The 72,089-nt window shown below is 36.2% G+C and overlaps 2 protein-coding genes across 2 annotated transcripts; both read right to left on the bottom strand.

Annotated features, from left to right (window-relative positions):
• Positions 1–25,881: 25,881 nt before the first annotated feature.
• On the bottom strand, positions 25,882–50,467 carry SMR3A (submaxillary gland androgen regulated protein 3A). The gene is made up of 5 exons (XM_041726893.1): positions 50,462–50,467; positions 48,772–49,271; positions 48,466–48,520; positions 47,658–47,714; positions 25,882–26,856 (listed from the first exon to the last, which is right to left on the bottom strand). Exons 1-5 carry the CDS (start codon positions 50,465–50,467, stop codon positions 25,882–25,884), a joined length of 1,593 nt encoding a protein of 530 aa, XP_041582827.1.
• Positions 50,468–65,971: 15,504 nt separating this feature from the next.
• On the bottom strand, positions 65,972–67,162 carry CABS1 (calcium binding protein, spermatid associated 1). The gene has a single exon (XM_041724633.1). It carries the CDS (start codon positions 67,160–67,162, stop codon positions 65,972–65,974), a length of 1,191 nt encoding a protein of 396 aa, XP_041580567.1.
• Positions 67,163–72,089: the final 4,927 nt, after the last annotated feature.

The following is a 72,089-nucleotide window of genomic DNA, read 5'->3' as shown; positions in this document are numbered from 1 at the left end:
TTCAAAGCCAAATTCTATTTTGATGGAAATTGAAGTTTTATTTCTAGATTTGTTATGAATTATTGTTATACATCAGTAATCAATTAGAATACACTTAACCAACTGAGCCACCCAGTGCCTCCTAATATCTATTTTAGTTGTCATAGGAGATCCTCTCTATTTGTCCCAGAATAATTATAGCTATAAAAGAATAGTATAAAAAGTAATTTTTATGAGACATGGTTATTAGAATTGTAGAAGAAATATGTAATACTCAGTAAAGTATATGAAATACAAAAGAATATTTGAACCCTTTTAATGTTAGGAAATACGATTATGACAATGTTTACATATTTATAGTGGAAGTAATACTACATTTTTGGTAAACTGGCTATAGTTAAAATTTTTGTTTTATAAATTTGATATTTTGTGTTTTGTAAAAATGTTATATTAATGGAAATGGATATATAGCTAAATCACATAGGATTTAACAAATTATCTATCATCATATTTAAGTGTAATTATATACTTAGTTAAGAATGAAATGTAAATGGTTTGTGTGAATTTTCTAAAGGTTGGCTGGTCTAAATAATCTCTTTAGATTATTTTTAAAAATCAGAATGATTAAAATATTTCCCATTGAATTAAGAACCTGGAAGTATACATTGCTATCATTGGAAAGGATTTGGGAGGTAAGATCTCACCTTCTACCCGGGATAATAGCATCTGCAGTTGCTCTAGTTGTTTTACAGAAAAGTCACCACTTAACAGACTCTTACTCCCCAGTGAGTCTGTTCTGTCTGCAAATAACTTCACTAAATCATGATGAGTCATAAATCAGGCTGATGTTAGGATCTTCACACTACAAAGAGGAAAAGCTTTAATTGCCTTATCCGAAACCATACGCCTGTAAAGTGAATGAATAAGTATTTGAATCCATGACTATTCAACTCTGAATTTCATGGTTTAATTCAAATATAATGGTAAATCAGGAAAATAAGTTTTTGTTCAGAAGTTTACACAATCCAAAGAAGAAAGTCTTTTATAAGAATATATTTTTCATATATTCTTGGTTTTATTGTTTGTAAGACCTTATGTGGGACAAGACTGTTTTTTCCTATGAGATCAAGGATTTTTTTGTTCTTTTTTCTCCTCTTTTGGAATTATTCTTAGCCAAATACAGGTAACCTAGATGTAACCATTATTTTCTGAAAGATAACAGCCAACTCCACATACAATGAATTATATTAGAACTAATGTCTACTTAGATAATAAATGTTACAAATGCTACAACTATTTGCCTGGAGAAGGTTATGGAGAGAAATCAAGGGATGGTCAATAAGTTAGGTTTCATGTAGATTTCACTAATATAAGTATTATGAAACCTCATGAATTTTTTTGTTATACTATTAAATAACTACTTTGAAGATTAGAAAAATAACATTAATGATCCTATCTTTATCTAAAAGAGCATTTAGAAATGATTTTCTAATCAGTAAATTTTCACATTAATTGCTAGAAATGCAGTGTTTAAGGATATAATCTTGAGTCTGTACTTAAAAGTCTTCATTTGTGAATTCCCAAGTACCTACCCTTGAAGGAGTCTTTCCTGCAGATCTGGCAGTTGAATTTTTCCTTTCTTTTCTTTTTTAAATTGAAGTATAGATGACACACAATGTTATATTAGTTGCAGATGTACAGCTTAGTGATTACATGGACAAATATACAGTGGAACAGAATAATGTTTTTTGTCCTGTAGGATGCCAAAGTGAAGACCCCTTTGGCTGAGGTTTTGGCTGCCCAGAATGAGAATGCTGAGAGCATAGTGGGAGAGGTCTGTGATTATGTTTTGATTGTTTGCTTTTCTTTTGAACCCCTGTATTTGGCTTAAGTTTTTAGCATCTAGGTTGTGTTTGGTCAAATCGGCCTATTTTCCTTGACTAGTTTGTTTTTTGACAGTTTTTGTGTGACTGTGTTTTTACTTTGTGATTTTTTTTTTTTTAAGTGGGCTCCACACCCAGCTTGGAGCCCACTGCAGGGCCTGAACTCACTATTCTGAAGTCAGTACCTGAGCCAAGATCAAGAGTTGGGTGCTCAACTAAACTGAGCCACCCAGGCACCCCTACTTTATGATTTTTTGAGTGAAATTTGGCCACGAGTTTTCTATGGACCTAATACTTATAGCTTGATTTGAGTTGGTCCATTTCTTTTACCTGTTTAAGTTGATTGTGGTTTGGATTGTTTGTAGTTTTGTTGAACACAGAGTTATGAGTCAGATTTTGGGTGGCTAGATTGTTTTAATTTAGCATTATTTAAAGGCTTCTTTGGTTAGCTTGCTGTGAGATTTGAGATATTATTTTGTTGAATTTTTTTCCTTTTGGCTGTGACTTCATGAAGTTTTGATCGTCCTGATGCGTTTGGCTGACCTAATATTGGCAGTTTAATTTGGTGTTGACCATTTCTTTTATTAGAGGAAGGAATTTGGGGTCCATTTAAGTTTTACAGAATGTTGTTCCTAGGGTAAGAGTTAGATTTTTTTCCTAAAATTTTAGCAGGTTTAATTGGCTGAAATTTGGAAGTGCTAGACCTTGATTTATGTAGTAAATTCATGTGGTTTCAGGGTTTCTGAACACTTTGTGGATCAGGTAAATTTGATAAGATTTTTTTGGTTGTTTTTGAAGCAAAAGTTTTAAAATAGTTTTGGAGTACTCCAGAACTTTGTTTATTGAACGGAATAGAATTAAATAGAATCTGATGAGTCTGACCTGAGGGAAAGGAAATGATGACATGGAGCTGTTAGTCCACAGAGGAAAGTGTCTTAACTGGGCTTTATCCTCTTCTGTCTTTTCTGTGAACTGCTAGCCTGAAGAAAAGGACAGGGGAAATTCATTAGATATGTTTAATGCTGGTTTGTTTTTAAAGACATGTATAACATTCTTATTTACCATTTTACTATTTGCAAAATGTTAATGAGCATGTATGTATTCCGGACTTGTTGGAATTTATGTAGGGAGAAATAAAATAGACTAGAGGTTAAAAAGCATAGTCTCTGGAAACAAACTACCTGTCTCTGAACTTCAACTGTGCCATTTACTACCTTTGTGGCTTTGGGCAAGTAACTTGATTTATCCTTTTGGCGTCTCATTTCCTCAAATTACAGATAGTTTATTTTTTATTTTTTATTTTTTTAAAGAGAAAGTGTGATGTTTGATGTCTGGAAATCGGCTGTTTAAGGAAAATCCCTGGAGAGGAGGGAGTTCAGCTGATTTAGACATCCATATAATATAATTATTTGAAAAAAGGATGTTTAGATGCTGGGGTCAGTGGAATGAAGGAATTAGATGGTGACTTTTCAGGATATGTCTCTAAGCATGCTACACATATGCCACATTTTTACAATAGAGAGCAATTAAGACTCATTCAAAATCAAGAACTTGATTCTCTTTTTCCCCTATAATTAGCTAAATGCTTCTGTTTATAGTATAATTTGAAAGACAGAAATATCTGTCTACCTGTCCTTCTATCTAGTTCAGGCTTCCCAGATTCATGCCTTTAGGAGGTCACCATCTCCAGGATATTATCTCCTAGTATATCTCCTTTGTCTGAATTTATACTGTTTATGTAGGGCTAAGCAATATTTACTTCTGTTTTTCTTTATTGCATTTTGTTTTTCCACTGGTATCATGTTAGACTATTTCTCATTCTAGGAAAGAGTATCTGCATGAAATTGTTTTTTTCTTCCAAAAAGAACTCTATACAATTTGACCAAACCTGGGTATCGAAACTTTCAAAGTTACCATTTTGAATTGGAGTTTTCTTTTGTACCTCATAGATGTATCTTGCAAGAAGTTGCTGTGGCCAAGTTCAAAAAGGGTGTTGCCTGTGTTCTCCTCTAGGATTTTGATGGATTATTGTCTCACATTTAGATCTTTCATCCATTTTGAGTTTGTATATGGTGTAAGACAATGGTCTAGTTTCATCTTCTGCACGTGACTGTCCAATTTTCCCAGCACCATTTATTGAAGAGACTGTCCTATTTCCAGTGGATAGTCTTTGCTGCTTTGTCAAATATTAGTTGACCATAGAGCTGAGGGCCCATTGCTGGGTTCTCTATTCTGTTCTATTGATGTATGTGTCTGTTTTTGTGCCAGTACTTCTTTTTTTTTTTTTTTAAATTTTATTTATTTATGATAGGCACACAGGGAGAGAAAGAGAAGCAGAGACATAGGCAGAGGGAGAAGCAGGCTCCATGCACCGGGAGCCCGACGTGGGATTCGATCCCGGGTCTCCAGGATCGCGCCCTGGGCCAAAGGCAGGCGCCAAACCGCTGCGCCACCCAGGGATCCCTGTGCCAGTACTTCTTAACTAAGACAAATGATCTATTTGTTAAAATTCATATAAATAAAAAATATTTTTATGATCTAATTGCTTGGTGATGTAGGGAGGTGAGAACTTTTATGTTACCAATAGATTTTTCTGGGACTAAGAAAGATACCATAAAATTAATTCTGTCTTTAAGCTAATGTCCTTAGAAGTGTACATTAGAAGAGGTTAGAGAAACAATTTGTACTTATCAATAAAAGGCTCATTTGATATTTTAATCCCTTCTCTTTCAATTAACGTCACAGACAGCTAATACTACCTATGTCCATGAGGAGTGGGAACCTTTGAATTGCCATATTTCAAGGATGAATTGGGCAATTATTTTTTTTTACTTTCTAGAATGCTTTATTCTTTGGAACATGACAGATGTCTGAAATTATTATAGTGGTTTCTTTCTTGTTCCTGGATCAGCAGGCCTTTTGCATACTGATCTTCAAGGCTCATAAAGTATTGTTGCTCAGTTGAAGCTGTTTCCTGTTTTACCAGAAGCATCTCATTACAATGAGAGCTGGTCTTTGTTGTGTTCTATGGCAGCATCTTACTTATTTTCTAGCTGAGGGACAGAAAGCCTTTCAGGTTGTCCTATACCTCTTGGCTTTTCAACATATTTACTCTTTTGGTGTATAGAGTGTGTTTTTCTAGACTTTGGATCGATCACTCCATGTTTTGGAGAAGGAACTGACTGCTTCATCTTTCCTTTCAGGAACTGTTTATGTTGGTTGAATAATAGAGATTAGTTCCTTGTCCCTAGACAACTGAGAGTCCAAGACTGGGGCTTGGGACAGTAGAGAAGAGTACCTAACAGCAGTGGTCTCAACTGGACCAGGTGATTATATCAGTATGTGTCCAAGGAAATATATTTCCTCTTCCTTAGAGCACTTAGAGACAAAGAGAGAGCCCAGATATATTCTTTCTCTCCATCGGTTTTAGTGTGTGATATCAAAAGTCAACAATAGTGTAAGAATTGAGATAGTGGTACTCATTATCTGGTTATTATTGAGAATATCAAGGCTACCAAATATAGTTGTGTAAGTTCACTGTTTGAAGATGCCCAGAAATAGAGGGGAAAGCTAAAATCTACCTTTCCCTGCTTAACAAGCCATGAACCCTGGTATAAAGTTATGTTCAACTGGTAGAAGGGCCAGTAGTTCCGTATTTTCACAGAGTTGCTTTATGATTTATTGGCAATTTTGAACAATATTGCCGAAGTTTAAGTCTAAACTCTTAAATAAAGGTTAGCTGTCTATCTGGGATTTGCTTTATGTTTACTTCAAAGCAGTGTTTGGAAGGTGGGAATAATTTTGGTCTAGCATTTAATGTGGTCTCCCAGTAGTGGGGGACTTTATTATATTCCCATATTTTCCTACTAGTCATTCATGTAAGTAGCATACACAGTTGTAAGATGTGTATCTCAGAGATTTGATGTATGGTTTCTGTACACATTGGGTCCTCTTATTCCATAGGGCTTTTCCAGTGAAGTAAACCCATGGATGATGTTTTAAGCTCTAATTATTCCTTAAAGTAAGATTGAGATTATTTTTTCCTTGAATGACTATAAAGTAATTATGACTTAGCTATACTCCTTGATCTTTTGGCATCAACACATTTGTTGCATAGGTTTGTGCCATATTTTAGATTTCCTTTAAGTTCTGTCTTACTCTTCCTTGTTATGTGCCCTTCATATCCTGACATGATGAGTCATGGAAAGAAATCACTCACCAGATACACCACAAGATTAAAAAAAAAACAAAACAAAAACAAGCCAGATCATGAAGTAAGGATCACAGTTGCATTTGGATCAGTTGACAATATGAAGTCAGAAAAAGAGCAGGATCCAGTACACAGACATCAAATTGAATAGTACTAACCAGAAAATTTGAATCAGATTGATCAGGAAAAGCCAGAAATGTGAAGAAGCAGTCAGATTTATATATATATATATTATTATTATTATTTTTTCCGGAGTCAGATTTACATCTACCAAATGGGATTCTCATAGTTTAACATAGTGGAAAACAGCTTTAGTATTAGTGATATTTCTGGTGTTATGCAAGTCAGAACAACATCTATCATGGATGATCTTATATTTTGAGAAATAATACTATAATGAATCTTTCCATTGTTTACATTATGTGGAAGGAATACCTGTCTAATGACATAAGCTTTCTCTAAGGAACAACTCATTTTATGACTCAAATTTATTCTTGGAAAGTTTATGAGTTGAATTTTTTGTAAATTAAATTTATTTCAGAATATTTATACTTTTAAGAAGTACATAAAAACTCTTAAGACTGCTTAATATTCTTTTTAAAAAAGATTTTATTTATTCATGAGAGACACACACAGAGAGGCAGAGACACAGGCAAAGTGAGAAGCAGGCTCCCTCCAGGGAGCCTGATGTGGGACTTGATCCCAGGACCCCAGGATCATGACCTGAGTCAAATGCAGATACTCAACCAGTGAGCCACCCAGGCAACCTCCCTGCTTAATATTCTTTTGAAAATATGAATTTTGTGCATCATTGCTCAAAAATCAGAGTGGATGTTTTAGAAAGAGAATTATATAAGTACACACAAAAATGGATTTAGTATGAAACTTGTAAAAGTTTCACTTTTACAGGCTTTTCCTCATTCCATAGAAATGACCCCCATCCCTTTTCTACCCTGTCAGTTGGTTTGGATGTGGACACTGTTGACACCACACAGACCAGGCAGATATGAAAGGGTTTATTCCTCACACAGACTGGGGAGATCAGTGCAGGTGCAGGCTTGTCCAGGCGGCTTGAAGGAAGCTCAGATACTTTTTTTAAATTTAGTGTTCTGGTTAGATCAGAGTTGGTTACATTGAAATAAATGAGGTTCATTTCTACTAAAAGCTCAGATCAGTTTGGAAAATATCATTTCTCAATTTTCAACCAAACATGGATATGAGGCTATCCAAGAAACTTAAAAATTTTACTGCTTGATGTAGTTGGTTTGGAAGTTGGAAGTTTCTTGCAGGGAGTGTGTTGATTATAATTTCAGTAGTAGCTGTGGTAGATGCTATGGTAGTGGTTGCTGCTGATGTGGAGGTGGGTTCTATTGCTGAAGAGATAAGTATGGTTGAGAAACCTGTGGCTTCTGTCATGGTGACGGTGGGTTCTGTGGCAGTGATGGTAGGTACTGGTGTAGTGGTAGGTTCTGTGGAAGTGATAGTAGCTGGCTATTATAGTGGGTTCTGTAGAAGTGATGGTGGCTCTATTGTAATAGTTTCCACAGAAGTAGTCATGACTGCTATTGTACTGGTGGCTTCTATAGTAGTGATTGCTGTGATGGTAGATTTTGTGAAAGTGGTAGTGGTTTCTGTTGTGGTGGCAGGTTCTGAAGTGGCAATTTTGGTTGTAGTGATTGGATTTAGGGTTAGGAAAGAAACAGTGTATAGGATATACAGAATTTGGGAAGGTATTGTCCAAGACATATTAATAGGTCTTGGAGGGTAAGATCTTGGTTGGAAAGTTGGATTCGGATTACCTGGAAAGGATTGAGGTTGTCTCATAGGTCCCAATGTAGGGGCTGATATGGAATATGTACTGAATCAGAGGAAGGAGTTGGAGGTGGATAAGGAGTAGGAGTAGGAGGACTATGATGATGCTGAGGAGGAACATGCCCTGGTAGACCAAAAAAAGGAAATGATAGAATGTGCCTTTGTGGACCAAAAGGAGGAGGTAGTAGAACACACCTTGGTGGAATGAAAGGAAAAGGAGTAGGTGATAGAATAATAAGTCCATAGAGAGGAGGGAGGCCTAGTGGAACCTGTCTTTGCTTATAGATCAGAGGAGATGGTGACTGCTGGCCAGGAAGATATGGTTCTCTTGGAACTCTGACTTTCAGTGGGCTGGAGAGGTAAAAAAACAAACAGAAACAAAAAAAGCTTTCTAAATTTGATTAAAGTTCAAACACTAATGAATATACTTTTATTTTTTATCATTTATTTTTTGTTTTCAAATGAAGGTAAATGCTCCAGTGGAACCAACCAGAAAATGCTTTCTTATTCTCCATTACCTTTTTAGGGACTAAGGGAAACAGATTTAAGACATGAACACTTCTGTACATGAATCTGAAATCTAGTAGGAGCTATAATCCTTCAACTACAATATGGGATGATACAGTAAAAAGTCTGTGGAAAGTAGAATAGTGCGTTGAGTAAGACACTGGAGTCTATGGCTAAAGCCAGTCCTTCCACTGTTGCAGGCTAAGGTGCTTATACTCCCTCTCATACTCTTACACTCTCTTATACTCTCAGCAGAGAGAGAGTTTCTTTATTTCATTCATGTTTTTAAAAAAGATTTTTATTTATTTGACAGAGAGAGAGAGAGCATAAGCAAGGGGGAGCAGCAGATGGAGAAACAGGTAGGAGCTCAATGTGGGGCTTAATCTCAGACCCCAGGATAATAACCTGAGCCAAAGGCAGACATTTAGCCAACTGAACCATCCAGGTGCCTCTGTTTCCTCATTTCAAAAATGGTTCTAGAAAAAGTTCCTACCTTATGTAGTGGTTGATAGGATTTTATGTAATCTATATATAGTGTTCAGACACAGTAAATTATGGTAAGGACTCTATAAATTTGAGCTATTTTGCACTGTGTTTAACAGGTATTGTGGTTTATAGATCTGGAAACAGTTTAAGAATTAGCTGATAAATAAAACAATTCTAGATGCAATAGCAATTTGGAGAAAAAATTTAATTTTGGTAAAAAAGGATTAAAGATTACTTTGTGGAAAAGATAGCATTTGAAATGAGCATAATGGAGTTGAAATGGGGAATTAAATAATGGAGTTGAAATGGGGAATTAAAATGAAAAGAACATGAATAAATGTTCTTTTCAGGAAAATACAAGTCCCTTTCTTGAGACAGAAGACTCTGTTAACTCTCTTGCAACCTTCAGCTCCCTGCCTCTGTGTCTTTCTGATATGCTACCCTAGGAAACATCAAGCTTTGGGATCAACTCTTTACAAACTACCTTGTCTACAAAACAAAAAACAAAAAACAAAACACACACACACACACACACACACACAAACAAAACCAAACCAAAACAACAACAAAAAACTACCTTGTCTATTTCTACTTGGAGGCTGGTGAACATTGAATACCACAAATCCCTAAATATTAGACACACTGGAGATTCACAGGGTCTGCCCTAATCTGGCTCCTCAGCAGTGCTAATCTATTCTCCCCTTTCCCCCACAAAGCTATCTTCTCAGCATTTACATTTATTTTTTATCCCTCTTGCCTCCCACCCCCCAATAGAAGATGATCTTGCCTTCTATTTCACAAAAATGAAGAACTTTACTTTTCTGCCCACACCCATAAAATTCACTTATATCCAGCTCTTTCCTTGTCCTGTTTATGACCAACCTCTTCACCTATAGTCTGTATCCATCTCCCCTCCCTCCCCAGGGCATTTTCTCTGCTAATCATCACCTTTCATTTTTCATTTCAACCTCTTTTCAATCCCTGGCTGTGTTCTTTCAGTCTATAGTACCAACTTACACCTCATATATTAAAGAATCCCATTTTCAACCTCATGTACCTCTGTTGCTATCATCACTAGCTTATCTTTTTCATTCCTAGTCAGATATTGGGGAAGGCTAGACTGGATTTTCTCTCTCTACTCTTTATTTGCTATTTATTCTGGTTTCTATCTTCAACATGTAACTGAATCTCTTTTACAGAGATCAGTGATGACTCAAAAATCTTAAGTCATTTCAGAAGGAGCTATAACTGTATTTTTGTCACGTGACTAATTTCTCTCCAGCTACATTTATTTGGATTATTAAAAGATTATTGAAACCAGGATCTTCCAAGCCACTTGCTATCCAGGATCCTTTGACCTACTGCCAAGTTAAGAAAAATAAACGATCTTAATAAAATTCTGTTTCTTTATAAGTTGAACTAGGAAATACTGATGTTTCCTAGTTAGAAAGTGGTAATTAAACTGTGAATAATGTGAAGATGAAAGGACCCAGATAGAAAGGGAGGTGTTAATAAGAGCCACACACAAGCTAAACTAGGAGCATGCAAACTGTGAGAAAAGAGAGCAGTGCAGAGAGAAGTAGGGATGCCAAGAGAAGTAGAGCCTGGGTCTTAGGGCCACCGGGGTTTGTATTTCAGTTCTAATTTGCATTTATTCTTGCTTTGGCTTCCTTTTTCTTGAGATATCTTTAGTGGATCCCTGTTGTTTGCAACCAAACAAACAAAAAAAAAGACACTGATACCCTCCATTCTCATCTCTTGCCACTCTGTATGTGTCTTTGCTTTGATTATATAGAACTATTCTTGTTTTTTCAACATAAGGAGCTGTTCCTGTCCTTGTGCTTTTGTCCAGGTGTTTCTTCTAGCTGAGAATGCTTCACTCCTTCCCTACCTAATTTCTATCCCCCAGGAAAGTTCATTGCCTTTTTTCAAAATGTTTAAGTAGTTTCTCTCCACTCCTCGTACTTTAATTTGGAAATTCAAAGAACTGTACAGCAAATGCCTTTATACAATATGCAAACAACCAAATTTTTGTTTGTGAAGCTTTGCCAAAGCAAATTTCATCATTATCTTGTCCAGTGATAGTTACTTTTTATTTTGGTATTTTTCTGCTTTTTAAAATTATGGGCTTTTTTATTGTTGAAGGAAGAGATAAGTATCTTTCTTCCTCAGCTCTCTGTCTCTGGCAACTTTGGAGGGGAGAGTGGGAGGTCAGTTAGGTATTCTTCCTCTTTTTGGTTTATTTAGCACTTTTATCATAATAATCCATAATCATCTACAATATTATGTAGTATTGTAGTTGTGTAGCACCCCACTCTCAAAAAAAAAAAACCCCAAACAAAAAACAATGTCCCTATAGTGTTCATATTTCTATCTCCAGTTTCTGGTACTTTCTAGGATCTTGGTAAATGTTTTTGAATGAATAGATGTGGACTCAGAACTCTAAGATCTTAAGTCATAGGCACTGTCATTAATGAAGATAAAGGTACCAAGAAAAAACGGAGTTAGTTTTTAATCATTTTGACAGTGAAAAGCAATGGCACTTTGTAAATGCAGATTGAGATCTCCAAGCTGGAGAATATGGAATACAGATTTGGAAAGTACCATTGGGTCTCATCAATAAGATGAGAAAGTAATGAGAGAAGAAGAAATGACTGAGGACAGAAACTTGAAGATCAACAAGAGGAAGCTGAGCAGCTAATGCCTAGGTGGGAGAAACCCAGATGGTACAGGAGCATGGAAACCAAGCTCACAATGACCTTCACTAAGCAGAAGAGGGGAGAAATCATGTGAAAAATGGCACGTTTTACAGTAGATTGCTGACTTCTGTCAATCATTTCTATCTTTTCCTCATTACAAGCTTATAACCCACTAGTTTCCCTTCTCCACTGGCTAGAGGTGGTGAATGGTGAATTTTAAAACCTTAGAAAAATGATGAGTATGTCTTCTTACTGGTCTACATCTGGGACTAATCACCTTTAAAAAGAAAGGCTTATTGGAAACATAGTGAAACATGGCTATTTTGAGTTTCTATTTCCTTATTTGTTAAAAAAGGCTAATAATAACGGTCACAGTGGATGGCTGGGGAGATTAAATAATACACTTCTATAACATACTACTGGCATAGATAAGTACTCCCCATGTGGTAGCTTTTGATATTATACAGCCTGTCCATAGTCAAATGTAATTGCACTTTTTTTCCTGCAGTTTCATCATCTGATAGTCTAAATCATTAAGAATGATTAAATGGAGTATGAGTTCCACAAGGATTAGCAGAGACTTTGACTGATTTGTTAAAGTACCAGCAAGTAACATTGTTCTGGATATGTAGGAGTTAAATATGTAATGGGTGAGTGAATACATTGGTTTAAAGTAACTAGTTAAGGAAATAATTCTAAAATAACTAAGAATGCTAAACAATTGTTTAGTCATACAATTTCTTCTTTTCCAATGTTGATGTTTTTTAATACTTGTTCAAGTGTTAATTAGTCAAAGCTAGTGTTTGACATTTAGACTCTTAAAAATAGTTTCTTCTCCAATCTGAAGAATCACAATGTCAAAACCAGTTTCTAGGTCAAATCATTAAATATGCTTTAAGGCAACCTGTTTTTGTTCAAGTTCCTGAGAGAAGATGGAAAATCCAAAATTCTCTCCATTAAGATGTTTTAGTTGTAGCAGTCCTTTTTGTGTGGTATTTGTTTTTCATTTTCTCCTCTGATGCCTATGTAATTTCAGTCCCTAAGTACAGGTTATATCCTAAAATGTTTTTGGCATTATCCTCTTGTTTTGGATATAGTGTATTGAAATGGTTAGTCTAAATATTTTAGTAATAGATCAGTGACCCCAAAGCCAGATATTCTTTTTTTTTGCCCCTCCTCTATTTGTGTTATTTCAAGAAACTTCACATATATTTGTTCATTGTGTAACGTAGATGGACTCCCAAATAGTTTCTCTCAGTTAAGTACTATGAAGATTGTGATTTTGAATTCAGTATTTGTATTCTTGGTGTCACTTAGCACTAGGCTCAGCACATGGTGGATTGTCAGTTATTAAGAAATGAAAGAGGGACGCCTGGGTGGCTCAGCAGTTAAGCGTCTGCCTTTGGCTCAGGGTGTAACCTGGAGTTCTGGGATTGAGTCCTAAGTTGGGCTCCCTGCATGGAGCCTGCTTCTCCTTCTGCCTGTGTCTCTGCCTCTTTCTCTCTCTGTCTCTCATGAATAAAAAAAAATAAATAAAATCTTAAAAAAAAAAGAAATGAAAGATACTCTGAGTCCTTTCTCTCTGCTGCCCCTAAACCTGACTTGAACATCAATATACACTAGGGTAACTATTGTTTCTCTGAGGTTCATATTATTCTACTGATGTTTTTGGCTGTGGAGTCTATCACTGCTATTTTGAATTATGTTTTTTTGGATCCTCTCTAGAGCCTAATGAAATACTTTTCAAAAAAGCATTTTTCGGGACACCCGGATGGCTGAGTGGTTAATTGTCTGCCTTCGGCTCAGGGCATGATCCTGGAGTCATGGGATCGAGTCCCACATCAGGCTCCCTGCAATGGAACCTGCTTCTCCCTCTATGGCCTATGTCTCTGCCTCTTTCTCTTTCTGTGTCTCTCATGAATAAATAAATAAAATCTTAAAACAAAGCAAAAACCAAGAAGCATTTTTCAAAAGTTGCAATTAACATTAAGTGTTTCTTGAATGAATGACCCTTCTTTTTCTGTTTTTATTTCTCTTTTATTATTGTTATGTAAAGAAAGATAACATTATTAGTATAAAAAATTTGTTTGAAGTTATAATTAATAAGAAGTGTACAAGAGTATTTAGGACTGGGGGGACTTACCCTGAAAGATGCAATAAGAGACTACAAGTCTGGAGATGAATGATAATTTTTTAACTTTTAAATATTGCCCCTGAAAGACATTCAGTGATTATCTATGATTAGTCAAATCGATCAACATCATTTTTTCTTGATTTCAAGTCAGAATTTGGAAAGGATTCTGATGCACATTTTGTTATATGATAAATAACACTACAGCCTTTTAAATATGTGCTTGACATTTTGGGGAAAGGAAACAGCATATATACACACAGCAATATTGTTATGTTTCTGATACTTTATAACAAAATGATGAGACTTTTGCTTCATGAAAAGTAAAATTTCCAGATAGTTGTTCAAATACTTATTGAAAATAACATATTTGGAAAATCTTTGTGGCCTCCAGTGGTGACTAATTTGGAGAGACATACTTGGGTAAACCTTTGATATGTTTGTTAAAATTAGTCAAAACAAATATATTTGTGTAGATTCATGACCTGGATAGTGTCAGTGTGACTGGACTATTGTAAAAAAATAACATAATACAATTATTTTTTAACAATAAAAAAACATAATTCCTCTGTTAGGTTTATCTGAAGGGAAAAAGAGTTGTATAATGTATATCTTTTCTTGATATGTTTTTTTTGTCAAGTGATTCCCAAAAGCCAATTGTTGTCCATCAGTATCTGAATTTGTAGAAAGAGATTTTGTTCTTAATTTGATTGAAGTTTTAAGCAATATATCAAAAGTACATGGCACCTATGTTCTGGGAAGGCAAAATTTAAGTACCATCATGCTGACAGATTATCTTGAGGTCAACACGGTGTCTATCATCTGTATGAACCTTGAAGGTGACATAGGAAGAGAAGTCCACAGATTCTAAGCTATATATTCATGAGGCCACCCCCTTAAAATCGATTTTTCTAGTATGCTGTCTTGAAAGGCAGTTTAAAAACATTACAAACCCCAAGTCAAACAAGAATAATAGAAATGTAAAATCTATCTATATGTGTCTTTGATACTTTTCTATTTATAATTGAATTTAGAGATCATTAAAATACATTAGCAAAAAAGTCAGTTGATTGCAAAATTGGATGCAAATGTGCAGGGCAGTCAATATGAATGTTCCTCTTGACATGCATTTCCAGAAATTGTGGTGAGTCTTACTATTGATGATCTATTTTTTTTCTTAAAATACATCTGGTATTTTAGATAACAAAATTATAAGATATTTAAAGTATATGATCTGATACATATATAAAAGGATTCCCCTCAGTTGAGTTAACTAACACAACCAATACGTGCCGTATTTATTCTCCTTCTTCTCTTCTTTGACCTCCTCCTTTATTTTTGGTGAGAACATGTAAGTTCTACTCTCAGCAAATTTCAGTTATACAGTACAATGTTATCAACTATAGTCACATTAGATCCTCAGATCTTACTAATTTTATAACTGAAAATTTGTATTCCTTTTACCAACTTCTATTTCTCCAACCCCCAGTCCTGGCAATCACTTTTCTCCTATTTCCAAGAGTTTGACTTTTTTTTTTCTTTTTAGATTCCACATATAAGTGAACTTTGAAATCTTTGTCTTTTTCTGTCTGGCTTATTTCACTTAGTATAATGCCCTCTAGATTCATTCAGTTGTGGCAAATGGCAGGATTTTCTTCTTTTTAAAGGCTGAATAATATTCTATTATATATGTATACATGTATACTACACCAGAGAATGATATACTTGAGAATATGAGCAAAAGTTAGAATTCCAAAGTCAAAATCCTTAACAAATATACTTATAAATACTTACCTGGGCAGGATATTCTTTTTTGGAACAATGAAACTGCTGCTTAATCTTAGCTTTTTTCAGATAACTCAGTTTATATAACCACAAGTTGAAAATTCAAGAAATGAATCTTCCACTGAAGGTATTCTTAAATACCTCTGTCAGGATTTTAAAAAAAGATCTATCTATCTATCTATCTATCTATCTATCTATCTATCTATCTATCTATCATATCTATCTATCTATCTATCTATCTATCTATCTATCTATCTATCATCTATCTATCTATCATCTATCTATCAGTCTATCTATCATCTATTTATTAGAGACCACATACGTGCATGCATGGGGGGAGCAGTGGGGAGGGGCAGAGAGAGAATCTCCAGCAGACTCACCCTTCCTGAGTGGGAAGCCCTGATCAGAACCCCAGGCTGAGCCCCAGGAGGGGCTCCAGGCAGGGCTTTACCCCATTACCCTGAGATCATGACCCAAGCTGAAATCAAGAGTGGGACTTTTTATTTGGATGACGTCCCAATAGTTCACTTTTGCTTTTGTTTCCCTTGTTTTTAGAGGCGTGTCTTGTAAGAAGTTGCTGTGGCTGAGGTAAAAAAAGTTGCTGCCTGTGTTCTGCTCTGTGATTTTGATGGATTCCTCTCTCACATTTAGGTCTTTCATCCATTTTGGGTTTATCTTTGTGTGTGGTGTAATAGAATGGTCTAGTTTCATTCTTGGGCACATGGCTGTCCAATTTTCCCAATACCATTTCCGTTGGATATTCTTTCCTACTTTGTCAAAGATGAGTTGACCATAGAGTTGAGGGTTCATTTCTGGGTTCTCTATTCTGTTCCATTGATCCATGTGCCTGTTTTTGTGGCAGTACCACACTGTCTTGATGATCACAGCTTTGTAATAAAGTTTGAAGTCAGGCATTGTGATGCTCCCAAGCTTTGATTTTCTTTTTTAACATTCCTGTGGCTATTTGGGGTCTTTTTTGGTTCCATACAAATCTTAGGGTTTTTTGTTTCAACTCTGTGAAAAATGTCCATGGTAGGGATTGCATTGAATGTGTAGATGGTTCTGGGTAGTATAGACATTTTCACAATATTTATTCTTCCAAAGCATGAGCATGGGATATTTTTCCATCTCTTTGTGTCTTCCTCAATTTATTTCAGAAGTGTTCTGTAGTTTTCAGAGTATGGATCCTTTACCTCTTTGGTTAGGTTTATCCTAGGTATCTTATGCTTTTGGTGCAATTGTAAATGGGATTGATTTTTAAATTTCTCTTTCTTCAGTCTCATTGTTAGTGTATAGAAGTTCAACTGATTTCTGTGCATTGATTTTTGTATCCTGCCACATTGCTAAATTGCTATATGAATTCTAGCAATTTTGGAGTGGAGTCTTTTGGAAAATTTTTCTTCTTATCTCTAATAATACTTCTCATCTTTAAATCTATTTCTTTTGCTATTGGTATAGGTATGTCAGCTTCCTTTTGGATGTGTTTTTGCATGGTATGCTTTTTCCATCGCTCTGTCTCCTCCAAGTCATTCAGTGTCTTTATGTTACTCTTGTAGATGATAATTTTTTATGTTTGTTTCAAGCCACTGTAGTTTGAGGCAGTTTATTGGCATATGTAAATTGATGAGTTTTGTACTGGAGACTTTTTAAAAATTGAAGTATAGTTGACATACAATGTTATATTAATTTCGGGTATATAACATAGTGATTCAGCAATTCTATACATTACTCAGTGTTCACCATGATAGATGTAGTCACTCATCTATCACATTTTTAAACATAATATTATTTTAAAGATTCTATCTATCTATCTATCTATCTATCATCTATCATCTATCTATTTATTTTAGAGGGAGAGAGGGTGGAGGTGGGGAGGAACAGAGGGGGAAGGAGAGGGACAAGCAGACTCCGGGATGAGTGAGGAGCCTGAGGTTGGCTCCATCTCACAACCCAGAGATTATGACCTGAGCTGAAATTGAGAGTTGGACACTTATGACTAAGCCACCCAGGTGCCCCTTTTAAAGACTTATTCATGAAAGAGAGAAAGGGAGAGAGAGAGAGAGAGAGAGAGAGAGAGAACAGGAATGCATGAGCCGGGGAAGGAGCAGAGGGAAAGGGAGAGAAAAAATCTCAAGCAGACTCCCCTGTGAGCATGAAGCCCTACCTGGGGCTTAGTCTCTCATTGTGGGACTTGATCTCTTGACTCTGAGGTCATGCCTTGAGCTGAACAAAGAGTTAGATTCTTAACTAACTGTGCCATCCAGGTGCCCTGATTTTTTTTTTTAATTTTTATTTATTTATGATAGTCACAGAGAGAGAGAGAGGCAGAGACACAGGCGGAGGGAGAAGCAGGCTCCATGCACCGGGAGCCTGATATGGGATTCGATCCCGGGTCTCCAGGATCGCGCCCTGGGCCAAAGGCAGGCGCCAAACCGCTGCGCCACCCAGGGATCCCCAGGTGCCCTGATTTTTATAATATTATTGACTATATTGCCTATGCTGTACCTTTATTTATTTTATAACTGGATATTTGTACTTATTAATTACCTTCACCTATTTCATCCATCCTCCCTTTCTCCCACCTCCCCTCTGACAACCAACAGTTTGTTGTCTGTATTTAAGAGTTTGTTTGTTTTATTTGGATTTCATATAAGTGAAGTCATATAGTATTTGTCTTTCTTTGACTTATTTCATTTAGCATAATATCCTTTAGGTCCATCCATGTTGTTCCAAGTGGCAGGATCTCATTCTTTGTTATGTATGAATAATATTTGAATACATACACACGCACTCTCTCACACACCCCACATCTTCTTTATCCACTCATCTATCAATGGATACTTGAGTTGCTTTTATATCTTGACTATTGTAGATAATGCTACAGTAAACATAGGAGTGCATATATCTTTTCAAATAAGTCTTTTCATTTTCTTCGGGTAAATGGTAGTGAAATTACTGGATCACATAATATTTATATTTTTAATTTTTGAGGAACCTCAGTACTGTTTTCCATAGCAGTTGCACTAACTTACATTCCCACTAACAGTGCATGAGGGTTTCCTTTTCTACACATTCTTGCCAATGTTTGTCTTTTTTTTTTTAATGTTTGTCTTTTTGATACTAGCTATTCTGCTTTGTGTGAGGTGATATCTCATTGTAGTTTTAATTTGCATCTCCCCAATAATGAGTGATGTTGAGCATCTTTCAGAGTCTGTCGGGCATCTGTATGTCTTCTTTGGAGAAATGTTCATGTCTTCTGCCCATTTTAAATTGGATTACTTTATTTATTTTATTATTTTTTTGGTGTTGAGTTATACTCCTTTATTGGGTATATTTTGCAAATATCTTCTTCCATTCAGTAGTTGCCTTTCGGTTTTGTTGATGGTTTCCTTTGCTTTCCTTCTTAATTTGGTATCCTCTCCAAAGTTTATTTTTGTTTTTCTTCTCTGGGTTGAGGAGACATATCCATATGTATGTTGCTAAGACGGATGTCCAAGACATCACATTTACAGGTGAGATGTTACCATAGTTTAGATTGACATAGTAAACCCATAAAAATATCCCTCTAGCCTCAGCCTCCAAGGCCCACTAACTGTATCAAATTCCCCTGCAATCAATAAAGAATTAAGGCTTCTCTGAACTTTAGTTTTTCAATCATATTCAGACTTGTTTCTCATGACCATGTATATCTCAGGTTCAAAGTTGGACATAGGAAGCATAAAATTCATCAAATCTCTACCAAGCTTTTACCAAGTATGTTGTGTTGTTACATGTATTGTATGCTTTCTAAGGGAATGCTAAGTACACTTACTTGGTGAAGAACATTTTGTTGTGGGAGTTTGAACATTATGGTCTGAACCTGAGACCATTGTTGCTAATAGAGCCCAGTAGATGTTGTAGCCCCTTTGTTACAGTATCAGTCATGATACCATCAAGAGATACAAATAACACCAGTTATTTTTAATAAAGAGAATTTAATATCAAATATCATTAACTAGGCATTACAAGTTATTAACTTGGTAATTGAATAGATAAAGTGAGAACACTAAGGTGCCATGGAGATAGAAAGAAGCTAGTACTCCTAAGGCTAAGGGAAGAAAGATAATGTTTGGAGTTATAAAAACTTAGAAGCTTTCAGGAGAGGTCTCAGGATATGAAACACAAATGCAAATGCAAAGATCCTAAAAGAACATACAGGAAAGAGTTATGGCTGGATTTAGAAGTGACAGATCACTTTCTGCTCCCATCTCATGGCCTGAAATTTAGGGACATGGTCACACCTCATTGAAAGAGGATTGGGAGATATAATCTAGCTGTATGTCCAGAAAGAAAAGGGAAGTGGATTTTCCTATGACACTGTAGAGTTTCTCCTATAATCTGAATTGACATTTAAACTCCTCTGCTCACTTTAAGAGTTCTCTAAGAGATTTGACATTCCCTCAAGATGACTCTTTTGAATAAATGTTTCCATAAAAGCCCCTTTGATCAATATTTGTGCAGAATTTTCCTGGATATTTGTGAATTTCTTAAGCCCACTGTTTAATGATATGATTCTTCAAGAGCAGCTTGGGATAGTTGGACAGATAGGAAATATTCTAAAGACCTGACCATCTTTATGTTGCTGCATCCATATTGTTTGTAATTGGCAGTGTTGAATGACATCACAGTAGAACATAAGCCATTTGGAGAGGCACCTTCAGAAGGTGACTATTATGAAGTAAACATTATCCAGCATTACTGTCAGTAAATGAAATAGGGAGTACTTAACAAGGAACCAAAGTGAGATTATTTTTTTTATCCTTGTAAGTAGACTTAGCAAGGGTCCTGTGTACTCAGGATAACAAGAATGGTTCCATACACGGTGTTTTCCTTATGTTATTATATCTTTTTGGCTTGAGGTTTAATTCTGTTTTCATTTACAAAATTTTTGAGATTTTAATTTGCATGTTTCTAAAGATGAATGATTTATACTTTTGCTCTTGAGCTGCTCACAATGCAGAGGAGAGAGTGTAGGTAAAATGGACTTACTGTAGTAAATGGCAGGATTATGTAGCCTATCCAGACAGCATGTTTTTGAGCTTCTGCAGCAGTTTCATTGACCTAGGAGTGGGAGCAGAGAAAGTGGACAGTGGGAGTTAGTGATAACAAAAGATAAAGATGGAAATGTTGGAAATTGTAAGCATTGTGTAAAGAATATGGATCTACTTGAGTTGGAATCCTGACTTTGCCACTAATGAGATGCTTGTTCTTAGCCAAGTTATTTTAGCTCTTTGAGCCTCATCTCAAGAAGGAAAATATAAAACCTGTATTGTAGAGCAGTACACACACACACACACACACACGTAGTTGAATCTTGAACAACATGGATTTGAACTGAACAGATACGCTTTTACATAAATTATTTATAGTACAGTACTGTATACTTCCCTTATTATTTCCTTAATAACATTTTCTTTTGTCTAGCTTACTTTATAAGAATATAATATATAATACATATAAAATATATATTAATTGTTTATATTATTGGTAAGGTTTCTAGTCAACAGTTGACTATTAGTAGTTAAGTTTTTGGGGAGTCAAAAGTTATATGTAGATTTTAGACTATGTGGGGCTTGGTGCCCTTAACTCTCATGTTGTTCAAGGGCTAACTTTTTATACTTAATCTATTTTAATCTGTCTTTTGGTATATGTATTTTGCAGTAAATTTCAAACATGTAAAAGGTTTATAATACTTGGTAGTTAGTATTAAATGTTGTAGTCAATTTATTAGTAACTCAAAAATATTCACTGATGTCTCTATAATTTTTTCAACATTAAGATCCAGGCAGAAAATGGATATAAGTAAATTCCAAATGGCAATCATACACTGAAAAATCAGGAGGACATAAATTGATATTGTGATATTTATAGTGATATTGAAGAAGATATTCAGTAGAGGGAAAGGAAGGGAAATTTAGAAAGACAGGAAAATGGGCCAAAGAGGAGGTTCTAAAGTCCCAGATTTGAAATAAAGGAATTTTATTTGTATCTGAGAGAATGATTTTCTGGTGATGGGCTAAAAAGATTGTATCAGCCTTTCACTGTGTCAAGTCTCTATTATGAGCACGTGTTCTTCTATCTTGGGGTTTTCCCTTGAATCATAAACTAACTAAACCTGGCTTCTTCCTCACAATAGCCTATAGAAATGCTCTTTATCCCACTCACTATAAACTATATGTCTCCAGAAAATTTTGCTTTCTGTCTTCAGGCATATCCAGATCCTTTCACTACTGTCCTTATTTAATGATTCTTTAAAATCCTCTTTTACCAATACAATATTAGATAGTGGTCTGCTTTCTATTGACTGTATCCTCTATTCCTTGTTTCCTGTCTTTCTTTTTGTTGGTGAGGGTTCTATTCAAGAAAATAAACCATTCTTTCACATAGAAAGGGAGTCCGTACAGATAGCTATGTTTTAGTAAGCATTGGAAAGCGTGATTGAAGCAGTGACAGTTACGGGGCTTCCACTGTCTATTGACCCGAAGACTGTACGGTTATAGTTGTGATTCAGAGAGCACAAAGATGTACCTGCTACTACTACCATTATAGCTGAACTGCTTTATACCCATGAGGCAACAGCCAGACACTTCTAACAGCTCTGCTCTTGCTTGCCAGTAATCCTACCAGTAAAAAGGTGGCTTTTGTCCTATTTCTGTCTTCTAAATGTCATGTAAATGTTTCCCAATGGATTGAATCCAATCACATTCAGATATAGCAGCTGTGTCTTGGAAACGTAATTTTTAGTTTTTTCCTCTTCTGATACATAAAAGGTTACATATAAATTGCTGGGAATTGAAGACAAGCAGCAATAAAGTATATTGAATACACTCCTCATGTCTTTGTAGATTTTGTTGTTGTTGTCCAGCTTTGGTTATATAGTCCAGTTTTATAATCGTTTTCTTGTATACCCTCATGGACCATGTCCATACTCAGTGCTCAGAAACCTTGATTTGACTTGATGGCCCCCTGAAATAAAATATAGATGATAAGTTCAATAACTGGTTCAGCAAATGATTTCTTAAAAGGCACTATAGTGCCCCTTTCAGTGCTCATGTACCCCTCCTCATGCAGAAACAGTTTAAAGTCTGGGTTCTGTGATCTGGTAGATATTTCAGTCTACATTGGCTGTTGAGACTTCGAAAATTTAGGTATGCCTATATAAGAAAGAAGAGAACTGCCAGGAAGTCACTTATACCACATTTTCTTCATTTCTGTGTATTGTTTTATTTGCTTGTTCACACATTTGATAATAATACAAAGTAGGAGTATACTTAGCCAAATCTGAGCTGTCATTATATCCAATTTGTAAACTTGCATCAGCCTTTGTGGTATAACTTAGCTTATATATAACCAAATTCCTTGAATAGCTCCTCTTCTCCATCTATCTTTCTGCCATTCTTCCCTGGCAATACGGGGATCCTGGTTGAACTCAATCCTCTCATTTATTCTGCTCTTGCCTACATCATGTCTGCTAAGTATCTCTACTTAGAAATTGTTATAGGTCGATTTCTAAGGATGTGCCCCTCAAGATTAGTATTTAATCAAATACCAATGTAGATACTGCTGCAAAAGGACTTTTTAGATGTTATTTGAGATATAGATCTTTATAGAGGGCTTATCCTGGAACATTTTGGTAGGCTCAGTCTAATCATGTGAGCTCTTAAAAGTATATATATTTCTTTGAGTATGGTCAGAGATGTGGAGAAGAGTGAGGCAGAAGAGATGTATAAGAAAGATTAATGAACCTTGGAACATTCTTCTCTAGAGTCTCCAAAAAGGAATGCAGCTCTGCCAATAACCTTGACTTCAGACTTGTGAGACTCCAAGCAGAGAAAGTAGTTGAGCCCTGCTATTTCATGGACTTCTGGTTCATAGAAATGTAAGATTATGCGTTTGTATTAAGATGCTAAATTTGTGGTAATAGTGTTATTACAGTAATATAAAATCATACAGAATTTAAAGATGTCAAATTTAACATATTCAGTGCAGAAGTATGATATTCCAAGCCTTTACTGTGTTGAGTCTTCTCCAGTCTTACCTCTCTCACTAAATGACACCATTATTCACATGCTTGCTTGGGCCCAGAATATAATTATTTCTAGATTATTACTTTTCCTTTAAAACCCAGGTCCAGATTAAGTACTTTGAATATTTTTAAGCTGTTTCTATGTCTGACCATTAACCTGTTTCTATGTCTGCCCGCTTCTCCCCTTCTCGATTTAATCAAACTTGATTCCACTCTAGTCAAGCCCCCACCTTTGATTCCACTCTAGTCAAGCCCCCATCTTTCACCAGGATTCTTTAAATAGCCTCTATTCTTGTTCGCTCTATGGTGTGGTACTCATAGAGCAGCCAGAGGGATGAAGTTTTGAAAATGTTAATTAGATAATGTTATTCTTTTATTTAAAGCTCTAATGACCTCAGATACATTTAGAATAAAATTTAAATCCTAGGTCATTTATGATGTAGTCTGTCTCTGCTGCATTCTTGGTATTTTTTCACTTCAACTCTTCCTTTCTCACTAAGTGTGAGTCACATTGACATTCTCCTGGTGCTCTTGCAAAAAATATTCACTGCTATTTCAGACCTTTCTATGGTGGATCCTTTCTCCCTTCAATACTCTTTTTTTTTAGATCTCTGAATACTTTACTTCTTAACACTCTTCAAGCCTTTGCTTAAATACTGCTTTATCAGAGAGGTTCTTTCTTATTATCTCAACGTTTTATTTGTTATAAAACAAATCTCTCTTTACCTTTCTCTCTTTATTTTTCAGAGCACTTCTCTCTTCTTACATATATGTGTGTTAACTTTTTTTTTTTTTGGTAATACTACAGTGGAAGCTCCATGAAGGTGGTGACTTTGACTGCCTTCCTTATTGCTACTTCCTCAACTACTGAAACATATTCTGTATCATAGTAGATTCTCAACAACTATCTATGGGATTAAAGATAACATTAAGTACATATAAACAAAATTATGCTTATATTAGATATCTTTGAGAAATTTTGATTCATGTGTCTGGTGACCATGTGAGTAGTTGTGGCCTAGAAGGAAAATGGAGTTTTATACTTTAACAGTCAAAAATGTATGAAAGATATAGCTCTCAGGATATAATAAGGCCATTTCCAAAATACTTTTTTAAATCAATCTTTCTTTCTTCCTTTCTTCCTTTCTTCCTTTGAGTTCAGTTTGCCAACATATAGCATAACACTCGGTGCTTATCCCGCCAAGTGCCCCCCTCCCCAGTTACCCCAACCCCCAGCCCACCTCCTTTTCCACTACCCCTTGTTCGTTACTTTTGATTAAAACCTTAATAGTTGGGGATCCCTGGGTGGCGCAGCGGTTTGGCGCCTGCCTTTGGCCCAGGGCGCGATCCTGGAGACCCGGGATCGAATCCCACATCAGGCTCCCAGTGCATGGAGCCTGCTTCTCCCTCTGCCTGTGTCTCTGCCTCTCTCTCTCTCTCTCTGTGACTATCATAAATAAATAAAAATTAAAAAAAAAAAAATAAAACCTTAATAGTTGGAAGCAAAGGAAGGTTTTTGGAGTCTCAGCCATCAGCCTTTTATTATTAATGTCTGAAATCATCTCTCTCTTCCTTAGCTTGGAAAATGAGTTTTCATGTCAAATTCCAAGACTTGTGCCCCATATTTAATTTACATTTTTTTTTTATTTGCTAGAGAGACATTTCTATTCTGGAATTGAGTGGATTAATATGAAAGCTTTTTTTTTTTAATTTTTATTTATTTATCATAGTCACACAGAGAGAGAAAGAGAGGCAGAGAGAGACACAGGCAGAGGGAGAAGCAGGCTCCATGCACCGGGAGCCCGACATGGGATTCGATCCCGGATCTCCAGGATCGCGCCCTGGGCCAAAGGCAGGCGCTAAACTGCTGCGCCACCCAGGGATCCCTGAAAGCTTTTTTATAATTAATGATCAGGTGGTACTTAGGAATATTTCAGGGGAATGCTGTGGGGAGACCTAAGATTATTTGATTTAAATATCTATTAATATGTTATTTTGTGTTTTGTAGTTGTATGGTGGATTGTGGTCAAGGGGGCCTATTTTCCAGTTCTGTCACCCTAAGTATAAGTCTAGATATCTTACTGTATTTTTCCCTAATTATGTGCTTCACTTCATGTTATAAGGCCAGGCTTCTGGCAGCACTAATTTTCACTGGGGTGGAAAACGGGGGGATAAACTGTTGGCACTCATGATAACACTGGTGGTTTCATATTATGGCTCAACTTTTTATTTTCACTTTGTTGTCATATTTGTGTGGATTGTTTTGTAGTTTCTTTTTAAAATTATTCATCCCCAAATCTCAGAGCTTATGGAATATCTCATTTTCATCCAAAAAATGAAATAATTTTATCTAAAAAGTTCTGCTGACTTGTCTTTTGGGCAGTTGAAGTGATGGTTGTCTTCTGGGCAGTCAAAGCGATGGTTGTCTTCTGGGCAGTCGAAGCACTGGTTGTCTCCTGGGCAGTCGAAGCAGTGGTTGTCTTCTGGGCAGTCGAAGCAGTGGTTGTCTCCTGGGCAGTCGAAGCACTGGTTGTCTCCTGGGCAGTCGAAGCAGTGGTTGTCTCCTGGGCAGTCGAAGCAGTGGTTGTCTCCTGGGCAGTCGAAGCAGTGGTTGTCTCCTGGGCAGTCGAAGCAGTGGTTGTCTCCTGGGCAGTCGAAGCAGTGGTTGTCTCCTGGGCAGTCGAAGCAGTGGTTGTCTCCTGGGCAGTCGAAGCAGTGGTTGTCTCCTGGGCAGTCGAAGCAGTGGTTGTCTCCTGGGCAGTCGAAGCAGTGGTTGTGGGGATGGTGGAGTCTGTTTGGGTGGTAGTGGCATCTGTTGTGGTTGTAATGGAGCCTGTTGTAGTTTGTATTTGTGGTACAGGAATAAAGGGAATATGTGGGATGAATGGAGATCCAGGCAGATAAGGCCTTGGTTGGAAAGGTAGATATGAATAACCTGGGCCATAAGGTGGAGGAGGAGGTGGAATTCTTCCGGGGCCATAGGGTGGAAGAGGAGGTGGAATTCTTCCGGGGCCATAAGGTGGAGGAGGGGGTGGAATTCTTCCGGGGCCATAAGGTGGAGGAGGGGGTGGAATTCTTCCAGGGCCATAAGGTGGAGGAGGGGGTGGAATTCTTCCAGGGCCATAAGGTGGAGGAGGGGGTGGAATTCTTCCAGGGCCATAAGGTGGAGGAGGGGGTGGAATTCTTCCGGGGCCATAAGGTGGAGGAGGGGGTGGAACAAATCCTAGACCAAAAGGAGGAGGAGGCGGCAGTGGCCTAGAAGGATATCGTCTCCTGGGACCACTGTGACTCTCAGTGGGCTGTGGGAAAACAGAAGTGAACAATTTTTAATCGGGTATTTCAACGTCAAGCAAATGTCTACTGTCTGTGGCAGGCAGAATGCTAAGGCTGCTCCCAGGATTCCCGCTCCCTACTGGCACATACTGGCATGACCACACTGGGTGAGTTCTTTTGAAATAGGTTCTACAGGTCAGACACAGATGTCAGAGAGATTTGAAGCTGCAGCATGTGCTCTTCTACTAGCTTTAAAGCAAAGAAACGTGGAGAAGACTACATGGAAGTAAATGGAGCTAGGAGTGGCCCCATGCTTATAGCCTGCATTTAGAAAGTGGAGACCCCAGTCCTTTAAACAAGGGGCTGAATTCTGCCAACAGCCATGCAAATTTGAAAAGAAAACCCTAAGCTGCAGGAAAGAATATAGTTCTGACAGTACCTTTTTAGCCCTTTGGGACCCTGAACAGAGAATCCAACCAAGCCAAGGCCAGAGTCTGACCAAAGAAACTGTGAGATAATAAATGAATTTTTTAAAGCTACTAGTTTGTGGTAATTTGTTATATAGCAATAGAAAACTATTATATATGTATCTAAGTTCTTTAGTATAGACTTTCAGACTGTAAAAGTAAGAGTTTCTCTTTCACCCTCTAAATGCTTTGGCTCTCAAATGAAAGCGGAGATTGTACTGATGGGAAAAAAAAATTGTAGGTAAAATCCTATTCTGTGCTTTTGGTAGAGCCTGTCATTGGAATTAATTCCAAATGGGGAAACTATCTCTTATATCTTATTCAAGAGTTCAGGATTGTTTCAGGCTTTGAGCACAAAAACTGTGAAACATGTTATTGAGCATCTATTTTGTGCCGTACGCTAAAGTAGGAGCTGTGGGCATGCAAAAATGCTTCTTGTGAGTCTATAGACTAAGTAGCTACACTACAAGGCAGTACAAAATGGCCCAAACAGAAGCAGAATGATAGAGCTTAATGCCTCTGCTACTTAGAGACTGTGTGATGTTGAATCCTTTTTGAGACTTTCTTCATCTGAAAAATGATGTTCATATAAGTACCTACCTTTTTTTTTTTTTTTAAAGAAATGGTAGTCATGTTTATTTCTAGGTGTTAAGATTAAGTATAATTTTAATTTTGTTTCAATGGCTTTGTAAAGTTTTGAAAACTTTTTATAGTTTATAATGAGAATCCCCCCTACCCCCGGTTTTTAATGAAGAAAATTCCAAAGATGCAGTACCCCACCCCCGCCGCCTGAAAGTTTGAGACAATTTTGAGGTTGTCTGAAATGTCAGGTGGGTCAGGTGTCTCAGATTCGAGTCAGATTTATTGTGAAACACTACCTATAAAGTGCTTAGGGTACTGGTTAGCTCAGGTATTGTGCTCAATAAATGTTATATGCTACTATTTGTTATGTTAACACCTAGTATAGTGGTTACAATTTTTGAAAAGTGGATTTTGGAAATGAAAATAGTTGGAAAATAGTGAAGGAAACAAATACATTAGAAATTTAGAGTGATTATTTTTGGATAGAGGAAAGACTAAGGATCATGTAATTGGGAAGACAGACTTTGTAAGGAAGCTGAAATAAGGTAGAACAGGGAGAAGAATGGGGGGAAACTAAGCCAGTGCTGTAGGGTATGAAAGCACAAGTCCTGCTCTGCTGAGGGTTTATTCAGGACACATGTCTGCGTTTCTTTCTTGCTGTCCCCCATCTTTTATTTGTTCATTTGGCACTTTGCCCTTGCAAAACATAAACCTTATGATTACATCTTCTAAATCATCTGTCTCCCCGATTCCTAATTCCAGGTTTTTGAACAAGGGTGGCAGATGTACCATCACAAACTTATGGTCCCTTAGCACTGCCCTGCAATCTTTTCAAGTGTCTTAAGGTTGACTAACCCTTATTCTGCACAGGCCTATAATTTTCCACATTTATGCCAATTTTATTAAAGTTCTCTGCCTCTAAAAAGAAAAAAAAAAGGTTCTCTACCTGCTGCTGAGCCCTCAGCCACCCCACCAGTATAACTTTCCTCCTACTCCAAAACAATGCAAGCAATTAGAAACAAACTTCACTACTTTACTGGGCACACACCACAAAGTCATTAAAAATCTACGTATTTCCTTTTCTTTTAGAACTATTCCCTCAGAGCTCTGTCACTTTTCCCTTTCCCCTTGCACTTAAATATTTGGCTTTTAACTGGCTTGTTTCCTTTAGAAAACAATCCTCATTTATGTTCAATTTATTTTTTAAAAAAGACTCCACTTTCAACCGGGAACTTCTGTGTTGCTATCACTCTCTTTTCACCACTTTCCTTTATAGCAAAGCTATGTATTTGCAGCTAATTTCCTGTATTACTTGGTTTATGAACAATCCAGCTAAGACATAGATACCTTGAACCTAAATTTATTTATATTTTAATAAGATTAATAGTAGTCCCTTTATTAGATTTGTTTTGAGGATTAAGTGGGTTAATGTCTATAAAGCATTTGGAAAATTACCTATAACAGAATGAAGACTCAATGTTCTACTTACCCTCTCGTAAACAAATGATATTCTACCCTTGTGTTTCTATATTTCAGTAGTTATTAATCATCGTGAATCTCATACAATTAAGTTGGTGAAAAGCCTATTTCTATTTAAACTGCTTATGCTGTGGGAGTGAGGAGACATCTTGATGACCTGTGTGGCTCCCTTTCTTCTCCCTTTCAGAATGGGGCAAGGAGAAGATCAGCCGGTCTGTTAGATCAGGAAAGAACAGACTGATATTAGAGCTGAGTCCCAAAGACAACCTCATCCTTTTGAGGATAACTTTTATCTGATTAAGGAAATTTCCTTCAATCCTGTTTGCTAAGAGAGTTTTAAAAATAATGAACCTTAAATTTTATTAAACAGTTTTTATATAATAAAAATAAACTGCTTATGCTAAATTTCTTATATTATTGGAACTCTAAGGTTTATTTTTCAAAAAAACCCAAACATTGTTTAGATAATCAAAGCCTGATCCTTTAAAATAAAGTGTTTCTTTTATATACTGAGACATATATTGAAAATCGCATCAGTAAGACCTAACCTTTAAATATATTTAATTGGTTTATCAAAAATTATGTCACATCTGTAATGCACGTAGAAGTAATATGGTCAAGCTCAGACTGCCTGAATGATCTATTTAATTACCTGCTTTTATTCAAGTTTCTGAGAGTAGATGGGAGAAGAAGCACTGTTTCATGTTTTAGAATGATATAAATTTACATTGCCTGTTTTGTAGGAGTTGTAGTCTTCTGAAAAAATAAGTTTTTTCCCTTCCATTTGATTTTTGATTTTTAATAGATTTTACAGTTCCTTGGTAGAAATAACAGGGGTAGATTAATTTCAGTTTGAGAAGAGATTAATTCCATAGTTATTTTGAAATTATGATTCTAATGCTTAAAAAAAGCCCAGAAACCTGTGGCTTTTTTTTTTTTTTAAACCTGTGGCTTTTTAAAATCTCTTGCAACTTTGAATATTTAGGAGCTTCTGTGTTGCTTAACTTGATCCTTTATACATTATAGGTGTTAATATAAATGTCCGTAACTCCTGAGTCCATGGCAAAATGCATATTCCGTCCTCTAAGACACCCTTATTCATTCTGGGTTGAGGCCCAGAGTACTATATTTGAATAAGTGAGTTGGGCTACTTTGATGTAGGTGATACATGAACCCTATGTGGAGAAAAACTTTATTTTGAGTATCTCACTTTATAGATAAGGAAAAAGTCCTAGTGAAATCAAAAACATATTCAAGGATATTCATATAGTGTCTTTAAGTATATTGGATCAAAAATTTGAAATAAACTTGTTTTGTCTACTTGTGAAATTATTAATATATGAGGACCCGCATCTATACATGTCTGTATAATGCAGTCTGATATCATGGATCTAAATTGTCCAGTGGCTCAGTCGGTTAAGTGTCCAACTCTTGATTTTGACTCAGGTCATGATCTCAGGGTTATGAGATGGAACCCTGCTCAGCATTAAATCTGCTTGAGATTCTCCCTCTCCCTCTCCCTCTCCCTTTGCCCTTTCCCCCACTCATTCTCTTTCTCTGTAAATAAATAATAAATAAATAAAATATTAATAAAAATGTCCAGTATGGTAGCTCTAAGCCATGTGTGCCTATTTAAATTAAAATAGACTTTAAATTTAAGCACTAGAACTATGTTTCATCAATGATTGATAGCTACTAATATATAAGAAAGTGTAACATTAAAACATGTAAAAAGAAATCTGAATTAAAATTTGTGAGAAAAATGTGAAAACATGATTGATGAGACTTACCAAGAAACATGTTGCAAGAGCCAAAAGGCCCATGATCAGGCATAGTGGTTTCATTCTTACTATTACCCCTGAAAGTAAGCACAATGAATGGCTGATCAGCATTCCTTTAAAGAAAAAAAATATTATTTGGAATTTATTCCAACTCTGTTTATGACCTAGTACAGGAATAGTACTGTAGCATTTTAAGAAATTTGCCTAGTGTTATTTTGGAGCAATATTGGTAGGCTTATAACATTTAACTATAAAATGGTGGAATTAGTTTTCACTTTTGACTTGTAAATGAACACTGGAGGTAATGTCAAAAGGTCGTTCTTAAAGTGTTTTACTCAATGGAAGCTTTGATGACTAAAGTTTTTGCTTTCAGAAGTAACCACTTTGAAATGGTACCTTTTTGTATTTGAACATCTTGGTATTATTACATAGTGGTTGCATTATTTTATAGATTTCTGCAGGCTTATGTTTGAGGTATTAATGTTTTAACTAGATCATATGTTTTTAATTTAATTTCTTGGGGCATCTCAAAAATAAGGAAAGGAAAAGAACCACCCGGTTGGATGTAGTTTAAAGAAAAATTATCACATAATATATATCTTAGTTTTAACAATAATTCAAGTTATTTTAGTCTATGATGAGCAGTTTCTAATTATAAAAATTCATATATGATACATCAAAGATCAGGGAAGAGAAAAGAGAGGTGTCTAAGTATTTTACTCTCAGTAGGTCTTAAATTTACAATATATTTCAAGTATATGCTAACCTGAGTTCTGGGAAAGTGACTCAATACACCTTTATGCAGACTGGTTTTCTGACAAGTTCTGACCATTGGTTAAATGTGTTGGTTGAACAGTCCTAATCTTGAAAGAATCCTAGGGACAAAATTTCAGTGAATATTTTATTAAATGTGCATATGGTCCTTTCTTTAAGCATCCCTTTTCCTATGATACATTTTTATAAAAAGTTAAGAAAAAAAAGCAAAACCAATAATAAAAATATACTGTAGAATATAGTTCTTTCAGAGTTATATCTGTGTTGGTATTCCAGCCAATATGAAGTTCAAAAGCATTAAGGTACATCATAGGGGAAAGTAATTGAATGGATTTATTGTTCCAAGTGCCCAGCATTTACTCTGACATACAGAATTTCCTAAAGTTTCTTAAAATTCAATGCATATTATGACTTACCAAATTTCATGTAAGGTATATATTATTCCTTTGGTGAAAATGAATGTTCTATAAAAAGCCCATGAAGATGGCATCTCTGAAAGTCTGAGAACAATTTGATATTCAGAGTAAGAGTTCTTCAGTTCATATTCCATGTACCTACCGTTGTGTGAGAGAATTCTTGGGGCTGATTATTCCACTGGTCACAATGACTCCTGCCAATTAGGTGACAAATGCAGGAGGGAAAGGAGCAAGAAATCTCAACTCTTATATATACTGGAGTGGATTTCTGTGATAATAAAGGTAAGACTAAGTTGGAAGATAAAATAACTTGTGGGTTGATGTTCTTTAAACAAAAGACGGGAAAGTTGTTGTTGCCAGTTTTGCAATCTTTTTTCTGCATGTTTTTTTTTCATTTCGGAGGAGCTTTGACCCATTCAATATTTGGTGTTTTCTGAGGAAACATATCACACAAAGAGTCATAATGTCTTTTTGTCTTAATAAAATAACCTAGAGCTTGTGGTGCACCATTGCCTCTGTTTTAAAAAACAAGCATAAGCTGTTTTATTTCAAGTAATTTTAATGGGTCAGTTTTTGTTATGTGTTACTATCACCATATTTCCAATTTTATCTAAAAGCTAGCTGCATTATGTGGGAAATTTAAAAAATCACGTTGTTTTAAAATTGAACTCAATAAAAAGTTCTCTCTAGACTTTGTTGGGAAAAACCTAGAATTATTATTTTTCTATTTCTTTTTATATTATTTAATAAATTTTTAAAAGGACATTTCATCTAAGTAGATAATTTTTTTGCTGTAAGGTTGTTCATAATATCCTTTATTAAAATTCCAGTTAGTTAATGTATAGTGTAATATTACTTTAAGGTGTAGAATTCAGTGATTCATCATGTATATACAACATCCACAAGTACCCTCCTTAATACCCATCACCCATTTAGCCCATTTCCCACCCACCTCTCTCTATCAACCCTCAGTTTGTTCTCTGTAGTTAAGAGTCTTTTATGGTTTGCTTCTCTTTCTCTTTTTCCCTTCTCTTTTTTTCCCTCTCCCTCCCTCTGTGTTCATCTGTTTTATTTCTTAAATTTCACATATAAGTGAAATCATGTGGTATTTGTCTTTCTCTGACTGACTTGTTTCGCTTATCATAATATACTATAGCTCCATCCATGTCGTTGCAAATAACACACCTAGAATTAAAATTAGAGGCCATTACTAAATAGATGTTACTAAATATCACATACTTAGTATTGTAGCCAGTTATGTACAGGGTACGTCAAATATATTGCTTGATTGTTTGGACCACTGTGCTATATCTTGTGGGTTTCATGTTTCTATTTTCTCTTTCAACTGAAATAATGAAATTGTATTACTCCTTTATACTTGGGCATTTTCACATATCTGGTCCTATTTATTATTTCTTCCATTTATAGAACATTGGCTTAGTTTAGTAAATGTTTTCGAAAGATGAGAAAAATGAATTCCAGGGTAAAGATTTGATCTGAGATTTGAAAATAGCAAGAAAAAAAATATCTAGTGGTAGCCAAGATTCATGCAGTTTTTCAACCTTAACTGTGTCTGTAATTATTGCAAGATATTTATTTGAAAGATCCTTAAATGGACATTTTTAAGGATGTTTCCTTTTGCTAATGAAGAATTTAAACAGTAGTCTGATATTGTATTTTAAAAAGTTACATTGGTGGGGCACTTGGGTGGCTCAGTCAAACATCTGCCTTTGGCTCAGGTTATGGTCATAGGGTCCTGGGATTGGGCCCCACATTGGGCTCCCCACTTGTCAGGGAATCTGCTTCTCCCTCTGCCTTCCCCCCCCCCCCCACTTGTGCTCTCTCACTGAAATAAATAAATAAAATCTTAAAAAATTAATTTACATTGGTGCTTGGTATTAACTTGAGAAATTTAATTTAACAAAAAATATGGCAACATGTTAAAGTTTTTGATTATTGGGAAATTAAACAGATATTTTTATTTTGAGGTGATTATCTACATTAAAGCTACAGCTTTGGGCAACCCTTTCAGGACTTGTACTATCACTTTACTATCATTTAGTAAATTTTGTAAAAAAAAAAAAAACAATCCACAGCTTTATATTATTTATAAACTCAGGCTTTAAGAAAAATTTTTCATATTTTAGGTCATAATACAATTTGTCCTTTTTTTTTTTTTTATAAATTGTTACATGATAATATTATGGCTCTTATTTGTTAAGCCTTTACCATAGAGCATATGACAGGATGAAATGAGTTGTCATCATCTTTGTTTTACACATGGATGCTAATGAATCAACCTCTGCTCACTTCAGGTCTGAATACTGAGTTAACCAGTATTCGATGTTGCCTTCCAAATCTAAATAACCTTCATATACATAACTAACATTATATGTTATAGTATGCTGCAGAGATTAATCAAGGGAAATTATGGTCAGGTCATTTTACTTCAAAGCCCAATACCAGATTTACTTGCTGGATAATATTGGACAAGTTATTTTACCTCATCGTGCCTCAATTCCTTAACTTGTAAGATGTGAATATTTCTGATTTTCATGTCACAGAGTTTAGTTATTCCTTTATTAATTCATCTACTCATTCAACATTTATTGAATACCTGTTGGGTGTAAGACATAATGCTAGTTGTTAAAGTCACAGAATATTTAAATGTTTAGTGTTTTAAAAATCTTTAGGGAGTCAAAAAATCTCTTTGAAGTCATAGATGGTGTAGGAACAAAGAAGCCCCACTTTGAGAGTTGATCTTAGTTATAAGTTTTTGTGCTTAATTTCATTGTCTTAAAAATTTTTTTGTACTAGATAGGTAGATTTTTTTTTATTTTTTTTTATTTTTTTTTAGATAGGTAGATTTTATTTCACACATCAAATACTTTTTAAAATGTATATATTGTTGAAGATAATTGACATATAGCCTTGTATTAGCTTCAAATGCACAACAGAATGATTCAGGATAATTTTTTTTGGATTTTTTTTATTGGGGTTCGATTTGCCAACATATAGTATAACACCCAGTGCTCATCTCATCAAGTGCCCCCCTCAATGCCGGTCACCCAGTCACCCCATCCCCCTTCCACTACCCCTGTTTATTTCCCAGAGTTAAGGGTCTCTCATGTTCTGTCATCCTCACTGATTTTTCCCACTCACTTTCTCTCCTTTCCCCTTTATTCCCTTTCACTATTTTTTATATTCCCCAAATGATTGAGACCATATAATGTTTGTCCTTCTCCGATTGACTAACTTCACTCAGCATAATACCCTCCAGTTCCATCCAGGTCGAAGCAAATGGTGGGTATTTGTCATTTCTGATGGCTGAGTAATATTCCATTGTATACATAAACCACATCTTCTTTATCCATTCATTTTTCAGTGGACACAGTCTCCTTCCACCATTTGGCTCTTGTGGACACTGCTGCTATAAACATTGGGGTGCAGGTGTCCTGATGTTTCACTGCATCTGTATCTTTGGGTTAAATCCCCAGCAGTGCAATTGCTGGGTCGTAGGGCAGATCTATTTTTAACTCTTTGAGGAATCTCCACAGTTTTCCAGAGTGGCTGTACCAGTTCACATTCCCACCAATAGTGTAAGAGGGTTCCCCTTTCTCCACATCCTCTCCAACATGTGTTGTTTCCTGCCTTGTTAATTTTCCCCATTCTCACTGGTGTGAGGTGGGATCTCACTGTGGTTTTGATTTGTATTTCCCTGATGGCAAGTGATGCGGAGCATTTTCTCATGTGCTTATTGGCCATGTCTATGTCTTCCTCTGTGAGATTTCTGTTCATATCTTTTGCCCATTTCATGATTGGATTGTTTCTTTGCTGTTGAGTTTAATAAGTTCTTTATAGATCTTGAATACTAGCCCTTTATCTGATACGTCATTTGCAAATATCTTCTCCCATTCTGTAGGTTGTCTTTTAGTTTTGTTGACTGTTTCTTTTGCTGTGCAGAAGCTTCTTATCTTGATGAAGTCCCAGTAGTTCATTTTTGCTTTTGTGTCCCTTGCCTTCATAGATGTATCTTACAAGAAGTTACATGGCCAAGTTCAAAAAGGGTGTTGCCTGTGTTCTCCTCTAGGATTTTGATGGAATCTTGTCTCACATTTAGATCTTTCATCCATTTTGAGTTTATCTTTGTGTATGGTGCAAGAGAGTGGTCTAGTTTCATTCTTCTGCACGTGGCTGTCCAATTTTCCCAGCACCATTTATTGAAGAGACTGTCCTTTTTCCAGTGGGTAGTCTTTCCTGCTTTGTCGAATATTAGTTGACCATAGAGTTGAGGGTCCATTTCTTGCAGAGCTGGTTTGGTAGTCATATATTCTTTCAGTTTCTGCCTATCTCGGAAGCTGTTTATCTCTCCTTCTGTTCTGAAGGAGAGCCTTGCTGGATAAAGTATTCTTGGCTGCATCTCATTTAGGACCCTGAATATATCCTGCCAGCCCTTTCTGGCCTGCCAGGTCTCTGTGGAGAGGTCTGCTGTTAATATAGTATTTCTCCCTATATAACTTAGGGATCTCTTATCTCTTGCTGCTTTAAGGATTTTCTATTTATCTTTGGAAGTTGCAAGTTTCACTACTAAATGTCGAGGTGTTGAATGGTTTTTATTGATTTTAGGGGGGGACCTCTCTATCTCCTGGATCTGAATGCCTGTTTTCCTCCCCAAATTAGGGAAGTTCTAAGCTATGATTTGTTCAAATATGCTTTCTGTCCCTCTGTCCCTCTCAGCATCCTCTGGAACCCCAATTAAACATAGACTTTTCCTTCTGAGGCTGTCATTTATTTCCCTTAACCTTTCCTCATGATCTTTTAATTGTTTTTCTTTTTTTTTTTTTCCTCAGCTTCCTTCCTTGCCATCAACTTGTCTTCTATGTCACTCTATCTCATTAACCCTCATCATTAGGACCTCCAGTTTGGATTGCATCTCATTTAATTGATTTTTAATGAAAAAAAAAAAGAAGGAGGGGTATCTTCTGGTTCTATACACTGTAAATCCCTCGACTTCCCCTGGAGCTTCCTAGTGCTGCTTGGTCTAGAACTTGCTCTTCCCCTGTCCTTCCAGCAGGTCTTCTGGGGGAGGGGCCTGCTGTGCTGGTTCTCAGGTGTGTGCACCTGGGGGAGCTGCCCCCCCCGCCGGGTGCGGGGCTCAGTGGTAGGTGTTGACCCCGTGAGGCCCTTGTTCCCTGGAGGCCCCATCCCCCCCAGGCACAGGGTGACCCCAGGAGGGACACCACCACTGGCCGTGGCCAGGTCCCCAGCCCTGGAGTCAGCTCCCCAGGAACCACCGCAGTCTCCCAGTCCGCAGGGGCCTGGGTGCTTCCGGGGTGGGGGCGCTGCTCTGCACAGCTGGGGGCCCCGGGGCAGGAGTGTTGCCCTGCACAGCTGGGGGCCCCGGGGCAGGAGCGTCCTCATTGTCCTGGGCCCTCCCCGCCTCCACCTGTCCCGGGGGGAGCAGGATCCCGGCTGTGTCCCTGGCGCCCTGGGATGGGGCCTGCGCCGCTGGTATCATGCTCCCGGGGCCACGGCTCCCAAAGGCAGCAGGTGCAGTCCCCCCACCCCCCGAGCCCCTGCCCGACCCCCGGCTTCTCCCCGAGGCACCCCCGAGCCCCTGCCCGACCCCCGGCTTCTCCCCGAGGCCCCCCCCAGCACCCGCCCGACCCCCGGCTTCTCCCTGAGGCCTCCCCGGAGCCCCAGCCCTCTCCCGAGCTTGGCCTAGGGGTGCAGCGCTCTCCCTGGGCCCCCTCCTCTGTGAGTGACCCTGAGAGCCTGGAGGCCTCGCGGCCCCTCCCGGCCCTGCCCCAGGTCCCTGCAAGGCTTCTCCGGGGAGGAATCGGGGGGGGTTGGTGAGGTTCCCGCTGCTCCGGGCGGGGCTCTCCTGTCCCGGGGGCTCTCGCCATGGCCAGCCCCCCCACCCCGTCCACTGGATTCTTTTTTTAATTTATTTTTATTTTTATTTTTCTGCCTTCTTACCTGTTAGAAGTGGAAACCCTTCTCTCTGTAGTGTTCCAGCTGTTCTCTCTGTAAATCTCAGGTCAGATTTGTAGGTGTTCAGGATGGTTTGAAAGTTATCCAGGTGAATTCATGGGGCCAGGTGAGGTGAGGACCCCTACTCCTCTGCCATCTTGCCCCACCCCCTGTCTTAAAAATTCTGACATAATTATGTGTAATAAAATGTATTACTGGTATGCTAACCTTAGGCCCTTATTAGTTACTGAACAATTATAATGCCCAAATAGTGAAGATGATTCTATCTCTAAATTAGCATAGAAAGTTCAATAAACTACTTTCTCGTCTGACAATAATTCAGTTTGTCAAAAGATAAGTATCTCTTCTTTATTATTTGGATGCCAATATATTTAATAGCCAAGTGTTTCGAATGCATGTGTGATCTACCTTGTAATGGATCATTGGCTCTGGAGTACTTAGGATGAACATTGGCAAAACTGAAAGATAATTTCCGAATGGGTTATGAGCAACAGAAAATTAGAGCAACATAAGCCAACAAAAGCACACATCTGTTAATAAATAGGAAAAATCACTCAAGTTAATCTTCAGTGAATTCATGGCTTTAATCCTGAATGAATACTTTTCTAGAACATTACCTTAAAAAATCAAGTTTCTGGTCACAGAAAACTCAAGGAGACAGTGGAGTTAATGTATTGTTAGTTCAGAGACTTATGTGACAGGAAGAAAATATTTTCCTGATGTAATTAAATTTAGCAGAATTAAACCCAGTCATACAGCAACATATTTGAAGTCCGCTGTCCTGTTTTGCAGCCTTAGTAATAACTCTTTTCTTTGGACCCATGGAAAAACGTATGAATGCTTCTCTTAGATTATTTAGAAGTAGATGATTTGGCTTCTGGGTTAACAACATTTTAAATATGTGTCATGCTATTGAACTTACAGATTGCTTAAAAAATTTTGTGTGGAAGTATTTGTTGTGTAGGATTGTTAATGATACTGTTAGGTCCCAAGAGAAAACTTACTCTATTGAATTGAAAAAGTCAAGCACAATGAGGTAGGATTAATAATAGACTTTGCAGATTGCAGAAAAGCTGTAACTGACTGTACAGCATAGATTCTGCATCAGACTCAGGCCAGAAAGTTGGTTACAAATTTTTCCCTGCACTTTCAAGCAGCCAGAGTTAAAAGAAAAATTCAATCAGATAAAAAATGCACAATATCATAAAATAAAATCACAGTGATTGCTTAAGAGAAGTATCTTTTCCTTCCTGTTAAGTGCCATGAGAAAATTTCTCATTCATTTTCAAGCAGAGAACAGATTCTACAGTAAATGTGAATGTGACCTTCACAGTTTAACCAGAATGTCTCCAGTATGTGACTGTAAATACGTATATAGTTGCCCTTTAATCAGATTTTTGCTAGATTGATAACTTCAATAACGTAATCAGACAAATTTTGTTATCCCTACAAGATCTCTATTAGAAAGAGATATTAGGATATCTCCTGGCTTTATCTTAATTTCCAAAATATATTTCCTTTTTTCATATTTTATTTTTCTAAATATGGTTGTGTGCATGTTTTCTCTGTAAACTAGATCAAATACTTTAAAAATTTAAACTATAAATACATTTGTTAGTTAATAAATCATGTTATATTTATTTTTCACTTAATATGCAAAATAAGATTAAGACATGGGAAAAAATTAACACCTTGACTTTTAAAGATTTCTTTATTTTTATTTAGAGAGAGAGGGAGCAAGTGATCAGGGGTGGGGGGCTGAGGGAGAGAATCTCAAGCAGTCTCCATGCCCAGCGCAGAGCCCAACACAGGACTCAGTTCCATGACCCTGAGAGCATGACATGAGCCAGAATCAAGAGTCAGATGGTCAACTGACTCAGCCACCTAGGCGCCCCTACATCCTTGTTTTTAAATGGAGAAAGAGCCTCAGAGAGGGGCAGAATTAGTAGTAAGGCTATATCAGGCTTGTTTAATAAGATTTATTCTTAAAAGAATTTCTCATAGTCTACTGGTAAGAATTTGGTACTTATAATTTTTTTAAGGACTCCAAAAATAAAAAGTCTTCTAAAACATAATGAAGATTTACATGTCATAGCCTAAAAGCTAGTACAAATACCTTAAATAACAACTTCATATTTTGAGGGGAAATAGCGTCTTGTTCTCTGAGATGGAATTCGAAAGACCTCAGTCCCAGAATTGATATTGCCACCTATGAACCTTGGGAAAGTTCAAGGGCTTATTTTTTTCCTTTGTAAAATGATAAAATCAAATTGTTGTCTCCATTACAGGCAGATGTAACTTTTGAGGGGCCTACTGCTTATGTAATTTTGGAAGCTGACTTTAAGAAAAAGAATATGAAATTATAATTAGAAAATACCTGCAGCTACTCCAAGGTCATCTTATAGGAAGAAATATGGATACACAGTGGTCGGAGCCATTCAAAGTCCACCTATATGAGGGGAGGTGTGTGTGCCCAAGAGGAATTTGGAATAGTAAGAGAAGACAGTGTTAACTGATGGTAATTTAAGTGTCTTACTCTTGCAAATTTGGTAAAATTGTATGACCTTTGAACACATTGTGTTAGCTGTTTGAAGGCCAGTTTCAGTAGCTTTCCCATTAATCTCCTTCTGGATGTCTTCACGGTCCCACACATTTGTTCTAAATCTTAATGTGCATGATAAGTACCTAGGAGGTAGTGATAACTAAAAATACAGGGATGCCCCCCGAAACATACAGGGACTCAGTGGCTGAGGTTCTGATTTATTAGGTTTGGGGTGGGTCCTAGGAAACTGCAGTGTTAGTAGATAATCATAGATAATTACAACACAAATGTTTCATAAATTATACTGTGAGCAACTAAAGGCTGGAAATAGACAATTCCATTTTTACTGGAAACTATTATTGGGAGCAACTAATACTTTGGGAAAAAGATAAGGAAAGGCTATTAATGATTAGACGTGAAGGCCAGAAGGCCACCCTTACACTGTGTAAAGATACTTCAGTCTCCTGTGATTAGAAGGCAGAAATATTTGAGGACCACACTCAGGACTCAATTATTAGAATAACAGAGGTCCAGAGAAAGTTGAACCCTCAACTTAGGCATATGCGTAGTATCTAGTTTAGGGCATTGATTAGGGAAGAATGGGCCCAGGAGATATAGACTGATTTTTAGGGTATACTAGTTAGCTATTTCTGTGTAACAAACCACTGGAAAACTTGATGGCTTAACACAGTAACTGTTTAATATTTCTCGTAAGTCTACATGTTTGCTTGGAAGTTTCCCTAGTCTGACTAGGCTTTGTTGCTCTTCTCTGGGCTTGGTTATGTGTCTATGTTCAGCTGGTGAGTTGTTTGGGGCTGGCTGGTCTAGGATAGCTTTGACTAGGACAGTTCAGCTGTATTTCACATGTCTCTCTTAGCCTTCAAGTAGTCTGGGTATGTTCTCATAGTGATGTGAGGAATTCAGAAACATAAACAGAAATGTGTAAATGTCTTTACAGATCTCTGAGGGATCCCTGAGTGGCGCAGCGGTTTGGCGCCTGCCTTTGGCCCGGGGCGCGATCCTGGAGACCCGGGATCGAATCCCACGTCGGGCTCCCGGTGCATGGAGCCTGCTTCTCCCTCTGCCTGTGTCTCTGCCTCTCTCTCTCTCTCTCACTGTGTGCCTATCATAAATAAATAAAAATAAAAAAAAATATTTACAGATCTCTGTCTTTTTTTTTTCTTTTTTTTTTTTTTTTTTTGTTTTGTTTTATTTATTTATGATAGGCACACAGTAAGAGAGAGAGAGAGGCAGAGACACAGGCAGAGGGAGAAGCAGGCTCCATGCACCGGGAGCCCGACGTGGGATTCGATCCCGGGTCTCCAGGATCACGCCCTGGGCCAAAGGCAGGCGCTAAACCGCTGCGCCACCCAGGGATCCCTGTCTTTTTTTTTTCAATTGCAATGTCGTAATGCCAAAATATGCTAACGATGAAGCCTGGAGACAGTGCAGGAGGGTGCAGTCATTGGGCTTGTATAAAGGGAGTTGTGAAAAATTGGAGCTATTAATTCAGTTAACACCGTTGATGTCCCTAAATTCCTGCCGTGATTTCTAATTTTAAAGAATCTAAAATTGGACATAGTCTACAGTAGGGCTTCTCAATCTAGACACTTGACATTTTTGATCAGATAATTCTTTCTTGTGGAGGACTGTATTGTCCATCCCTGAATTCTACCCTGTAGATGCCAGTAGGTTCTCTCAACTGTAATGACTAAAAATGTTCTAGACATTGCCAAATGTCCTCTAGGGGTCAAAATAATTCCCAATAGAGAATCACTGTTCTAGGTGAAGAATAACTCCTGATTTCAGTACCTAATTGACATATTCAGGTTTAGTTTTTTTAACAGATATTTTTGATTTTGCCTACTCCAGGCATTAGAGCTATATGGAGAGTGGATAATGGAATGTCAAACTGGAAGAAGAAAGACCTTCTAGAAAGCTGTTACAGTTGTCCAGATGGTCTAAGGATGTGGTAATGAGACTACAGAGAAATGGACAGAATCAAGAGATTTTGAAGGGATACAAGGATGTGTATTAGGGGGGTGAAGAAGAGAACAATGTCAAGGATAATGCCATTAATCAGGTAAAATTACAGGAAGAAGTTGGTAATTTAGCCAAGAGGGTTAAACTTGACTAAGACATATGCATAAAATTAAAAGGTTATTTCAGGACAGTAGAGATATGTGAGACAAGATAATAAAAAAAAGAATAGTTTGTATGTAGTTAACACTGAACCCAGGCTGTAGGATATAGTAGTAGTATGGGCAAATAGCAAAAACAGGGCTTCTCAGGAATCCTGAATAAATAACAACAGATGGAACTGCCATGAAAAATATGAGTAAGAATTGTCAGAAATATTTCAACTGGAAGTGAGATGGGTTTGAGTCTATAGGTCTGTTATGTGGAAGATATTAGCAATAGACAAATGGAAAAATTGGAGAGGAAAATGGGAAATAGAGTAGGATTGCCAGGCAGATGTGAGGGGCCTTTTGAGTTTCAAGGCCTCAAATTTTAGTGTTGTCTGTAAAGTTGTGTAATTTTCCTCAGCACCATTAGGTAGATTGCATATACATGCAGAGAAAGTAATTATTTCTATTAAAGATTGGGATTTTATCAGATTTGTGAGCTATTAGAAAAAACATTTTTAAAAAGTTGAAGATATTTGCAAGCTAGTGTTTGAAATGATGAATTATAAAAATCTAAGTTGGATATGAAATAAAGTTGAAGAGGATACTCTAAGGAGGTGGTAAACGGTCCAGGAACTGGAGAATAGAAAGAGTTTAAAAAGTTGCTATAGAGAGAATAACTGAGTGCAATATCTGGGAGAATGGGAAATTTTGACCAAAGATATTTTGATCAGGAGGTATGTCTTGATATATGACTTTAAGAGTGGGGTATATCTGTGTGATGATAGGAAGGTCCAGGTAACTTGTGTAACTGAAGAGATGTAAAGATCGTTCAAGATGAGATTAAAAAAAAAAAAAGGAAAAAATAAGATCAAAGAATGGAGTAACCTGGATTTTAATGGATGGTCAATGTGGACTGTGACATTTCCCAGAACTATGGTGGCACTGGGGATAAACATTGTCAATCCTACTCTCTGCAGAGTGAGAGTGGTGTCAATCATTGCTTGATTGACAGCAGTAGTGAAGACATGAAGGAGGAGGACTGGCTAAATGGCACAGCCTTCATTTAATTGGGAATAGTTTTTTAGAAGATTGAAAGAGTAATGGTCTCTATGCCTAGTTGACTTTACAGCAGTAACAACCACACCAAAATCTTAATGTCTAATAAAAACAAATTTTTCAGGTCACATGTTGGCAACTGTTGGGGGGATGTTTCTGCAGCTCCATTGTGTGTATCTTCTTATTCTAGGACCAGGTTGAAGAAACAGTCTCTATTTAGGATATGGAGCTCTTATAGTAGAAAGGAAAATAGCAAGAGAGCAGGTGTGATGGAATTCCTGCTTTTAATTTGCATTCCATGACTTGAGCTCACATTTCAGCAGCCAGTGCAGGTCCTAGTGCAAGCCTGGCAATGAGATAGGGAGGTATATTCTGTGTGGGGTATGTGGACGGGATGCCCTGCATGCCTGCTGGCAATGAATAGAAATGTAAAATTCTCTTTCTATAAGGGAAGTGGAAATAAATTATTAGGGACACTAGTACCATCTACTCCAGTTGGGAGGTCACAGCTGAGAGAATGATAAGTCCACTTCATTTCCATGTGATTGAGGATGGATGAAAAATCACTGGCTTCCACTTGTGAGAGTCTATTTGTTTCTTTTTTTAAGATTTTATTTATTTATTTATTCATGAGATAGAGATAGAGAGAGAGAGAGAGAGAGAGAGGCAGAGATGCAGGCAGAGGGAGAAGCAGGCAGAGGGAGAAGCAGGCTCCATGCAGGGAGTGTGATGTGGGACTTGATCCCGGGACTCCAGGATCACTCCCTGGGCCAAAGGCAGGTGCTAAACCACTGAGCCAACCAGGGATCCCCTATTTGTTTCTTGTAAAGAAGCAGTTTTCTTCTTAGAAAGCCTGATTCCTTCTGCTTTCTCTGGGATATAGTTTTATTATTTATTAACTTTTAAAAATTGAGCAATTTCTCATTTTCAACTGTATATAATTCCTAATTCATCTTTCCTAATACAAAGTGATGCTTTTGATTGGATTACTTTTTCAAGCCATTAGCTTGTCTCTTTTGGTCTCTTTAATGCAAATCCTCTTTTGTTGATCATTTACTTTTTACCCCTTAACTTTTTTGTGATTTGGACAACATTGAAACTTGTTTCTAAACATTTTGTTGTTTATGTGCTCCTTATACTTTAGTTTTTTCTTCTCTTTTAAAAAGTGTTGAAACATTGTGAAACCTTTTTCTACTCTTGGCGTTTTTATTTTTTTATTCATGAGAGACACACACACACACACACAAAGAGGCAGAGACACAGGCAGAGGGAGAAACAGGCTCCCTGCAGGAAGCCTGGCGCAGGACTCAATTCCCAGTCTCCAGGACCACACCCTGGGCCAAAGGCGGCGCTAAACTCCTGAGCCGCCTGGGCTGCCCTACTCTTGGCTTTTATAAAAAGTTTCTTAGTTCTTTCACCTCTGATAGCTCCTTTTCTATGTACTGTTCTTGTTTTTCTTTCCTCTGGTTTAAGTATGGGTTTCTCTTATGATTCTACATTTATCACTCCTCCTCCTGCATTTCTCCCTCCAGTTCTGTTCCTTCCTTCACTTCTCCTCCTTTCTCTCTTGTTTTCACTGTACAATAATAAACATATAGGAGAACTTATGATTAAAATGAAACATGCTCTGAACTATTGCTGATGATAAAGACACTATGAATTACATTAATGTGGATTTGCACAGCCCTACTTGAACGAAACTTTTCCCTTACAAGTTTCCAGGATAAGCAGAACACAAAGCTGACTGGCCCATCACAATAGATCCCTAATTTGTTTCTTCATTTCAGTTGTTCTAGACATTTTTGGCAGAAATGAAGAACATGGGCTAGATTAGTTAGGTTTGAATGCCTGCTCTTGATTAACCTACTATGTGTCCTTGGGTAGTTGATTAACCTCTATGTGCCTCAGTTTCCCTATGTCTAGAATGTCAATATTATTATTTTGTAGAGTTATGATATTGTTTGTCAAGCTTTTAGAATGGAGTTTCGGACATGTAAGAAGTGAAGTGTTTTTATTGTTTATAAGATATTTTCTATAGATATTGTTTACAGTTGTCTTCTGTGGTAAAATCTTTATTAATTCTCTTTTCTTTTTAAAAAATTTTAAAAACAGATTTATTAGAGAGAGAAAGTGAGAGAGGGAGAGAGGACCCTGAGATTATAACCTGAGCCCAAACCAAGAAGCCAAGAGTTAGCCACTTAACCTGCCAAGCCACCAGGTGCCCCTAATTCTTTTCTTTAGAATTAATCCAAATTCCTAGTCTTGCTCCACGATAACATGATGACTTCCCATTCTGATATCTGTTTTTCTAGATACGTCCTGTATTCATGGCCAACTTTGTTTGGTGGGATTAGGTACAACTGGACAGTGTGGTATGTATTTTATCCATTTTTGAATTCCCAGAATTGCAAGCCTCACAATAGTGTTAGGTTAGTAAATATTTAGGGGCTGTGGATATGAATGCTATTTGGCCTTTTGCCTTCATGTATTTGCTGTTTTTATCCAGCAGTGAGGCTCCTTTTTTTCCTGCCTGTTAAAATCATTCCTTCCCTTTTCATGTCTTCCATGAAACTTGGGGAAAAAAAATCTCCTCAGTGAAATTCAGTACTAAATTTTGGGGATCGTTTCTTTGTGACCTTCATCATAGTTATGTACCATCTTAACCTTCACTTCCTACTCCTTCAAGACTGGGTTGTGTGTCCTTAGCTACTGAAGTTACTTTCAACCCTTCAATACCAATATTTTGTGATTATCTCTGTCTCCTATAATAGCTTATCCATTATAGGTTTTTCACAAGTGTTTGCTCTTCCTAAAGGGGAGTAAATATCTCCTCCCCTGTTTGCTCATTATTGTTTGTGCCTTTCATATAATATTTACTATATATTCCTTATACAGCTTTGAGTTCATTGCCTTGTTTCTATCTTTGCCACTTGAATCTTTGAGGAATAAGTGATAGAATTGCTTATATTTATATTCTTCTGTTCCCTGACCTAGATCTAAATTTTACTAAATCATTTGGATGAATTAATTTATCAACTAGAAATTGATCTAACATATTTCTGGGTGAAATGATTCATGGAATGAATGGTACAAAGTATCAATTGAACAATCCCTGGAAAAAATACCTCTTTAGATGAAGAAATAGCGTTTGAGATATTCAGAAAAAGAATCTCTGTAGATTGTAGAAATTTAACTTACTCTTTCTATATTTCTTGAAAATGTGTCCTATTGGATTATAATCTCTTTGAGGGTAGGATTGCATTCGCACCACTTCTTTGTAACTTTTATCATAGGTGTAACTTTATATGTACATATATATATAAATTATAGTTTATACAAATTACTTACATGTAATTATTTTGTTATGACTAAATGCACTGGTATTTTTTTTTGAATTTCAGCCTGAAATAGGTTTTATTTTTAATTTATTCTTAATTTTTTTATTGGGGTTCAATTTGCCAACATATAGCATAACACTGCACTGGTATTTTATATCACCAAGAAAAGCCATTTCTGAGCCTTGTAATATTTTAACAGACTCTTATATGGAGTGATTTCAAATAATTTTTTTTGCCTATGAAATATTTAAATTTTTCTGGACACATACCTTGCGTGTTATAGAACCATCTGAAAGAATGAAAGTGCCAGTAATACTTCCATCACTCTACAAGAAATAAAAAGGATACCGACACATGTGATCAAATGCATGAATCATATTATTTTTGGAAATCTGTACAGTATAGCAAAACTAAAGAAGAAACAATAAGAACCCACATCCCTTTATTTTTGTATTTTTTTCCTGTATTTTTGTTAAAATCAAAATGGTGATAGATGGTGATCATAATATATCAGTATTCAGTCTTTCAGGATCTGTAAAAACAAAACAAAATACCATGAGCCATTAATTAAAAGTATGTAAGCTCTTTCTTCTTCCATTGTTTTTTTTTTTAAATTTTATTTAAATTCCAGTTAGTTAACATACAGTGTAATATTAGTTTCAGGTGTACAATATAGTGATTCAGCACTTCCATATGCTACGCATCCCGTGCTCATCACAACAAATGCACTCCTTAATCCTCATCAGCTATCTCACCCATCCACCCCCCCCACCTCCCCTCTGGTGACTATCAAGTTTGTTCTCTGTAGGTAAGAGTCTGTTTCTTGGTTTGCCTCTCTCACTCCTTTCCCCCCCCTTTTGTTCTTTTGTCCACATATGAGTAAAATCATATGGTTCTTGTCTTTCTCTGACTTATTTCTCTTAGCATAGTACTCTCTAGCTCCATCCAGTTGTTTTACAATGGCTGAATGCTAGAAAGAACATGGAAGCTGGGACTCCTAAGTTAAATTGATCTGAGTTTGAAGACTAGTCTGCCATTTAAATTTTGTAGTCTTTGGAAAGTCCCATAAATTCTCACAGCTTCAGCTTCCTCATCTTTAAAGGGAGACAGTGATATCAACTTTACAAGCGTGCTATGAGTATTAAATGAGAATTAGTACAAGGACAATTCAGTGTAATAACAGTGTTCCTAATTCATATGGCAGAGTTAGAAACTTTTTTTTTTTTTTTTTTGATATGGGAAAAACTCCCTGGTCTTATTTCAACATGTCTTAAAGTTACTCATTTAGTTAGAAAATATTTTGGAAAATATTGTTTACCTTAGTTTGTCTTTGTCTCTTTGTGCTTTGGTGCATTTGTAATCTTGGACAGTTGTAGAATTTACTGAAGCTCTTGTTGCTGATAGACAGCAGTAGTGTCCGCTACTGGGGCAGGGGTAGTAGTGTCAGCTACTGGGGCAGGGGTAGTAGTGTCAGCTTCAAGGGCATTGGTGATGTCCTCAGGTTGGAGGGCACTGGAAGCTGTTAGTGCTGGATGCAACACTCTCAGTGTTTTGGGCAGAGGCAGTGAAAGCAGTGGTGGTGGTGGCAGCACAGTGGCAGTGGTGTAAATTATGGTTGGAGGAGCACTAAAAGGAGCTGATGGTGCTTGAGAACTAGGATAGACAATGTTCTCAGGTGGCGATGTAGGTCTGGGTGACGGTCCATGTGGGATGTGGGGATGGTGAGGGAGATGGAGGGGATGGTGGCCTCTGGCGGGTTCATGACGAACAGAGTGACCACATGGACTTCCAGGAGCTCGTTGGAATTTTGCAGAATATCTTCTTGACAGCTTAGACCTTAACTGTTTAGGTAGTTTAAAATATTCTTCGGAGCTTTCACTAGACTTAAGAGAGAATACGAAACACAGTTGTTTTATACAGGTGGGATGCATAAACTTGCCTGACCTCAGGCTTTAAAAATAGATTTGTTTTATCACTTAAATTTGTGTCAATATTCTAATTTCATTCCATAAGTAATTTGATGGGTGTTCCTACCAAGTAGAGAGTTTTAAATTATGACCTTTGGTGAAATATAAAGTACAATAGTATCTCTGCTATTCTTAAAGCCTAATAGTTTTATTATAGATTTTCCCAAAATGTGATCCATTATAGACAAAGTAGTAAAAGATTTTGGTGGTCAAATAACTGTGGAAAAGATTTGGGTAAAGTAAACATGTTTCTTTGCTACAGGATTTATTAGAGTTATTTATATAATATGCTGTGAATATTTAACAAATCCAAAGAATGTGCTGTATTTCTCAAACTTCACCATGAAAGAGTGTGTGTGTATGTGTACGTGTGTTTAGCATTTATTCATCTAGTGTTTTAGTGTTTCCTGGAGAACCTATTGGAACATGCTTTTCTGATTTTCATCCTGGAAAAAAGCATAATTCATTTACTATTCTGAATAGGGAATAAAAGGAAACTACAGAAGCTTTATATTGCTCTTTTTTAGTAGACCCAAAATATGAGATTGATAGAGCATTCTGTGAACCCATGTGGTTGACTCATTTGCACAGAGTCTTACACATTAAAGGCTAGAAGTACCTTAGATTAGTCAGTGCATAATTAAGCAGTGAAAGCCTCATTACATCAAAGCCATGGATAGTTTTAATTGCCTTTAGTTATATGGACTTTTAACATGACATTCCCTTAGGGTGTCCACTGAGGCCCTTGCTTCTCATTTTGTCTTTATTGACAGAATGCCTCTTCATGAAACATTAGTTCTTAAAGTGAATAAATTCTAAGAAATAATCTCATACTTGACTTTATGATGAAGGAGAAATAAGTTGCCAAAATTGTCATAAACTTTCAAGGGTAGGTTTAGAATTTTTTTTTCTAAATATCAAAACAAGTTGGGTCACTAAACCCAGGCATTGTTTATTTTACTGTCTATCCATCTTTAAAAACAGGAGAATGTTTTTGTTTTTAAGGATTCATTTAGAGTATTTGGAATTGGCAAAAGAGAGATTGGGGGATGTAAGAGAATGATGTGACAGTATTTTCACTTAAAACACCTTGCTGTGCAGCCTACCTCCATTGTGACATGGAATGGGGATTATGAACATTAAAGATGGCAGGGAGTGGGAACAGGGATTTGTAATTATGAAAAGTCTTTCCAGATGATTCTGAATTTTCTTTTTTTTTCTTTTGAAAGCTATTGATTTTGAGAAAAGAAACTACATGTTTGCATTTTGTAGGATCATAGGAAACGTTCCTTACTATAAAGCCATTAGTATTTATAAAGAGAAAGGTATTTACATTGAACAGACAAATGTAGATAGTTTGTGGTACTGAAGCCTAGGTAAAATTTGCTTTTTGTGTGCTCTACTCCCATTGCACATTCATATGTATCAAAGAAGCAGACAATTGAGCAAGGTTTTGGTGTTCACAGAAATTTTCCCCTTGAGGGACTCTCAACATTTCCTTAGGTTGTGAATAAAAGAAACTGTACCTTACCCTTCAGACATAACTGACTTTTGATTATGAATGAAAATATAAAAAGATAATTAGAAATATGAATAAAACTTACCCTGGAGTTTTTTTGCTTATGTGCATCAGCTGACTGAAATGGAAATGGAGAATACAAATATATATATAAAAAATTAGACCCAGAGCATATATGACATTTTAAGGATACTTACTAGAACTTGTTTGAGGGTAATACGTGGTTGGGTTAGGTAATGGAATGGAATACAGTTTTAGAATTTTAAGTGTTATCTTTAAATATAAGGGACCTTGTAACAGTTTGGAGTACACAGTTCTTGGGGTAAAGATGATCAATTTTTCTGGAGGTCTTTAGGCAGAAGTGTTCTTCTCCCTCTACATTCTCATGAGTGTGTTGCCAACAAGTTTACAGGTAGTGCAAGATTTGACTCCTTTTATCATAATAACTACCGTTTACTCAGGTGCCGAGCCTGGGGACCAATATAGAACCAATATCATTAGGAACTTGATGTAAGAAAAAGCCAACCTGTCATTTTGGGAGAGAAAAGCAGTTAAGTGTTATATAATGTAGCCTACTTTTTAGATAATGTAACTTAGGTGCTAGATTTAGGTAAATAAATCTAAAAATGTTAAGGGGACAGCAAGCATATGCTCTTGATTGAAAAGTTATATATCATCTCTAGAATTACTTAATTTTTTGATCCATGTAAAATACATTAGATGATTAAAAAATCTATTTTATAGTGTTCTGTAAAATCAGTTTTCTTCTTCACACATTTTTCTTTTTGTGAAAGAAAACAAGGTTTTACCAAAGACTAAATGCTTTTCAGGCAAGCTATTGCAGGAGTGGAATCTGAATACACAATTTAAAAATCATAACACTACAGCATCCTGCTTACACATGTGGGAATTCTAAGGACTACAAATGTGGAAAAAAATTAAAATGTTGATTTTATCCTAAGGTCAAAAAAAGATCACAAAGAAAATTAAATTAAAGCCTTAGAAAAAAATAAAATTAAACAAGGTTTGTGTGGTGTAAAGCTGTGTTGACATAAAATAAATGGAATGTACACTTTATGATTAAGAACTAAATAAGAAAATAAACACAGGTGAAGATATTCAATATTTACCGAAAAGCAAGCAGTGAAAGTCAAGATGACAGCAATCAAAATGAGAACCTTCATTTTAATGTCTTAGTATCTTCTAGAAGTAGGCAGCAGAAGATGATGCTTTATTGGTGGTGAGAGAATAAAATAAATATTTCATTTTGCTAAATTTCAACCAAATGAAAAACATGCATGGTAAGGCATATCTGTGGCATATAATGTATCTATGGTATAATAAAAATGATCACTTATAAGAAGAATAGTACAACTAATACATGCAAAGGTTATGAATAATGAACCCCTATGGCAATACCTGTTGTAGACAAAAATGTAATCAGGAATAATTCTTGTCTCATTGTCAAGAAAGTTCTCCTCTTGAGAGCATATGCAGCTTCTTTTTGAGCTGCTATTTTACAATTATTGAAGAGGTATTTGAGAAGGTAAAACCAAATTATGATCAAGATGGTGAGGTTTATATACTCACACACAGCTGTTAGTTCTATTAATTGAGATTTTTTTTTTTGAAAAGCAGTATGGCAATGTACAAAAGATGAAAATGTTTGTACCTTTAACCTAAAGACTCTGTCTTGAGAATTATCTTTGATAACTTAATCAGCAGAAAAAAAATTTAAGTCATTTTAATGTTACTTATAGGTAAAAAAATGCAGATACTGATAATCATGAAGACTTGATAGAAATTTTAAAAAATGCTTGTTGTAATGATAAGTGAAAAACTTAACTACCATACTAAGTTATCCAGTAACACAAGTGAAAAGTTTAAATACTATACTGTATGTACATTAACCAAATAGACAGCACAGGAAAATGTAAGTGAAATATAAAATAAGTGTGACATGATGGTTTAACTTATATGTGGATTTTGTTATTAAATTCTTATGATCTTTTGTTGGTTTTATAATTTAAACACAGAAAAGAAATAGAGAAATTGCCATTAAAATAGTCTCCTGGCATGGTTTTGACCTTACACACTTAAGACTTCAGACAAAAAATTTAAAATGTTAACTTAAAAAATGTGATAGGTAGAAATATGAGATATTTATATTAATAGTATCATTAGTATTATTTTTATTATCTGAGTAACTGTTAGAAATTTGACATTTTTGCTAAACTTTTTATTTTCTTTTCGTATGATCATTATTGCTAGGTTCTCCTATCTAAAGGAGAAGCAAAATAAACAACAAACCAAACCCAAACCTCTCCAATTGCAGTTCTCTGAGGGCTATTATAAAATTATCCTTTCTTCATAACTTTGCATTCATATATCATATTTTAGTAATGAATCATTTTTTGTCACTACTTAACTAATTTCTCTCCCAAAGAAGAAAAGTAGCTAAGTAGAGGAATTAATGGCTAATTATTTTTACTTAGAAAATCTCAGGTTCAGATGTGACTGTTTTCTAATCTTTAAGTTACAGCTTTACAAACATGATAGCCACAATGCATTTGACGAAGAATTACTATCTTTTAATGACTTTATTCAATAGGGTATCTTTTGATTTTTAAGGGAAAGATCACTGGATCAATAGTCGTTGGAGTTGAGCTTCAGATGTCAAACCCTGGTCACATTATTTAGCCTTCCTGAGGCCCAGGTTCTGTTTTTAAAATGGAGTGATTAATCTATTTGACAAAACTGTCAAATCTCAGTACTCCCAGGAAGAAGAATAGAAACCCATATTAATAACTGTTTCTTCATCTGTGAAGCAGTCGCAATCTCAAGCAAAATATAAGGCACATTTAGATATTTATATGCCCTTCCTTTTGTATTAAAAGATAAATAGAATGGAAACATTCAAGTATTAAAAATTTAAAAAATCAGGCTCAATGATTTCTTGCATAACTTAAATATATGTTCTTGCCATTGAAAACACTTTTGTTTTTATATGTTCAAAACTAAGATACAGATTCATGTCTAAAAGGGAGCCACTTTAAAACTGGGATCCCCTTTAGCCATTTTTATTAATATAATATTTCCTGAAATTGCTAACATTTTACTAATATATTAAGTGGATAGAACTTGTAGTTTGCTGAATTTATTAAAGCATTTCCATTTATTTTCTATTTATGATATTTTCTTTCAAATGCATTGTGTGTTGGAATTCTGTGGAAAAGAGTCTGAGATCTTATGATTATACTAATTAGAAACTGGAGAGCCTATGATGATTATACTAATACACATAATCAAGGATGTCTAGGTGACTTAGTGGTTGAGCATCTGTCTTTGGCTCAGGGCATGATCCTGGGGTCCTGGGATCAAGTCCCACATCGGGTTCCCTACAAGGAACCTCCTTCTTCCTCTATGTCTCTGTCCATCTCTCTGTGTCTCTCATGAATAAATAAATAAAATCTTAAAAAAAAAGAAAAGAAAATAGATATAATCCAAGTCTGAGGAAAATTGGTTTAAGTCTTCGAAAATTTAGAAAAGATACCACAACAGGGGATCCTTTTTCTGCTTCTCCAGCAATGTCAGCCTTACCTTAGGTTCTGAAGTCCGGAAGCTTGGAGAAAGAGTTCAGGTGACTCATGCCTTATAAAGAAATTCCCCCCCCCCCGCCCCCCGCATTATCCTTTTTATTTTATTCCTATTGCTAAGCAAAATATATTATTATTATTTTAGCATTTACTTCTGGGCTAATCCAAACTGTTTCCTGAAGCAAAAAATGGAGTGTTATAATCTTCAGAAGTTGACATTTTTCCTTTTCATTTTTCTCAGAATCATCATGGCTAATTAACTGTGCATCAGAAGAATTGAAAGCTTATTCTTTATAACTTAAAGATAATACTTGGAGTCAATTTCTTTCCTTTATTTCAGATGTTTTCTTACAGAACTTGACATTTTAGTAACAAAGCAGTAATTATTGAAACTTGACTATAAGCCCTAGATCTGTGAACACTTTCATAATTAAGACTGCTGTCTATATTTATTTGCCTCACTACCATTTGATAATGTGCATTCTGAGCTGGTAGGAAGTATTTGAAGATGGTAGCTTCTTTTGTGTTCATCTTTAGCTTTGTAAGAAAAAATACTTCATTCCTGAAAGTGAATTTTTAGAGATTGTAAAATGAGGTCAACATTAAGCATTAGTAGTTGGGGTGCAGCTGCAAATATTGCCTTCTTTTCTTGCCTTTCTGGACATAAAAATGAGAAAAAGCTAGTAAACCATTTTGACACAACTTAATATGCTAACATCAAGACTAATAATTCTTTAATTAAATTGTCAAGTACGATATATTGTGCACTGCAGTGATTATCTTGCTCAGAAGGAATGCACCAGTTACTGAATAATACAAAATGTGTGCATTATATTAATTTGATATTTGCTTTGATGTCAATAAGTTTTACTTTCCCCAAAATGTCATTCTATTACCAGCATGATAGGTAAACATCATGTACTTACACATGGAAGGTCTACTGGTGGGTAATGGGATTTTAGTGCTTTTCTTTCAAGGTGGCAGTTAACAGTGGTGTGTCTTCTTGGCATTAATTCACCCAGCGATGAAGATTAAACAGGAATGTTTAGGGATCCTTGGGTGGCTCAGCGGTTTAGCGCCGGCCTTCGGACCCGTGATCCTGGAGTGCCAGGATCGAGTCCCACATTGGGCTCTTTGCATGGAGCCTGCTTCTCCCTCTGCCTGTGTCTCTACCTCTCTCTCTCTCTCTGTCTCTCATGAATAAATACATAAAATCTTAAAAAAAAATAAACAGGAACGTCTTGACTTTTTCTCTTAAAGTTGAATTTGAGGGTGCTGGACACAGTGTCTCTTTGATTATTGGTTTTCACTTTGTTCACAATTTGTTTTGGCTTTTTAAGATAATTAATTGCAATGAGGGCAAACTAAAATCCAAATCAAGTTGAAGACCTAGATTATAACTATGTACATGAAGAGACTGAGACTTGAAAAAACAGCTAGCTCATAGTTGTAAAAACCTGTATTTTAACCCAGATTTGTTTATCTTCACAGCCTTTTCTTTCTCCTGAAGCAAGATATTTTTAAGTGTGTTTGACTCCTGTTGAAGAAAATTTTTGATTAATTATTATAGTGAGTAAGCTATAAAGAGAACTGTCTTAGGCATTTTTGAATATTGATAACTGGTAGATTTCCTGGCATAACTTTAGGTGATAAATAATGTTTTTGACCAAGTTAATATTTATGAACTTTCTTTGCTTTTCTGACTTTGTTGTAAATTTTATCTAATCCCAAATTCTCTAGATTGAGAGAACATGTAAGGATTTCAGCTCACAGGACAAGGATGCTTGTTCTTATTAAAGAGAGGCAGCCAACTTGGGTAGGGACAACTTGCTAGAGCTTTCAGATTTTTATGTAAAATTTTCATGTCAAAAAGTTTATGTAGTTAAGACTGTCCTCATTTGATTCTCATTCTGGTTAGTACAAATGGAATATACTTATATTGATAATTGATAATTATTCTTGCTGATTTCTGCTGTAGTTTCTTGTCTCTGCTTCTTGCTTCGTCTGTATCCCCAGTCCAACTTTTACTTTTCTATGCAAATAATCTTCCTAAAACACAATTACTGTATTATCCCCTTACTTAAAACTTATAATGCCTCCCGTTTTATGCAACAGAATTTCCCAAACCATGTTACATAGAGCATGTAACATGCTTGATAATAATAATTCATGCTTAGACACGTTTACTGGAGCTCCATGAAAATATAGCTCCACGGACACTTCATATACATATTCTCATATTCACCCCAACATTTCAGCAATACATTTTACCCTGAAATTCTTTATTTTCCCCCCGGCAAAAAAGCCATGAATTCCTGTGAAACTGGCTTAGGAAGTATGAGCTGTTATGTGAAAATTTTAAAAAAGATTTTATCTATTTGAGAGAGAGAACATGCAAGCGTTAGTGAGGAGGGGGTGAGGGAAGGGTAGAAAGAATCTGAGGGAGACTCCATACTCAGAATAGAGTCCAAAGCAGGGCTCGATCCCATGACTACAAGATGATGACCTGAGCAGAAACTGAGAGTTGGAAGCTTAACTGACTGAGCCACCCAGGTGCCCCTGTTGTGTAAAATTTTAACTCTAAGCTGCTAACACATGATGTGATGGTTAATTTTATGTTAACTTGCCTTGGTTATGATGCCTAGTTCCTTGACAAATACTAGTCTAGATGTTGCTGTGAAGATATTTTATAAATGTGATAATATTTATCATCAGTTAACTTAAGTAAAACAGATTACCTTCCATAATGTGGATGAGCTTCAGTTAATCAATTGAAGAACAAAGACTGAAGTTTCTTGAAAAAGAAGGAATTCTGCCTAGAGGCTGAAACAGAAAATCCCTGTCTGAGTTTCCAGCCTGCAGTCTTGCCCTGTCAATTTTGGACTCAAGATAGCAATATCAGCTCTAAACTTGAATTTCTAACCTACCAGCCTGTGCTATGGGTTTTCAACTTGCCAGTCTCCACAATTACATGAGCCAATTTCTTAAAATTTTATGTCTGTCTGACTATCTACATACATCCATGTATGCATGCATGCATGCATGCATCCATCCATCCATCATTGGTTCTGTTTCTCTGGAGAACCCTGACTAATACACATAGTTTGACACAGTTTGGTTCTTTTTGCTTTTGAGAGGCTGTAATATCAGTCACAATTTGGTATAGTTGTTACCATTCTCTTTCAAATTATCAGTGCTATAAACTTATTTCAGTATTATTGAGCACACTAAATACAGCTGACTCTTGAACAATGTGGGGGTCAGCAGTGCCAGCACTCCACAAAGTCAAAAATCCATGTATAATTTAATTACTAATAGTCTGCTGGTGAAGTCTTACTGATAACATAAAGAGTTGATTAACACATATTTTGTATGTTATATGTATTATTATCCTGTATTCTTAAAGTAAGCTAGAACAAAGAAAATACTAAGGACGTCAGAAGGAAGAGAAAATACATGTACAGTACTGTATTGTATTTACCAAAAAATATATATATACACATGTAAGTGGACCTACTTACTTCAGTCTGTGTTGTTTAAGGGTCAACTCTGTTCTTCTAGAGTTTTGCCTTTGCCCTTGCTTCCTTCAGCTTGAAACCAATGATCCCTTCTTATCCTGGTAAACTCATATTTATCTCGAAGTATCCAGTTCATATCATCTTTTCTCTGAGAGCATTCATAGCATAATAAGTGAAATAATCATTCACTCATTCAATTGATTCATTTAATAAATATTTATTGAGCATCTCCTGTGTTCAAAGCTTTCAGAAGTGAGCAGTGGATAAGAGAGATATGATCTCTTTTCTTAGGATGGGGTGATCAGCTCTGTTTATTTGAGACATTCTAGGTTATGCCTGTTGTTGTGGGATCATTATTAATACTGCTTTCTTTCAGTCTCAAAAGTATTTTGGTTTTGATGATAAATTATGTGATCTTCTTATCAAGCATACATACAGTCTAGTAAGGAAGACAAACTTTAAGCAGGTGTTTGAGTTGAATTGTGTCTTTTACCCATCCCCAAATATGTTGGGCTCGTAACTCCCAGTACCTAAGAACATGCCTTATCCAGATATGGAATCTTTGCAGATGTAACCAAGTTAAGAGGCAGTCATATTGAATTAAGAGTCCTAATCCAATGGCCAGTGTCCTTATAAGTGGGGAGGAATTTGAACATGGAGACACACAAGAGAATATCTTGTGATAAGGGAGGCAGAGATTGTGGTAATGTGTGTATAAAAGAGACAAAGGGAATCAAGGATTGCTAGCAACCACCAGAAGCTAGAAGAAGGAAGAAAAGATCCTCCTCTTGAAATTTCAGAGAGTAGTGGCCTTGCTGAAACCTTGATTTCAGACTTAGAACTTTCAGAACTGTGAGAGGGTAAATTTTTGTCTTAAGCCATCCAGTTTGTGGTAATTTGTTACAGCTTTCTTAGGAAATCAATACAACAGGCAATTTGAAAAAAAATTGTGTGTTAAGCAAGATATTTTATACCTTAAGACAATATTATGGGAGAATATAGAAGCCTACATGGTTGGAGGAAATCACATTTAGAGGATTTTAAGACTGTCTCAGGAGGAGTATAGCATGTTCAGTGATCTGAGACAAGAGCATTTTTCATACTCTAAAGAAACCAACAGAGGATCTACCTAGTTGAGATTTAAGAGAGAATGTTGACAGTAGCATATCATGAGGCTGCATAGGTTAGCAATGTCCTGATTGTGGAGAACCTGGCAAATAGCAAAGGGATTTTAGATTTTATATGAAAGTTGGTGGAAAGTCAGTGGAGCATTCTGAGTATGGAGCTGGAAGTGGCATGATCAGTTTGTCCTATAACATGTTTTTTTTTTTTTTTTCAGGATAAAACTTAAGATAAAGAAGGTGGTAAGAATGAACGCAAGTGGAGTCCTGAGGGCCCAGAGGTGAAAACTTCTGTTTTTTTTGCACATGGAAAATGGTAAAGAGTGGTGTAAAAGAAGAGTGCCAGTTTCTGGCTTGGATGGCTGTGCAGATGGTATTTTTTGCTTGAGATAGGCAATATTAGAAGAGAAATTTGAGGAAAGGGGAATGCCAATTTCAATTTAGATTTCTGTTATCTTTAAAGCGTATGTGAAAAATGCAAAAGAACATACCAGTAGTCTTCTGGAAATAGACTGCATACTCAAAATTTAATTCATGTATCATTTATTTACTTCTAATCTGCAACAAGTAGAATTGGGCAATGCACACATATTACACACATACTGGCCCAATTCCCCAGTCTTTCTGGTACCTTGAAGTTACAAATGTTCTTTAATGCATCCTTATGTATAGCATCTCTTTAGAACTGTCTTTCTTTGTGGTCAGGAATCCTTTCACTTTATAACTGGTTCTCTCCCACTCTCTCTCATATTGGATCAATAATTCCTTAAGACATGGAAAAGAGATTTATGTCACAGGGTAGGGATAGCTGTGGATACAAGTTACAGCATGGATTGTGAACAGGGGTTACATTAGGACAGAGAGGAACTTTGGACAGAAGGATCTTATGTCAGAGGAAACTGAATAGGATTATTTCAGATTCAGGAGTATCTTTTATCAAATACAATAAAGTGTTATAAGTGATATTATTGAAGAATATATATGGTGGGTAGGGTTATCATTAAGTTATCATACCTAGGGGTGTTTAGGGAAGCTATCGCTTGAAGTGAGTCTTGAAAGATGGTTAAATATTTACCATGTGAAACTGCAGAGAATTCTAGGGACAGAGAGTATGATGAAGAATGATGCAGAAATTTGAAACTATTTGAGTTCTTAGTTATTAGCATGCTTCAGTTTTAACCAACAGAAAACCCAAACTCATTTAACTAAAATGGAAGATGTATGTCTCAGGTAAATAAGCAGACCTGGCTTATTCTATGAAGGCTTGATATATGATGTGACTATAACTCAGTTCTTTATATTTCTTGGCTCTTATTTCTTCAGCATTGGCTTTATTTTCAGCCGTGTGCCTCCTTGTGATCATCCCTAGATGGCTCCAGAAGCTCCTTGCACTTTATGTTTCCAGATTGATGTTTCTATTAGAAGCTCATTTTCCACAAATACATTCCCCCCCCCCCTCTCTCTGATTGATTTATTTGCTTATCCCTGAATAACTGTGGCAAGGTGTATGGGACACAGAGTAATTAGCTCATTGCCGGAGTTGGGGGTGGGATCTGTCTCACTTAAACATGCGTGAAAGGAAAGGAGTTGTAAAACAAAAAATCTGCATGTCTTACAAAGAAAATTTTATGGCAGGCAGAGTTTAGAAGCTAGGTCAAAAACAGATGTCACTCACATTAAGGAAACTTTAATTCCTCTCATTTCTTCATTTATAAACATTTATTGAGTATCTCCTATCTACTAGGTACTCTTTAGCTCAGTAGTCAGGGATCTCAGCTCTCAGGGAGTATACATTTGTACTTTGTGTAGATAGAGTGTACTGTGTGAAGGGAGGGCAGAAGTAAAGATGGGTTGAAGAAAAAGTTGGGCAGAGGAAAAAACATGGACAGGCTTGTGTGCATTGCTGAAGAGTTTAGACTTTATCCTAAGGAGCAAGTCAAGGGCTTTAGAAGAAAGGTGAGGATGTTGGGGCATTAATTGATGGGAAAGAAAATGAGAGGTAGGTTGCCAGTTACAGGATTGTAGACAGGCTTAAAGAAGGGAGTGGCAGTTTAAATAGAGAAAGAAGGAGGGTTAAATGTTGAGAATGATTGATTGTTGAACAATTCACACAAAGCTATGTGACTTTTGAACTTGGGCTTTAGAGTCATAAAAATCTGGAGAGCTAAGCTTTGCCATTTACTGGCTTGCTTATCTTGATTCAGTGGCTTTTTTGTTTTTACTTTGGTCATCAGTAAAATGACACTATCCCAACTGTCCACCCACTGTATGCCTCCACTCCTTTCAAGGGTCATCACTATTTAGTACATTTGGGAATAAAGATCATTTTACATCCATTCCTTAATTCCATATCTTAGCTGTGTCTCCTCAGGCCCACCATTTCCTTTACTTAGAATCACGTATTCAAGTCCTTGTTTCTTTCATGTTTAATGAAATTTCAGGGTGAGGAGAAATTTTACTATGAAGTTGTGCAATTTAATATTGATTATTAAGCATCCAATTTTTGAAAAGTCTGGTGTCCACTGGCCACCAGTAATCTCACTGGCCACTGTTTTTAAAATTTGTGTGTGTGTGTGTGTGTGTTTTAAATTGAAGTACAGTTGACATACAACACTGGACACTCTTCTTTCTAGACTCTAGCCAGTTGCACAGGTATTGTGTTTCTCCTATCTTTGTCTTATCCTTAAATTTCCCATTATCTTGTTTTAACTGACCACATTAATTAAATTGTTCTAGTCTAGTTTATGCCTCAAGGGCCTCATATCTCAAAGGAGACTATCAAACTATTTTTTTTAAACAAAGTCCATAAAGGAACTATGGTTGCAGTTTATAAAGTAGTGAATGCTATTCAGCTTGCCACCTATCTCAGGACTAAGGTGGTTTTGAGGACAAAATTATTAAAACCTTTTCATAGCTTTCAACAAGCACCACATGATTTGTTTCTTGCCTACTTTTTCAGTTTCAATTTGAGTTATTTTTCAACCAATGATATGTTTCATCACATAATCTGTTCATTTCCTTGAGAAACTTGGGACATTTCTAGCCTCAGGGCTTTAGGCATGTTGTGTCCGCAACTCTTCACATTTTTCAATCTTTAGCTTCAATCTCACTTTTTTCAGAGACAACTTCTCTAGATTTAAATTTGTGTGAAGCCTGCAGCTATAATCTCTCTCTCTTTTTAAAAATAATATCTTGGGGGATCCCTGGGTGGCGCAGCGGTTTGGCGCCTGCCTTTGGCCCAGGGCGCGATCCTGGAGACCCGGGATCGAATCCCACATCGGGCTCCCGGTGCATGGAGCCTGCTTCTCCCTCTGCCTGTGTCTCTGCCTGTCTCTCTCTCTCTCTGTGACTATAATACATAAATAATAATAAAAAAATAATATCTTGTTTGTAAGACCCATTACAATCTATAGTTGGTATTGCTCCATGTGTGATTATTTGAGATTTGTTTAATATTTATCTTTTCCAGTGGATTAATGTCCGTGATGGCAGGGGCTGTGTCCTTTGTTTCACTATAGCATACACAAGAGGCTTCTGAGGTGCTTGGAATGTAGTAGGTAAACAATAAATATTTTATAAATTAAAATGGAATAAAATGGTGTCTGACACAAAGTAAATAAATACTAGCTAATATTTTTATTAGGTGTAGGAAGATATAGATTGGCACTCTAATTTTCTGGCTGATAGTGTTGACAATCATTCAACACCCTGGTGTAGTTTATATTCTGGAATGCATGAAATCAGAGAGAATGAAAATCACCTCCATTTCCTTCCTAGAGATGATCACTGTTAAAGTATTATATGTATCTAGCTATTTATATATATATGTTACACATATCACTGTGTAAATTTCATTTAGGAGTTTAGTGTGATTTTCCCCTTTTCCCCCTATGTGATTAAATTCTTTTGGGCCACCTGGCTGGCTCAGTTGGTAGAGCACATGACTCTTGATTTCAGGGTTGTGAGTTCAAGCCCCACATTGGGTGTGGAGACGAATGAATGAACGAATGAATGAATGAATGCTCTTTTACAGACCATTTTTAAAAAGTGCATACTGTTGCTTCTTATGGGTATACAGAAATGTAACCAATTCCATCCACGTCACTAGAATTTTAGATTATTTTTAGTGTATCTCTTTTATAAACCTTAAAAAATTACATGAATCCCTCTGGCAATATCTTTTTTTTTTTTGTAAAACTATGAGAGCCAATAGAGCATAGTGATGAGGAGAGCATGGGCTCTGCAGGAAGACTGCCTGGTTTGAAGCCTTCTTTACTACATAATAGCTACGAGGCTTGGCTATGTTACATAGATTTCCTGACTTAGTTTCTTTATCTATAAAATGAGTATAATATTGTTCTCCCTTATAGGATTGTCATGAAAAGCAAATGTTATTCTAAATGTTGAACACAATAAAGCCTATAATAACGGTTATCTACTTTCATGATATCTAATTCTTTTTTTTTTTAAAAGATTTTTTAAAAATTTATTTATGATAGACAGAGAGAGAGAGAGAGAGAGGCAGAGACACAGGCAGAGGGATAAGCAGGCTCCATGCCAGGAGCCCGACGTGGGACTCGATCTGGGGACTCCAGGATCGTGCCCTAGGCCAAAGGCAGGCGCCAAACCGCCAAGCCACCCAGGGATCCCCCATGGTCTCTAATTCTTAAGAAAATTCTTAGTTGCAAAATAGGCTAAAAAGTTTAAATATTTTTAATGCTTGTTGCATATATTTCCACATTGCCTTCCAGAAAGGGTGGAGAAATTTGCACTATCCAACAATGAATATTTAAAATGATCATTTTCAGTTATTAAATGGTTTAAAATAAATATCTAATAATTTCACTTTCTTGGAATACTGTGATCATTGGCTTTTTATATGTTTACTGGCAATTTGTTTTTCATGAATTATTTATTTCTTATTGTCATTTAAAATATTTTCTCTTCAAAAAACACACTCTCTTTAGGAGCTCTTCAGAGACTGATAATAACCTTTTCACTGCCATGAATATTGCAGTTATTTTTCCCGAATTATTATTTGCTTTTTAATTTTATGTTGATTTTCTTTTGTACAAAATTTACCTATTTTGGTGTCAAATCTATAAATCTCCTTTTTGTCATTTCTTATATGCTTAGATTTCTCAACTCCACTTGAATAAATATACATGTATTTTCTTTTATGCTATTGTATGGTTTTATATTTAAGTCTCTGATTCATGTAGAATTTATTTTAGAGTGTGATCCTAATACTGCAGCTTAATTTTTCCTCAAATACTCAACTATTAAGGCAAGATTAATTACTCATCATATCTTATGGTTTTGAAGTTCACCTTACCATATACTAAATTTTTATGTTAAGATGTGTTTCTGGGTTTTAACATGCTTCCATAATTATTCTAGTCTATAGTCTATCTAATGGTATACATCCCTCCTCTACACTCCCCCCCTCCCCCAAGTATGCCATTTACTATTTACCCAGTGTTTTGGCTTTGTTTTTCTTTTTATTTTGATTCAATAAAATTATGAGTCGAGTCTCTGTAGAATAATTCTGTCCTTGGTGTCCAAAGTTAAGTTGTTTTTTAAACAATGGATTTTAATTTTACAACTGACCCTTGAGCAGCACAATTTTGAACTGCACAGGTCCACTTATATTGGATTTTTATGGTACAATACTCTAAATGTTTTTCTTATATGATTTTTAAAATAATATTTCCTTTTTATTAGCTGTATGACTACAGCTTATAACAGAGTCACAAAGTATGTGTTAATTGACTGTTTATATTATTGGTAAGGATTCCAGTCAACAGTAGTTTTTTAATGGCTTAGTTTGGGGAGACTCAGAAGTTATAGGTGTGTTTTTGACTGGTAGGGAAACAGCCTTTCTTATTCCCATGTTCAAGGATCAACTGTACTTACATTTCTTGTAATTTAGGAATTCTGTACTAGAATATCAAACACATTTACACACAGTAAATCAGTTGCTGTCAAAAGATTTATTGAAGAAAAATCAGCAAAATGAAAGCAGACCTATTTTAAAAGTCTGTGTCAGGAAAGAATGAAGATACATGTTCTTGAATTGCTAACCAAAAGCATAAGAAGAGTGCGTTATCAGTGCTTAAGACCTGAAAAAAATTGACAAAAATTCAGGAGAGAAATTTTACAGAAAGAAAATTAAATTGATTCATATGTTTGTACACAATATTGTTTTTGACAAATTTACATGTTTATAAAATATCATTTTGACTTAGTTTGCATCCAACATGAACCAGGAACCCTATACTATTTCTTACATTTTTTACATGCTAAAAATTACTGAATAACCTTAATTCTTATGGAGGATTGCAAATATATTTTTAAATAGAAGAGAATCATTGGTTGCATGAAAAAAATCTGTTTAGAATTAGCATCTCAGAACTTTTAATACCACAATAATTTTTGAGATATGTTAATTTAGTTCTCATCTCTTCAACTCACACTAAAATATGCTCTCAAGGGTTAACTAAAATGACATACATCATTAAATGTAGGCAGGAAGTCAGCTTTCTTTATTGCTCTCTGCATATGCCTGAAAGCTGGGATTAAGGATTTTATATTAAGATAAATAATTGGATAATAATTGAATTAAATTTTTTGGTACTCGGGGAACTCTTGTATACTGAGTTTTTAAGTTTCCATAAATATATTCTACTGAATGACGACCTCTTTTGTTAAGTATCCACATTTTTCTGAGTCGAATACTTGCCTTAAATGCTCACTTTCTTTAATTTATTAAGATTTTTGCTTGGTGGGCAAACTTCTTAGATGTTAAAACTAGCTGTCTAGAATTGTTGCTCAATTCTGTGTGGCATCTGTTTTGCTGCTTTTAAATCAGGAACTCATCTGGTTCTTCTTTCAGTAACTTAAAGACACCCATTTCAGTTATAAAGGCATCTTCCTCATGACTTAGGGTATCTGGATCAGGGGTAGTTTCTGAAAGTGGCTCGCTGTCCTTAGTTACAAATTCTATTGCATTATTCTCAGACAAATCTTCATTTGTCAGGGTAGATGAATCCTCCGTGAGGTTCATAGCTACTGATGTAGGGATTACAAAGTCATATCTGGATTCCACAGCAGTGAGCAGAATGGGATGGTTCTCTGCTTCATTTGTGATATCTTTCTCCATCCAAACATTGACTTCATCCATAGACTCTTCATCGGTTAGCAGAATATCTTCAGGGTTATCTTTGTCTCTTTCTACAGTGGTAGTGAGTTCAAACACAGTGATGAACTTTTCCTCATCAGAGTCCGTTAGTTTAGGCACAGGATTGAGGTCATTCTCTGGAAGACTTAAGTCAATTTCAGTTATTTTCTCTTCTGTAAGGGCAGTTATGTCTGGAATAGTGAAATTTTTTTCAGTAGCAGTAGAGATTTCAGCCTCAGGAATAGACGAGTTGGTGATCTGGACCGCCTCATTAGCAGTGACATTGGATTTTACTGAGGAACTATGATTGTTATCATCAGGCTTATCCTTCTTAGCTGGAAGATTAGGGGTGTCTGCAATGCTGGTGGTGCCTTCCTTTAATGTGCCAGAGACTTCAGAAGTTATTGAGACATCTTCATTCGCTGGGTCAGTGGTATCCAAGAGAATATCTTCTTTTGCCATGTTAGTGGAAAAATCTATTAAAGAAACAGTTGCACCTGGTGATGAGATATTACCAATTTTCACTGGAATTAAATTTTCAGTAATAGAGTCATTAGCTATGGAGTTTACCATGCCTGTCAGAGTAGCAATTTCTTTTTCCACATGGGTTGATGATTTAATAATATGAGAGCCAACATTATCTTCTGATTTTAGTTTTTCTTTTGGAGATGTAAGCTTGCTGTCTGTTGTTGAGAAATCACTTTCCAGGGTATAGTCATTTACTGGAGTAATGTGGTCTCCTTCCGAAGTAATGTTTTTTTCTGATTTCGGAATGGTGGTGTCAGCCCCAAAGAAAATGGTTGCTTCAGTTGTTGTTTTACCGCTTTCTGTTGGAGGATGAGAATAAATTTTTGGCAAACCATCTTCAGCCATGGGACAAAATGGCACTCTGCACACTCACAGGTCTTTCCCTGGGCCCAGTGGTATCCCTAGGCAGGAGAGTGATGTGCATTATAGTGATTGAAGCATTGGTCATCATGGTGATTGTTGCATCAACCATAGGGCCAGTGGCACAGGCTCTCCTTGTAGGTTGTTTCTGTGCTTTGATCCATCTAGTTTCAAGAGTTATTGGTATTAGATGAAAAGACAATAGAATCCTCTGTGATTATGAAATGATCATTCATAGCTGGACTTATCGTGTTCTTCTTTATAAGGGATCTACCTTCCATTATGGAGCTGGTGTCACTTGAAACAGACATAGCAGAGTCAGCCAGGTATTTGTGGGTTTAGTGTTAGTGGGGAAAACTCTAGGAGCCATGAGATTATAAGCATTAGCTTTAAGTTATCTGTCTTTCAAATAAGTTAACAATGTTTTTTTGAGGTTAAGCATCTTCTCTTGAGATTTATGGTATTCAAATGTCTAAAAAACATTAATGGCAGTTTTGGCCATGAATGTAGTTGCAAAAGGTAACTAGGTAGCAGGGATTTCAGTTAGTTCTCTTCTTCAGAAAGTGAATTCTCATTTTTTCAAGAAAGATAATAAATTACTGGCCTTTTAGGGTTTTTGTAGTTTTCTTCTTCATTGCAGTTCTTACTTTTTCTTGAATTAACATGCTTAACAATGAGAATGTCAGGTTTTGTAGATTTAATTTCATTAGGAGTATTTTTCTACAGAGAGTGTTATTTCAACCTAAAGCCAGGAAGTTGGCATTATATGTCAAAATTCACCAAGAAGCAAAATTGAAGTATGGAATAACTGTATTAGCTTTAAGAATTATATCTTCAGTTTCAGAGGGAGTGTTTTCTATAATGATATTAGTTGTATCAGCCATCATCATTTTGTTATTATTCTTAATGTTTAGCTACTTAGATGAAAGGAGATTGTATCCTACTGTTAGTGTTTGCCCAGTGTCATTAGAAGAAAGAGAATTTTCATACTTAGACACAACTAAATCTGAAAAAGGTTAGTGGCATCAGCCAGAGTAGCAGTTTCCATGTCAAGGGCAAATGCTTTTCTTCATTAGATATGGACTCAACTTCCAAGTTTACAGTGTCTTTTCTTAATTGATTGGCCTGGTGTAGATTATCTCACCATTCTCTGTAGAATTAAGATGGGCATTTTTCCCTTTTAAGATACAGCTTATCCAGAAATGTTTTTGCTTCAAGGCGATGTCACTATGGAGGGTCCCATTGTCTTTTTCTTTTAATAATAAATTTATTTTTTATTGGTGTTCAATTTGCCAACATATAGAATAACACCCAGTGCTCTTCCCGTCAAGTACCCACCTCAGTGCCATCACCCATTCACCCCCCCCACCTCCCCTTCATTGTCTTTATTGACATGGAAAATGCTGTCAGTATCAGGGATGGGGAGGAATGTCTTAAGTTAGTGACAAGCACAGCTTCTTTATTTTCTAACTCATTTCCAGTGGCAGTAAAGGAAATCACAAGGTAAAGCCATTTTCTCACTTGGCTAACTCAGTGGGAGGTTTTTTAACCTCTCCTTTTTTCCTTATCTAGAGTTTGTGAGCCTTGATTCAGGATAAGGCGTGCTATAAACAGAAGACTTGGTGTCCTTTTTGGGGGAATATTTTTCATGTACAAAAGGGGAAAAAAAGTTGGAAGTGTTAGCTGTATAATCACTGGAAGTCAGTTTGGAGTACTTGGTATATATTGAATAATATTAGAATAAGAAGCAAAATATTCATTTTTATGAACATTTAATTTGTCACCTTATGTTTAATTTCAGGGATTACTGTTGTGCTCTGTTTCAACTAATATACAACACCAAACTGTTTCAACTAATATAGCTGTGAGGTGGGATCACATTGATTATAGCATAATAAGTATTTTCTTTCCTATAGAGGATATTATTACCATTATCTTTTTTTTTTTCTTAAAACCATTGACTTTAAAGAGAATACCTTCCATTGAGAGTATGTATCATCCATCAAAGAGCAGGAAGCATATTTGAAAATTCTAGCGGGACTCCTGGAATTATGGCAATTTTGAGCATGGAACTGGAGTCATCTGCTCTAGGGAACTCAGGAGACTCTTATTTGACCAATAGATCATTATCACCAAAGATATTACTTGACTAAGGATAGAGGATCATATTGTATAGATGAGTTTCATTTTATCTAAATAGTTGTTTCTTCTATAGTTGTAATGTCTACTATACTAATGGAAAGAAATTTTCTTTTCTCAGAGAAGCATTAAGTTTATATTTAAGTAACAACTTCTTCAGGTCCACGATGAAAAAAAAAGCTTTTTTTTTTTTTTAAATTTTTTTTAAGTGAAAAGGAGGAAGCTGGTAACAAAAGAAGAGTCTCAGTAAGGCCTCAGGAAGGTTATTTGACAATTTATGATTTTCAGGGATACTTGGCTAGGAAGAGTCCTCAGATACAGACTTTGAAAATGCCAGTATCATAGTGATACTCTTAAGACTGTCTTTGCCTGGAGAATATCTTGAAATTTATCAGATGATATGTCTAATGCAATTTTAAAAATATCAGTTGAGGTAAGTGGTGTCTCCAATTGACACTGGAATTCCTACTTTTGAAGGAGTCTATATAACTTCAAATTTTATAAATTTATTGGAAAAATAGAGTTAACCTTAGGTGCAGTGATTATACAATCATTATTGGAATGTAGTTGTTGAGGAAGTTTCAGGTTCAATATCTTCATTTGTGAGAGAATTCCCAGGCTTCAGAAACAGGGAGGAAGGTGAGGGGAGCAATTATATCTGGATATTTGATTATAGCAAGATCCACATTTTTTTTTTCTCTTACCCTCCAGTGATTGGAATGTTGGGTTCATAAGTAAGGAAATTGTAATTGAAAGATGTGTTGGCCTGTGGTGTCAATTTTTTTTTTTGTTTCCAAGGAAGATGGCATATATATCAGGGTTATGACACTCATGTCTTCTTTGTTGTTTGTAGGCTTCTCAGGGATATCCTTTAGAGTAATTGTTTCTATATGTGACTGAAGAATATCAGCCCTAAAGAAAATCTTTCCTTCAACCTCCTTGTTAGCTTGCATTACAAAAGAAATTTCTTGAAACTTAGGTAAAATTTTTTTTATCTTGACAGTGCATTCTTGTGTATCATTTGTGCTTTCTGAAGTTTGAAATTTAGAATTTTTTGTGCTGAAATTGGCTAATTAAATTCCAACCAAGAATTTTCTTCTACCATGGGAATGATCTCTGTGTAAGATAAAGATTTTCTCTCAGTAGGAATAATGGTGATCACTTCTGTGAGCAAGTTTGAGTTCCTGGTAGTGAAGTAAGTTTCCTGAGGAACAGATCCATCTGGGAGGGAATTCTTTGACTTGTAAAGGCTTGAGTAAGCTGCAACAGGGACAATGTCATCATCTTTATTACCTGATTTTTTATCATCAATGATATTTTTATTTACAAGATAAGGCTTTAGGTTAGCATCTTTTAGAGAGTTTGTTTCCACCTGAATAACCGGATCATTTCCTGTTGCTCTACTTACATCTATAAGGTGATTCACTTCAGCTGTGTCTTTCATCGCAGAAGCTTTAGTTATTTCCCTTGTGTAATAGAAATTTGGTTTACTGTATTCATTAGGAAAAAGAGGAGAAAACTTGATGGTTGTTTTCTTGGGTTCTGAATGTTGATCACCAAAGGCATCAATATCAAAAATTTTGCTCTTGGTGACAATACTAGCAGATGTGTTAGATTCGGCATTAGCCATATTGTCTGAAGAACCTGTGGAATCAGCTTGGAGAACAGTATAGACCAAAGGGAAAGCCTTTGGGTCTATTTGACTTTTAGTGTTTTGTCCTTCTGAGGCAATGCCTTTATTGAAGTAAGGTAAGTCTATAGACACAGGCTCTGATGCTGCTGATATTAACAGTGTTGGGTAATATACGTTTGTGCCTTTTATAAGTTTGGAGGCTGCAGTTTCTTTAGCAGAATCTTTAGAAGTTAGGATGAGAATTTCAGGTAGTCCCATAGGTGCAAGTCTTAGAGACCTGACGCTCTCTGATGATGGAAGGCTATAATGACCAATGTTATTTTTGTTCTTAGTAGAAATAACAGGAACGTTTGACATGCTGGCAGACATCTTCTTCAAAGGGTAAAAGAAAGTAAGAACTGTGTTGGTTCCACCTCCTTTGTTTTCTTTCACATTGGAGAGGTCATCACTGGAAAGCCGAACTAAAGGAAAATTACTAAACCTTGAACCAGATACTGTAGCTATACCTGTTTGATCTTCAGTGAGATCAGATATACTAGATGTGGTAGTGTCTGCTCTCTTGAGTGTAAATGTCTTATGAATGGTAGGTGAAATGGTTCTCCTGAGAAAATTACCAGTATTTTCAAAAGCAAGATTAGTGGTATCAGTTGTGAATGTCTTGCTGTCAATTACAGGTTTTACATCTGGAGAAAGGGAATAATATTCTGTTATTTTATTTTCTGAGTCAAAGCCATTAGAGGGAATTACAGTGTCATCATTACCATTTATGGTGCTTTTTCCTGCAGGTGTTTTGTTGGAAAAACTAGAAGGAAACTTTATACTTGTATCAGTTAGGAAGTGAGTTGTAGGTCTGTGAGTTTTGGTATTGACATTAGCATTGGAATTCTTGAGAGCAATAGCATTAGCGTCAATGCTGTTTTCCTGTTTAGGAATTATAGCTTGGTAATTTTCTTTAGCTTCGAACACTGGAGATATTGTCTTAGATAGACTGTTTGAAGCAGCAACTGTGGGATATGGTGCATAAGACATATGTGTCTTGGGGACATACATGAGTGTACCCATTTTTGTCAGGGAATTATTAGCTCTGTCTTCTGATTCGAAGGCATGTATATCTGAGATATATTCAGAACCACTGTTATC

The sequence above is a fragment of the Vulpes lagopus genome, chromosome 12, assembly GCF_018345385.1.
Source record: "Vulpes lagopus strain Blue_001 chromosome 12, ASM1834538v1, whole genome shotgun sequence".
Taxonomy (NCBI): Eukaryota; Metazoa; Chordata; class Mammalia; order Carnivora; family Canidae; genus Vulpes; species Vulpes lagopus.
The sequence above is the reverse complement of the archived record's forward strand: the minus strand, read 5'-3'. Positions and strand labels throughout refer to the sequence as shown.

Coding starts and splice junctions, on each gene's coding strand:
- SMR3A (XM_041726893.1), bottom strand. Junction 48,521..48,771: donor TATCAGCAACAAGAGCTTCA/GTAAATTCTACA, acceptor TAATACTCATAG/CACGCTTGTAAAGTTGATAT. Junction 26,857..47,657: donor ATGGTTCTATAACACGCAAG/GTATGTGTCCAG, acceptor GTTTTCCCACAG/CCCACTGAGAGTCACAGTGG.
- CABS1 (XM_041724633.1), bottom strand. CDS start 67,162: ATGGCTGAAGATGGTTTGCCAAAAATTTATTCTCATCCTCCAACAGAA.